The sequence below is a fragment of the Lactuca virosa genome, chromosome 8, assembly GCF_052849685.1.
Source record: "Lactuca virosa cultivar CGN04683 chromosome 8, Lactuca_virosa_CGN04683_v6, whole genome shotgun sequence".
Lineage (NCBI taxonomy): Eukaryota > Viridiplantae > Streptophyta > Magnoliopsida > Asterales > Asteraceae > Lactuca > Lactuca virosa.
Genome location: NC_136433.1, coordinates 289,305,488 through 289,377,576, shown reverse-complemented (window position 1 = coordinate 289,377,576; position 72,089 = coordinate 289,305,488). Strand labels below are relative to the sequence as shown.

General features: G+C 37.1%; 2 protein-coding genes across 2 annotated transcripts; one reads left to right on the top strand and one right to left on the bottom strand.

Moving 5' to 3' along the window:
* Positions 1-32,786: 32,786 nt before the first annotated feature.
* On the top strand, positions 32,787-35,591 carry LOC145132882 (uncharacterized). Its single transcript, XM_079067833.1, has one exon. It carries the CDS (start codon positions 32,796-32,798, stop codon positions 35,229-35,231), a length of 2,436 nt encoding a protein of 811 aa, XP_078923959.1. The 5' UTR covers positions 32,787-32,795; the 3' UTR covers positions 35,232-35,591.
* A 12,495-nt stretch (positions 35,592-48,086) lies between these two features.
* LOC145131611 (protein FAR1-RELATED SEQUENCE 5-like) lies at positions 48,087-50,307 on the bottom strand. The gene is made up of 2 exons (XM_079066278.1): positions 48,196-50,307; positions 48,087-48,116 (listed from the first exon to the last, which is right to left on the bottom strand). Exons 1-2 carry the CDS (start codon positions 50,299-50,301, stop codon positions 48,087-48,089), a joined length of 2,136 nt encoding a protein of 711 aa, XP_078922404.1. The 5' UTR covers positions 50,302-50,307.
* Positions 50,308-72,089: the final 21,782 nt, after the last annotated feature.

Here is a 72,089-nt window from a genome sequence, read left to right as displayed (position 1 = left end):
TTACAAACATTTTCTTCAAACATATACAAACATTTTCTTCAAACTTATACAAACATTTGACACTAAAATACTTATGAACTCACCAGCTTTAATGCTGATCTACTCTTTCAAAATAACTTGTATTCTCAGGTCACCAGTAGACAGGTACACTGGACCAGGTTTTGAGAAGACGGAGCGTGTTCAAGACCCGTCTTTTATTTTTAATATATATATTTTGGTGTCTTACAAATACATTCAGAACATGCTTGTATTAACTATATTATTAATGCAATGGATGATGTTGTTGCTTGTTTTACTATTGTGCATTGTTTATGATACTGAACATGACGTCCTCCGCCCCCGAACGTTTCCACCATTCTGTTTGGGGTGTGACACAATGCGAAACTCCACTTGCCTCTCCAGAGGCACTCCAGGTAACTCCTTGGGAAAGACATCCTGACACTCCTGTACAACTAGTACACTGCCCAAATCCATCGAGGTCTCAACCCTCGTATCCGAAATATATGCCAAAAATCCCGAACAACCTTGCTGAAGAAGTCTCCTAGCCCTCGCAACTGAACATAGGGTTGGCCCTTGCGAGGCCCTCTCTAATGAATAACCAGTTCTCCCCTACTTGGGGTTCGAACGCTCATCAGTTGGCACTCACAGTCTATCATGGCCCCATTGGCCTCCAACCAGTCCATCCCGACGATCACCTTCAGCCCTCGCAAAGGTATCGGGACTAGGTCAACACGAAACCTCTCTCCAAGAACATTCAGAACACAGTTCTGATACACCCTCGCCGAACTCATGCTGCGGTCGTCCGCAATCTCAACCTCAAGCGGGGAATCCAAAGTCCCTGACGCATCCCGGAACTTCTTGCTAAGCGCAAGAGATACAAATGATTGGGTAGCACCCGAGTCAAATAGAACGTGAGCCATCATACCATTGACCAAAAAGGTCCCTATACATGAGCATAAATGTATACACATAAGCAATGTAAATCAATATAGAGTGGAAGATAAATACGTACCAGCCATAACGCCTGGCGCTGCCCGAGCCTCCACGGTAGTCAACTGAAATGTGCGACTCTTCACCGCTGGAACTTCCGCCTTGGCAAGGCGGCCATCCATGATCCTCATCGTGGCGGGCGCATGCACCACCACTGCTCCTCCCCTCCCTGCAACCTCGGACAATCAACCTTTTTATGGCTGGTCAGGTTGCAGTGGAAATAATCAAGCCCTTCTTGGGGGCAATCCCTACTCACGTGGCCCAGCTGACCACATGTATAACATACCGGGCCCGTTCCCCGGCAAGTTCTACCATGAGATCTCCTGTACTTGGCACACCGGCCACAACCCTGCTGGCCCCTACCAGAAGAATCAGAGGTCTTAGGCTTTTAGCCTGACCTACTGCTGTCTGTGCCTGATCTGGTTTCCGCTTGGTGCGGAACTCCAACTCCATATCCCACTCATGGGCCTTCTCCACCATCTCGTTCAGGTTTTTGCACCTTGCAAAGCTCACAAACTCTCGGATATCATCCTTCGGCATGGAATGATACCTCGTCCTCCTCATTTCCTCATCTGTAGCATACTGTGGGATCAACAATGCTCGTTCCCGAAACTTGGCGGTGATCTCCGCCACAGTCTCGGTGGTCTGGTGGAGCTCCTGAAACTCCCTCACTAATCGTTGCACCTCAATAGGTGGTGCAAAATCTATATCAAAGAGTCTAAAAAACTCTGCCCACGTCATATCATCCACACAGGTTGCTCCCACCTGGCTAGTCACCTCTCCCCACCAATCCCGGGCTCGATCTCCCATCATACACGAAGCAAAACCCACCTTTGTCGTATCAGGGCAAGAACTCATGCGCTGAGCATTCTCTTGTCCACCACCCAACGTCGGCTAACTATGGGTTCCCTGACCCCGAAGAACTCTGGCGCCCCGCACACGTTGAACTTCCAGAACGAGGGAGTTCGGGCCCCGACCTGGCCCGCAGCAATCTCGGCTCTGAACGCCATGAGCCTCTCCTCCATAATCTCCATCATCCTTTCCTTGACCGTCCCAAAAATCACTAGGAGTAGCATCAAGGATGCCCCTCGTAACCTCGGCTGCAATAAGCTCGCGTAGTCTCTCATCAATGGGCTCGGTAGTGTCACCCGACCCAAGCCCGGATCATGATCCTGATCCCCCTGCTCCAAACCGTGTCACCACCATTCTGATCTGAAATACCACAACATAAAATGATCAAAATGTCCAAAATGGGGATCTTCCCACACCGGTTCTACTTAGAGCTTCCAGGTCTAACATTAGTTCGGATACAGGTCTTGTGCTTTCAGTAGTACGGGCCCAATACTACCTTCCACACTTACCTGTACCTTCCCCAAGGCTCTACCTGATAACTCTAATTCGTCCCAGAACAAAACATATCTCACAGGCTACCACATATCTCAAATCTTAGGTTATCTTAAGATTTGCTCCATCCATATCGAACCAGAATTCAAACATAACAGGTTACCTTATGCATGCAAATTATAAACATAATAATATCAAATAGACTTTCGAATAACAGACTCTACCCTAGGACCACAACCAGATAAGGAACAGGAAATAAGGCCAAGTCAATCATTCTGAGGCTATAAGACCCTAACCGTATACAATTTTGAAAGCATACACATAGCAAGATTCATACTATTATCATAATCCAAATATCAGTATAATATGACTAACATATTGGGGAACTACTTACTTGGGCTCGGCCGATCACGCGCATTGCACTCTCCCCCTTTTCCATTTTAAAAAGTTGTTAACTTTTGATTTTTTCAAAACAATTTTACCATTTCCTTAGTTTGAGTCCTGACACACCCGAGAGTGTGCCCGAATCCCTCAAACCAAGGATCTGATACCAACTTGTAACGACCCAAATTTCCAAATAAAATTTTCATTTTTAATTAATCAAAACATTCCCATAAAATATTAAATATCAATGACAACTGTTTTCAAAATCCATAACACAACATTTTATTTCAAATATCAGAGTGTCCCCATATAAAATACCGGAGAGTGCACGTCGCGCCATCAAACGTTGCCCTTTCCCTTAGGCTCTGAAGCACCTGAAATAATCAACAAACTGTAAGCTAATTTTTAGTGAGTTCCCAGAGCATACCCCACACAATCCATATAACCATATAATCCATATCAGTCACATAAACAACATAAGCCATGCATATCAACCTATAAGGATGTCGTGGAAACCCTCTAAGGTGTTACTCCGGGTGCCACTGGAACCCCCACGTGGTCTTAACCCACTGCTATGGGAACCCCCACATGGTCTCAACTGACTGCAATGGGAACCCCCACATGGTCTTCCCTAACATAGAAAATATCATATAAACTAAACATACAAACATACTAGGAAGCCATGGAAACCCTCCAAGGTCTTACACCGAATGCCATGGGAACCCCCACATGGTCTTAGTCTACTGCCAGGGGAACCCCCCAGGGTCTTCCATACTAGTATCATAAAGATAACCATCATATCACATATCACACAATCAACTAGCATTCCACATGATACATAATGGTCCGGCCTTGGTGCCTTCGATCCATTGGTATGGTGAGGAGACTCACCTCTGTCTACTGAATCTGAAAGTTGCTCTCCTAACAGTTTGTGACCACCCGTGGTGAACAATAATACCATTAACCCAAGGTTAGGGTTGAACATAATCCAACTAAAGGACCCAAGCCCCAAGTCCTTTCCTAATGGCCCAAAAGTCCCCCATTTCTAATGGGCCCAAAGTCCATGTCCAAAAATCATTAATGGACCTCATGGCCCAATAAAGCCCAACCATAGCAATCATGGACCAAAACAGATAAGTTGGCCCACTAACTCAAAACACGACCCGACCCAATGACTGATTAGGGCCCAAAGGGCTTACAAGCCCAAAACAAGTCCAAGCCCATCTGAGTGTGTACGCCATGCGTACCACTCCTGTACGCTTAGCTTACTGAGTTCCCTTAACCAAGGAACCAAGGGATCATGGCAGATCCCGACATATCGACAGAAAATACCACTTCATCAGACATCGGGTAGAAGAAGGACTCCTCGTGGTTAAGAGGGTATCATCGGAGGAAAACCCCGCAGATCCCCTCACAAAGGGTTTGAGCAGGGTTAAACACTTACATCATGCGTGGAGCATTGGTCTGAAGGACGATATTAGTTTTAGTGATTAGATAGGTGATTAGAAACTTGTAATAGGTAAATGTTTTTGACATTTGATGATTAATTAATGGAGAATTATTTATGAGTAAAGTTTACTATCTTGTGTCAATTGTTTACTATTGTTTCACTTTTGCATGTTTTACTTCCAGAATAATTAGATTGTTCAAATTATCCACAGTCGATCATACTTTGGGAGTAAGTAATGAGGCAAGACTATCATGAATTGGTTTGTAGATTGTCTAAGTGTTTAGACATAGCAAAGGTTTGCTGCAACGTTTATGAGTACTCTTGAAATTAGATTTGAGTATTGGATTAAACCCACGCTCATGTGAATCACTTCATGGAATTTATCACTAGTGATTATGAGACGATAATATCGTATAATATTTAAACCGAGATATATGAGTTGTTGTTTACAAGTTGGTTGTGCATTGATAATGCGTAAACGCATCAGGAACTTGATGTTAACAAACTTGTTGTTATGTACGATTTGATGAGTAAATAGTACAAGCATATAAGTCAAATTTTATATGTTCCATTTATCCTAAGGACCCCTTGGCTAATGTTTCCGGCCCCTATGCTTCATAAGAGAACCCTAGCCGAAATTGATAGCCTCCCTCCCCTCTCTCTCTCTCTCTCTCTTGTTCATCCATTGCTAAGTGGTGTTTGTGACACCATTAGAGGTGCAACAATTGAGGCACTAAGCTCTTGAAGGTCAAGATCAAGCTATCAACAAGAAAGGTATTCTTCTATCTCTTATTTAATTTGTTAAATCCGAAAAATGTATGCTAGATTAGGGTTCTTGCTTTGTATAAATGATTTGCATGGATAAGGCCGGACGGAATGGAAGTGGGAAGGGGGAGAGGGAAGCTTCCCTCTCACTGAAACACCATCCCTTGGGTGAGGGAAACAACCCGCGGGAAAGAGGTGGGGGAGTGGGTGCCGCACTCTCTCTCCTCATTCTATTGGACAATTTTTTTTATCTTTTTTAATATTTATAAAATTATATACCTACTAAATAAATATAAAAAATATATCAAAATTCATGGTTTTTAATTCCCTACAAAATGAGTATAATATATGTATGAAATATATTTTTTAAAAAAATAAAAAAATAGTGAGGGGAGCTTCCCACCCATTCCTTAGGTTTTAGGTGAGGGAAAGGAAAGTGAGGGAAAGGGTGGTGTGGCCCACAAAAAGTGAGGGAAACATCCCTCCCATACCCTCCAGTCTAACTTGAGAAAAACCTAGATCCAAAGCAAATAGGGTTGCATGTGCAACATAGGAATGTTGTAATGCTCAAAACCCAGCAGTTGTATCAGAGATTAGGGTGTTTTTTTGTTATATTTGATGTTATTGTGTTTTAACCAAAGCTGGAACAAAATCGTTTTTGGTCCCTGTCAGAAGAACTCGACGAGTCCTAAGATGGACTCGACGAGTTGGACCAACTCGACGAGTCCAAGCCCTGACTCGACGAGTTGATTAGTCTGATAGCAGATTTTTCGGATTTTAGCCCAAAATTAGATAAGGATCATTACCTTAAATTGTTTTAACTGATAAAATTCGAATTTTCTGTTATGGTAATGAATATCCTCGTCTAATTGGAAGATAATGGTTAAATTTTAAGATAATGTTCAAAATTATGTGATTAGTTTGATTATCTAAAATTTGATCTTGAAGTTTTGAAAAGTTTCAAAATCTGCCCTCAAGTTTTGGAATTTAAATTCTAGTTAAAAAGTTTTAATTTTGAAATATTAAATTCTAAAACCCTATTATTTTAAAAGTTTAAAATACAACCCTTATACTATTATAATATTAAAAGATTAATACACACATATATATATATATATATATATATATATATGTGTGTGTGTGTGTGTGTGTATAAGATGAGTCAGTCTTAACATTTGTAGGCCTCATTCACGAAGCCGATCTATAAGGGGGTATAAGGAAACTGCCTATAAAATGGCGGTTGAATGGGTGTCCAATCTCACCCACCACTTCCTTGATTGGTGGAGGGTCGTTAACCGAACGGGTAGGATAGGACATTAATTCTTCATTAATAAGTATAATGAAAGTTATAAAGTAACTAAATGTTTTTATAAATTCCCAATCTTAGTTACTTTAGGAAAATGTGAAAATGATGCTATTCCATGAAATTGCACTTTGCACATTGCCAAGTTGTTAGTGGAGCGTGTGTGGTTAACCGGCACACTAACTTGGACAAACAAGGGTGGCAAAGGGTAGCTCGAGAATTATCACAGATCAATGGAGTGTGTGTGGTTAGCCGACACATTGATTAGGTGGTAAATGACTCGAGAGTGCCAAGATAATTTGCATGGTTATTCACACATTGTTTGTGATCCTCGGTATCGCAGTCACAAACTTGAAGGGCAAAATCGAGATTAAACATGCCATTGAAAAGTTAAATGAATCTCAAAAGAATCTAAGAATTTCATTCATTTAAATCCAAAATTTCATTTCGTTTTTCATGGTGGAATTGGTAAATCATCATTTACCTACCTTCAAATAATTTGAAATTGGATTACGGAATCCCTCTTCTGAATTGTGAATTATTGTGTTGGGTCCTAGCCTTAATATTTCATTTGGGTGTTATATTAAGGATCCTTTCTCTAATCTAAATTTTTTTCTTTTTCTTTTTCAGAAGTCTGGCTCAAAAAACGCTTCGGGCTCGAACTCCAACTCCTCAAGCTCCTTCTCTCTCATGAACATTTGTGCGAGGATCACCTTCGATGGATCCAACTTCAATGATTGGATTCGCAACATTCGAATGGCCTTGCGTTACGAAGAGAAGGAATACGTTCTCGACAATCAACTCAACGAGATCGATGAATCTAAATCTACTCCTGAACACATAGCTAAGTATAGGGCTCACGAGAAGGACGCGACAAAGGTGTCGTGTATAATGGTAGCCACAATGACTCCTGAGCTACAACGGTTCTACGAGGACTACTGGCCTTACAAGATGTGCCAAGATTTGATGGAAAAGTACCATCAAAGTGCACGTCAAGAAAGGTACGAAATTGTTTCCTCGTTAATCACAACCAAGATGAAAGATGGAGAGTCCATCATGACCCACTTGCAAAGGATGCAAAGGTATGTGGATTGGCTGCTCAAGTTGAATGTCAACTTTGATGAAGAGTTGGCGATTGATATCATTCTCCACTCTTTAACTCCTTGTTATGATCAGTTCAATATGAGTTATCATATGAACAAGGAGGAAGTCACCTTAAGCAAACTTCAAGGTTTGTTAGAACTGCTGAAAGTGGACTGAAAGGCAAAGCTGTCGAGTCCACCCCTGCTGCTGCTGCCCCGGTCCTTGCTATAGGATATGGAAAAGGGAAGAAGAGGAAAGCTCCCTCGAAGAACCACAAGGGAAAGTCTCATGATGGATCTACTTCAAATGTATCCAAAGGTAAAGTCGGTTCTACCACTCCCTCATCTGATCCCAAAGAGGCAACGTGCTTCTATTGTCATGACAAGGGGCATTGGAAACGTAGCTGCCCTAAATACTTGCAGGACATCAAGGATGGGAAGATAAAGCCCACCTTCGCAGGTATTTATACTATTCCATCTAATAACTCATCACATGCTAGTTCTTGGGTCCTCTATACAGGATGTGGTTTTCACATTTATTCTGATTTGCAGGGGCTAAAAAGAAGTATGGATGTGGAACATGGGAAGATGAACCTGATAATGAGGAATAGGAAATCGTCGCCTGTCACCTAGATCAGGATTTACTCTTTAGTGGTTAGTAGTGGGTTAGGACTAGACTTGAATAATTGTTGCTACTCGTCAGAAATGACGAGGAATATTATTTCTTTTCATGGTTTGTACAAATAAGGTTTTAGATTTTCATCTAACTCTGAAATTGGTTCTATTAATGCTTTCTATAATGGTACTTTTATTTTGAAGCATTGCCTTGTAATGGTGTATATGAAACTGTGATGGTTGTAGACAACTTAGGAAATAATGTGTTGCATATCGATTCGTCTAATGGTTTAGACAAGGCATGCTAGTGGCATTGTCGTCTTGGACATGTCAACAAGAAGCGCATAGATCAACTCCTAAAGGATGGAGTCTTGGAGTCATTTGACCTAAAGTCAGATGACACGTGCGAATCTTATTTACTTGGAAAGATGACTAAATCACCTTTCACTGGTACTTATGAAAGAGGTGAGGGATTGTTGGATCTCATACACGCAGATGTCTGTGGGCTCTTCAGATCCCCACAAGGGATGCTAACAGCTTCTATGTGTTTTTTACCGACGGTTATTGCAGATATGGATATATCTTCTTAATCATGCACAAGTCGGAAAATTTTGAAAACTTCAAAGAGTTTAAGCAAGAAGTGGAGAATCAATTGGGCAGGAAGATAAATATGCTCAGATCCGATAGGGGTGGTGAGTATCTTAGTATCGAGTTCCACAACTATCTTAAGGAATGTGGAATTGTTTCACAATTGACACCACCTAGGAAACCGCAGCTTAATGGTGTAGCTGAGAGGCTCAATCGAACCTTATTGGAGATGGTTCGTTTCATGATAAGTCAAGCTTCGTTACCAATCTCATTTTGGGGTATGCCTTAGAGACTACCACCCATATCCTTAATCTATTCCCAACTAAGAAGGTTGCCAAAACACCTCACGAGATGTGGACAGGGAAGGTTCCCTCGTTGGCACATATCAAGGTTTGGGGTTGTGAAGCTTTCGTATGATGAGAGACTCACAACAAGCTTGAACCTCGCAGTGAGCGGTGTATTTTCACCGGCTACGCACAAAAATCTTTTGGATATCTTTTCTACAGACCTAGTGACAATGTGGTCTTCGTAGCAAGGAGAGGGGTTTTCCGTGAGAGAGAACTGATATGCCAAGAGGACAGTGGGAGGCAAATTGATCTTGAAGAGCTTCAAGAATCAAGCGGTGAAGGAACCTCTAACACTAGCACTTAACCTGAGGAAGAGATTCCTGTTGAACCAGTTGACGAGTCCCTACCTCTTAGACGTTCAAGTAGAGTTAGCGTTCCACCTGTGTTGTATGGTTTCCATATAATAGCTGAAGGTGATACGTTTATCAGTGATAGTACACTGATAAATTTGGATGAACCTAACAACTACAAGGAAGCCATGGCGGGACCGGAGTCTATAAAATGTAAAAAGGCAATGGACAGGGAGATTCAGTCCATGTATGACAATCAAGTTTGGAGCTTAGTTGACAATGTACCAAGTCGTAAGACAGTCGGATGCAAGTGGATCTTCAAGAAGAAGACCGACATGGATGGGAAAGTGCACAAGGCACGACTAGTTGCGAAGGGCTTTATTCAAACCCCGGGGGTTGACTATGATGAGACCTTCTCATCAGTGGCCAAGATCAAGTCTATTAGGGTTTTGTTGGCAATCGCTGCGTTTCATGATTATGAAATTTGGCAGATGGATGTCAAAACCGCTTTCCTTAATGGGAAGTTGGCTGAAGATGTTTACATGTGTCAGCCAGAGGGTTTTGTGGACGCAAAGTACCCCAATAAACTGTGCAAGATTTAGAAATCCATTTATGGATTAAAACAAGCATCTCGCAGATAGAATCTTTGTTTCGATGAGAAAGTCAATGAGTTTGGATTTTCAAGAAACGAGGATGAGTCCTGTGTGTATGTCAACGCTAGTTGGAGTATAGTTAGCTTTCTAATTTTGCATGTTGATGACATACTGCTCATAGGAAACGACATCCCGACCTTGCAAAAAGTTAAGTCCTGGCTTGGGAAGTGTTTCTCTATGAAGGATCTAGGGGAAGTTGCTTATATTACGGGGATAAGGATATTGAGAAATAGGAGTAGAAGACTAATAGGACTTAGTTAGAGTGCTGACTTGGACAAGGTGCTGAAACGTTTTAGCATGGAGAGTTCCAAGAAAGGGGAACTGCCAATCCAGAGTAATACCAAACTGAGTAAGACTCAGAGTCCGAGTACGGATGCCGAGATAGCGGAAATGAGTCGAGTGCCATATGCTTCCGCATTGGCTCGATCATGTACGCTATGACATGTACTCGCCCTGATGTGGCTTTTGCGTTGAGCATGGTTAGCCGATATCAAGGGAACCCGGGTAGAGCTCACTGGACAACAGTGAAGAACATTCTTAAGTCCCTGCGAAGGACTAATGATTGGGTCCTTATACTTGGTGGGAGTGATGACTTGAGAGTGACAGGGTATAGCGACGCCAGCTTTCAGACCGGCAGAGATAACTTCCGCTCTTAGTCGGGCTGGGTGTTTACCCTAAATGGAGGAGCAGTTACTTGGAAAAGTTCCAAGCAAGAGACTGTGGATGATTCAACGTGCGAATCAGAGGACACAACAGCGAGCGAAGCGTCGAAGAAGGCGATATGGTTGAAGAACTTCATTGGAGACCTTGGAGTTGTACAGCCATTAAGGAGCCTATGGAAATTTTCTGTGATAACGAAGGAGCGGTTGCCTTAACCAAGGAACCAAGGGATCATTTCAGATCCCGACATATCGATAGAAAATACCACTTCATCAGACATCGGGTAGAAGGACTCCTCGTAGTTAAGAGGGTATCGTCATAGGAGAACCCCGTAGATCCCCTCACAAAGGGTCTGAGCAGGGTTAATCACCTACAGCATGCAAGGAGCATTGCTTTGAAGGAAAATATTAGTTTTAGTGATTAGATAGATAATTAGAAACTTGTAATAGTTAAATGTAATTGACATTTTATGATTAATTAATAGAGAATTATTTATAAGTAAAGTTTACTATCTTGTGTCAATTGTTTACAATTGTTTCACTTTTGCATGTTTTACTTCCAAAATAATTAGATTGTTCAAATTATCCACAATCGATCATGCTTTGGGAGTAAGTAATGAGGCAAGACTGTCATGAATTGGTTTGTAGATTGTCTAAGTGTTTAGATATAGCAAAGGTTTGTTGCAACGTTCATAAGTACTCTTGAAATTAGATTTGAGTATTGGATTAAACTCACGCTCATGTGAATCACTTCATGGAATTTATCACGAGTGATTATGAGACGATAATATTGTATAATCTTTAAACCGAGATATATGAGTTGTTTACAAGTTGGTTGTGCATTGATAATGCGTAAACGCATCTATAACTTGATGTTATAAACGTGTTGTTGTGTACGATTTGATGAGTAAATAGTACAACCATATAAGTCAAAGTTTATTTGTTCCTTTTATCCTAAGAGGGTAAAAGCGATGTCTTAGACCCCTCGATGATTTTGTGTTGACGTATGTGCCGGGCCCGGTCAGGACTGAATTGATGTGTTCAATTAAGTTCTATGTCAAACAAATCAGAAGTCGGGAAACAAACTCTTGGACATTGAGAATGATTATGTTACATGTCTTTGTCCACACAATATCTTGCAATATGATCCCTTATCTAAAGGACGCGTCATTGACTAGGTCAGAGTTCGACAGCGGCTTTTGAGAGCTACGATTGCTAATCGGATTTTGAAGGCATACTTGCAGTTATAGTTATTAGACTTATCCAAGTGGGAGAGTGTTGGATTAGGTGTCTAAGCCCATAACTATGATTGGTATGTACTTGACCCGATAGTAGCATGGTCCTTTTAGGTTGCCTTCACCATAGCAACTTGACAGGATGTAATTATGAGAAAGAGGTTGATAAATGATTTATTAATATATTATAAGAATAATATATTAATTGAGAAATCATATTATTCAATTAGTATTGATCAGAAATTAATTTGGAATTAATTTAATGATCAAAAGAGACTGATTAAAAGAACGAGGACTGATTATGTAAATCAGTAATAGTTGTAGTTTGGGCTGATGGACCCTATTGATAAGGGGTGGACGAAAATCTATGGGAAGCCAATAGAGTTTTCGTCCAAGGCTTGTCATGTGGGGGTTTATGGATTGCTTAGGGCCTAAGAAAGAGAATTAGGGTTTCTAGTTGAAAACCCTAGTTGCAGCTCAACTATATAAGGACCCCTTGGCTTTTGTTTTCGGCCCCTATGCTTCATAAGAGAACCCTAGCCAAAATTGATTGCCTTCCTCCTATCTCTCTCTCATCCATTGCTAAGTGGTGTTTGTGACACCATTAGAGGTGCAACAATTGAGGCACTAAGCTCTTGAAGGTCAAGATCAAGCTATCAACAAGAAAGGTATTCTTCTATCTCTTATTTAATTTGTTAAATCCGAAAATTGTATGCTAGATTAGGGTTCTTGCTTTGTATAATTGATTTGCATGTATAACTTGAGAAAAACCAAGATCCAAAGCAAATAGGGTTGCATGTGCACCATAGGAATGTTGTAATGCTCAGAGATTAGGGTGTTTTTTGGTTATATTTGATGTTATTGTGTTTTAACCAAAGCTGGAACAAAATCGTTTTTGGTCCCTGTCAGAAGAACTCGATGAGTCCTAAGATGGACTCGACGAGTTGGACCAACTCGACGAGTCCAAGCCCTGACTCGACGAGTTGATTAGTCTGATAGTAGATTTTTCGGATTTTAGCCCAAAATTAGATAAGGATCATTACCTTAAATTGTTTTAACTGATAAAATTCGAATTTTCTGTTATGGTAATGAATATCCTCCTCTAATTGGAAGATAATGGTCAAATTTTAAGATAATGTTCAAAATTATGTGATTAGTTTAATTATTTTAAATTTGATCTTGAAGTTTTGAAAAGTTTCAAAATTTGCCCTAAAGTTTTGGAATTTAAAATTTAATTAAAAAGTTTTAATTTTGAAATATAAAATTCTAAAACCCTAGTGTTTTAAAAGTTTAAAATACAACCCTTATACTGTTATAATATTAAAAGATTAATAGTTATATATATATATATATATATATATATATATATATATATATATATATATATATATATATATATGTATAAGATAAGTTAGTCTTACCGTTAGTAGGCCTCATTCACGAAGCCGATCTATAAGGGGGGGGGGGGGGGGGGGGTATAAGGAAACTGCCTATAAAATGGCGATTGAATGGGTGTCCACTCTCACCCACCAATTCCTTGATTGGTGGAGGGTCGTTAGCCGAACGGGTAGGATAGGACATTGATTCCTCATTAATAAGTATAAATAAAGTTATAAAGTAACTAAATGTTTTTATAAATTCCCAATCTTAGTTACTTTAGGAAAATGTGAAAATTATGCTATTCCATGAAATTACATTTTGCACCTTGCCAAGTCGTTAGTGGAGCATGTGTGGTTAACCGGCACACTAACTTGGACTAACAAGGGTGGAAAAGGGTAGCTCGAGAATTATCATAGATCAATGAAGTGTGTGTGGTTAACCGGCACATTGTTTAGGTGGTAAATGACTCGAGAGTGCCAAGCTAATTTGCATGGTTATTTACACCTTGTTTGTGATCCTCGGTATCCCAGTTACCTTGTTTGTGACTCTAGAGTGGCGATTTATGTTTCTGTTGGTTACCCTCTTGCCTCTCTTGTTGAGTTGAACTTGGCCGGGACACCGCCTCCTCCTGTTTGATGTACGCGTTGGCTACGTCTTTGAGATTGTCCTTCTTTTGTTATTCTCCTTCAATTTGTCTCAGGTATTTTTCCACTCGGAACTTGAGCTCGTCCCTAGATTTGGGGACTATCCCTTGCATCTTCTTAGATAGGGGCCCCGGAAGCAGACCTTGAGTGAAGGCGCCCGTCACCAGGAACTCTTCAAGTACTGGGACGTTCAAGGTATCTAACGTGAATCGATCGTAGTAGGAACGAATCGACTCTCCTTCTCTTTTCATACACGCCATCTCAGAGTTGGCGTCCTATTTTCCTTTCCTTAACTGCATGAAGTTGTTAAGGAAAAGGAACTTCAGTTGCTCAAAATTCGAAATACTACCTGGTCTTAGAGACTTGAACCATTTTCCCGCGTTTCCTGTTAGGGTGCAGGGAAAATAGGTGCAGGTGAAGCGACGATCCATCTTAAGAGATGTCATCGTCCACTCATAGTTGTCAATGTGGTCATCTGGGTCAGAAGTGCCATCGTATTTCGGCATGTTCGGTATCATCGCAGTGTGTGGGATCTCGTATTGCAGTAGTTCATGGCTAAAATTAGAACTTACACTTCGCATGGGGTTGTCTATGTACGAGTACGGCATACCACCATAGGCCATATGTTGCTGCGCCTGGTAGGGGTTCGCGTACATCTGGTTGTACATGGTTGCCGGCGAGATGTACGGTTGATATTGTTGCAAGTTTGGCTGTGACACAAATTGTTGAAATGTGTATTGCCATGTTGGGTGAACTATGTACGGGTTTGCTCCCGTGCACTATTGTGCAGACGGGTCGAATGGTTGAGCACTCGCCATGAAAAGGGGGAATTCTGGTGCTGCTGAGAAATGGACGCCAGGTCCGTAGGAGCTGGATCCCTGGTTGATCGAGGTTTGCACGCCTGTGACTTATAGCTGAGACACTTCTGGGATTGGACCTTGAGCCTGTTGTACGAACGGTTTGAACACCTCAAGTGTGATGCCTCTAATGTGTCACAAACACCAAATTCAAGAGGATGCTTGAGAGAATAAGTTACTTAGCAGAAAATCAATATCAAACTTCTTAGAATGATGGTGTAACCGATTTTGGTTCTAGGGGTGTGCTTTTATAGTGTAGCAAAAGCTAGGGTTACACCTTGTAAACCCTAATGACCTTTCATATTACTTAGGCTCCATGGGTTAAACCTCAATGGACTATCTCATTGGTTTAGCCCATCCTAAATAACCATGGATCATTAGCCTACACTATAAGAATCATTGATTTATACAATCAATCTCCATATATTTAATTAGTCTCTTTTGATCATAAAATTAATTCCAAATTAATTCTTGATCAATACTAATTAAATAATATGATTTCATATTAATATAATATACTTGTAATATATTAATAAATCATAAATAACCTTATTCTCAAAAGTCCATCCTATCAAATTGCATTGGTGAAGGCAACCCAAAAGGACCATGCTACTATCGGGTCAAGTTCATCCTAATTAAAGTTATGGACTTAGACACCTAATCCAACAGTCTCCCACTTGGAAAAGTCTAATAACTATAACTGCCAATGCAACTTCAAAACCCGATTAGCAATCGTAGCTCTCAAAAGTCGTTGTCGAACTCTGACCCAGTCAGCGATGCGTCCTTTAGATAAGGGATCATATATTCCTATGTTCTCATAATATCTATGTGGACAAATACATGGAACATAGTCATACTTATTGTCCTGCAATTTGTTTCCCGATTTCCGATTCGTTTGACATAGAACATAACTGAACACATCAATTTAGTTCTGACCGGGCCCAACACATAGTCAAAACAGAATCATCGAGGGGCCCAAGATATCGCTTTTAATACTCTTAGGATAAAAGGAGCAGATAAACTTCGACATTATATGCTTGTACTAACTACTCATCAAATCATGCACAACGACACGTTTTATAACATCAAGTTACTGATGCGTTTTCATGCCATCAATGCACAACCAACTCGTAGTCAACAACTCATATATCTTGGTTCGAAGATTATATGATATTATCGTCTCACAATTACTCGTGATAAATTCCATGAAGTGATTCAGGTGAGCGCGGGTTGAATCCAATACTCAAATCTTATTTCAGGAGTACGCATGAATGGTGTAGCAAACTTTTGCTATGTCTAACGCCTTAGACAATCTACAAGCTAACTCATGACAGTCTAGTCTCGTTACCTACTTCCAAAGTATGATCGACTGTGGATGGTTTGAATAATCTTATTATTCTGGAAGTCAAAACATGCAAAGTGAAACAATAGTAAATAATTGACACAAGACAGTAACTTTACTTATAAATAAAACTCCTTTTATTTAATCATCAAATGTCAATTACAATTTAGCTATTACAAGTTTCTATTTATCTAAACACTAAAACTAATATCGTCTATTAGCCCAATGTCCCTTGCATGCTGCAAGTGCTTAACCCTAGTCAGTGCCTTCGTAAGGGGATCTGTTGGGTTGTCCTCTGATGATATCCTCTTCACCACGAGGTGTCCTTCTTCTACTTGATCTCTTATGAAGTGGTACTTTCTGTAGATATGCCTAGATCTACCATGATCTCTCGGTTCCTTGGTTAAGGCAACCACCCATTCATTATCGCAGAAAATCTCCACAGGCTCCTTTATGGATGGTATGACTCTAAGGTCTCCGATGAAGTTTTTCAACCATATCGCCTCATTCGATGCTTCGCTTGCTGCTATGTACTATGATTCGCATGTTGAATCAGCTATAGTCTCTTGCTTGGAACTTTTCCATGTTACTGCTCCTCCATTCAGGGTAAACACCCAGCCCGACTGAGAGCAGAAATTATCTTTTTCGGTTTGAAAGTTGGCGTCACTATACCCTGTCACTCTCAAGTCATCACTCCCACCGAGGGTAAAGACCCAGTCCTTAGTCCTCCGCAAGTACTTAAGAATGTTCTTAACCACAGTCCAATGAGCTTTACCAGGATTCTCTTGATATCTACTGACCATACCTAAAGCAAAGGCCACATCAGGGCGAGTACAAGTCATAGCATACATGATCGAGCCAACTGCGGAAGCATATGGTATTCGACTCATCTCTTCTATCTTAGCCTCTGTACTCAGACTCTGAGTCTTACTCAGTTTGGCATTGCTTTGGATAGGTAAGTCACTTTTCTTGGAGTTCTCCATGCTGAAACGCTTCAACACCTTGTCCAAGTAGGTACTTTGACTAAGTCCTATTAGTCTTTTACTCTTGTTTCTCAATATCCTTATCCCTAGGATGTAAGTAGCTTCCCCAAGGTCCTTCATAGCGAAACACTTCCCAAGCCAGGACTTAACCTCCTGCAAGGTTAGGATGTCGTTTCCTATGAGCAGTATGTTATCTACATACAATACCATAAAGCTCACTATACTCGCACTAGCTTTGACATATACAAATGACTCATCCTCGCTTCTTGAAAATCCAAACTCTTTGACTTTCTCATAAAAAAAAAGATTCCATCTGCGAGATGCTTGTTTTAATCCATAGATGGATTTTTCAAGCTTACACACTCTATTAGGGTACTTTGCATTGACAAAACCCTCTAGCTGACTCATGTAAACATCTTCAACCAACTTTCCATTAAGGAAAGCGGTTTTGACATCCATTTTCCATATTTCATAGTCATGAAATGCAGCTATGGCTAGCATAACCCTTATAGATTTAATCTTCGCTACTCATGAGAAGGTCTCATCATAATCAACTCCATAAGTTTGAGTAAAGCCCTTCGCAACCAGTCGCGCCTTATATGTGTGTACTTTCCCATCCATGTCGATCTTCTTCTTGAAGATCCACTTGCACCCGACTGTATCACTACTCGGTACCTTGTCAACCAAGTTACAAATTTGATTATCATACATGGACTGAATCTCGCTGTCCATAGCCTCTTTCCATTTTGTAGACTCGGGGCCTGCCATGGCTTCCTTGTAGTTGTTAGGTTCATCCAGATTTACCAGTGTGCTATCACTAATAAATGTAGCACCTTCAGCTGTTATATGAAAACCATATAACACAGGTGGAACACTAACTCTACTCGAACGCCTCAAAGGTACGGACTCGTCAATTGGTTCAATCGAAGTTTCCTCCTCAGGTTGAGTGCTAGTGTTTGGGGTTCCTTCATTGCTTAACTCTTGAAGCTCTTCAAGGTCAATTTGACTCCCACTGTCCTCTTTGCATATGAGTTTTCTCTCGCGAAAGACTTCTCTCCTCGCAACGAAGACAACATTGTCACTTGGTCTATAGAAGAGATATCCAAAGGACTTTTGTGGGTAGCCGATGAAAATACATCGCTCACTCTGAGGTTCGAGCTTGTCGTGAGTCTCGCGTCTCACGAAAGCCTCGCAAACCCAAACTTTTATGTGGTCTAACGAGGGAACCTTCCATGTCCACATCTCGTGAGGTGTTTTGGAAACCTTTTGGCAGAGACTAGATTAAGGATATGGGCGGCAATCTCTAAGGCATACCCCCAGAATGAGATAGGTAACGAAGCTCAACTCATCATGGAACGAACCATGTATAGCAAGGTTCGATTACGCCTTTCATCCACACCATTAAGCTGTGGTATCCTAGGTGGCGTAAATTGCGAAACAATTCCACATTCCTCAAGATAGTCTAGGAACTCGATACTAAGATACTATCCTCCTCGATCGGATCGCAACATCTTTATCTTCCTGCCCAATTGATTCTCCACTTCTTGCTTAAACTCCTTGAACTTTTCAAAAGTTTCCGACTTATGCTTGATTAAGTAGATATAGCCATACCTACTGTAATCATCAATGAAAGTCACATAGAAGCGATTAGCATCCCTTGTAGCGGTTCCGAATGGTCCATACACATCAGTATGTATGAGATCCAACAGACCTTTATCCCTTTTCACGAGTACCGGTGAAGGGTGACTTGGTCACCTTTGAAAGTAAACAAGATTCACAAGTGTCATCCGACTTCAAGTCGAATGACTCCAAGATTCCATCATTTTGGAGTTGGGCTATGCACTTCTTGTTGACATGTCCAAGACGACAATGCCACAAGCATGCCTTGTCCAAAACATTGGACGAATCAATATTCAACACATTATTTCCTAGGTTATCTACAACCATCACAATTTCATATATGTCATTGCAAGGTAATGTTTCAAAATAAAATACATCATTATAATAAGCATTAATACTACCAACTTTATTATTAAAAGAAAAGGTAAAACATTGTTTATACAAGCTATGAAAGGAAATAATGTTTCTCGCCATATCGGCCGAGTAACAACAATTATTCAAATCTAAATTTAAACCATTACTAAGCAAAAAAAGAATAAACTCCAATTTTGGTTACAGGCGACACTTTCCTACTTCCCATGATTAAGTTTATCTTCCCGTGCTCCACATCCATACTTCTTTTTAGTCCATGCAAATCAGAAAAAATGTGAAATCCACAACCTGTATCAAGGACCCAAGAATTAGCATGTGATGAGTTATTAGATTGAATAGTGTAAATACCTGCAAAGGAGGGCTTGATCTTGACATCCTTTATGTCCTGCAAGTACTTGGGGCAGCTTCGTTTCCAGTGCCCTTTTTCATGACAGTGGAAGCACTCTGCATCCTTCGGATTGAATGAGGGATTAGCAGAACCAGCTTTGGTCCCACTGGAAGAGGATCCATCAAGAGACTTTCCCTTGCGGCTCTTGTAGGGAGCCTTCCTCTTCTTTCCCTTCCCATGTCCAATTTCCAGAACAGGGGCATAAGTAGTAGTAGTAGGAGTAGACACAACCGACTTGCCTTTCAAGTTGCTTTCTGCAGTTATTAAAAAGCCTTGAAGTTTGCTAAGAGTGACTTCCTCCTTGTTCATATGATAGGTCATACAAAACTGATCATAACAAGAAGGTAAAGAGTGTGGAATAATATCTATGGCAACTCTTCATCAAAATTGACATTCAATTTAAGCAAGCGGTCCACATATCTTTGCATCTTTTGCAAGTGGGCCGTGATGGGTTCTCCGTCCTTCGTCTTGGTTATGATTATGGAGGCAATGATCTCATACCTCTCCTGCCGAGCACTTTGATGGTATCTTTCCATCAAGTCTTGATACATTTCAAAAGGATAGTAGTCCTCATAGGACTTCTGTAGCTCAGCAGTCATGGTAGCAATCATTAGACACGACACCTTTGTCGCATCCTTCTCATGAGTAGTATGTTCAGCGATCTGTTCGGGAGTAGCAGTGGTTACATCAATCTCCTTAAGCTCTTTATCTAGAACATATTCTTTGTCCTCATAGCGAATAGCCATTCGGATGTTTCGAATCCAGTCATTGAAGTTCAAGCCATCGAAAATGACCCTCCCACATAGGTTCATGAGGGAGAAAGAGCCTGAAGGGATTGGGTTGGAAGCATTGTTTGGGATAGACATCTGAAAAAGAAGAAGAACAAAGTTTATGTTAGATGATAATCCTTAATATTACAGCCAAATGAAATATTAAGGCTAGGACCCAACACAATATTCTACAATTGCGAAAAGGGATGCCGTAATCCAATTGTAAAATATTTGAAAGTAGGTAAATGACGATTTACCAATTTCCACCATGAAAAACGAAATAAATTATTAAGTTTTAATTGGATTAAAATTCCTAGATCCTTTGAGATTCATTGAATTTTTCAATGGCACGTTTAAATCTCGATTGTGCCCTTCAAGTTTGTAACTGGGATGCTGAGGATCACAAACAAGGTGTGAATAACCATGCAAATTAGCTTGGTATACTCAATGTTACAAATCACCTAATCAATGTGCCGGTCAACCACACACGCTCCATTGATCTATGATTAACATCAAGCTACCCTTTGCCACACATTGTCAGTCCCAGATTAGTGTGTCGGTTAACCACACACGCTCCGCTAACGACTTAACAAGGTGCAAAATGTAATTTCATGGATTAGCACCAATTTCACATTTTTCCTAAAGTAACTAAGATTGGAAATTTAATAAAAGTTTAGTTACTTTATATGTATCATTATACTTTTTAATGAGAATTAGTGTCCTATCCTACCCGTTCGGATAACGACCCTCCACCAGTCAAGAAATCGGTGGGTGAGAGTGGACACCATTAAACCACCATTTTATAGGTAGTAACCTTATACCCCCTTATAGACTAGCTTCGTGAATGAGGCCTACTAACGGTAAGACTGACTTGTCTTATATATATATATATATATATATATATATATATATATATATATATATATATATATATATATATGTATATATATATATATATATATATATATATATATATATATATATATTATTAATAAACTTATAATATTATAAAGTATAAGGGTTGAATTTTAACTTTTAAAACTCTAGGGTTTGGAATTAAAGTTTCATTAGTGAGACTTTACAAATTCCAAAACTTGAGGGCAAGTTTTAAAACTTGTCAAAACTCTTCATTTCTATAACTTATGAGTTTAATTGTATTTTAATGGATGAGACCTTTCATTTTCCATAACTTGAGGACAAGTTATGGAGGTCATTAAAAGCATTAGGATTAACATTTTAACTAACAAAAAATTATCAAGTAATTTATCTATGATCTACTAAACACATAAGTCAAGACAATTCATATCAACAATTTACAAGAAATTAGCCTAATCATATAAACTAATACAAATCTTGAAATTTTGACAATTATCTTTTAATTGGATGAGCATGATCACTACCATATCAAGAAAACAGATTTTATGTTTCAAAAAACAATTTGTGGTAATGATCCTAATCCAATTCTGGCCAAAAACTCGAAATTCTGCACCCAGAGCCTTCAACTCGGCGAGTGCATGAACATGACTCGTCGAGTTGGTCATTTACTGAGTGGACTCGTCGAGTCAGCCAGTGGACTCGGCGAGTTCATCAGTCAGTGGCCAGAAAATCGATTTTTCAATCCTGGAAAACTAACAAGCATCAAGTATAACAGAAAACAATCCTAGGCTCTGATACCACTGTTGGGTTTTGAGCACTATAACACTCCTATGGTGCATATGCAACCCTAGATGCTTTGGATCTATGTTTTCTCTAATTATACATGCATATTTTCAATTTTCCAAAACATAAATCCTAACTAGCATACAAATTGTCAATTGAGCAATACAACTAGTTAGATAACTTACCTCATAGAAGGACTTGTAGTTCTTGACCTTTGAAAGCTTGAGCACCTCAAGTGTGATGCATCTAATGCGTCACAAACACCAAATGCAAGAGGAGGCTTGAGAGAATAAGTTACTTAGCACAAAATCAATATCAAACTTCTTAGAATGATGGTGTAACAGATTTTGGTTCTATGGGTATGCTTTTTATAGTGTAGCAAATGCTAGGGTTACACCTTGTAAACCCTAATGACCTTTCATATTACTTAGGCTCCATGGGTTAAACTTCCATGGAATATCTCATTGGTTTAGCCCATCCTAAATAACCATGGATCATTAGCCCACACTATAAGAATCATTGATTTACACAATCAATCCCCATATATTTAATTAGTCTCTTTTGATCACAAAATTAATTCCAAATTAATTCTTGATCAATACTAATTAAATAATATGATTTCATATTAATATATTATACTTGTAATATATTAATAAATCATAAATAACCTTATTCTCAAAAGTTCATCCTATCAAATTGCACTGGTGAAGGCAACCCAAAAGGACCATGCTACTATCGGGTCAAGTACATCCCAATTATAGTTATGGGCTTAGACACCTAATCCAACAGGGCATGCCTGCCATGGTGGCATGTAGGTAGATTACTGATGAATATTGTGGTTGCTGCTGAATATTGTGAGGTATCCAAGCTCCGATGCCCGAACTGTGTGGAAATGATTGTTGCCGAGAAACAGGTATCTCTGTTTGCTATGTTGCGACAATCTATGGACTTGTGGTTAAGATTGTTGCTTGTTGAGATGGGTTAACTGTTGGACGCCATAAAGTAGCTATGTAGGTTGCCACCGTTTCAGCTGTAGAGTTGGATGGTGTCTGTGAGACTGGCGTGTTATTTGAAGCGTGTTCTTCCTGGATGGAAACTTGCACTTCGTCTAACGGTTGCATTGGACGCACCGGGCTTTTATCCGTTGCCGCCGACGTCGCCGAAATTTCGCCTGCCATCTTTGCTCTTTGGTTTTGCTTCGTGGATGTATAATTTTGGAGATACGTCCGGATGGCGCCAAATGTTGTGATATGTCGGAGATGGTAAGATTAAGATCAAGGGTGGGTGTCGAGCTGGTTCCTTCTCCTAATATCACAGTATAAAGAAAAGAGATGATCGTTAGACAACGTCCGAGAGTGGTTCCCAGGACGAAGCTCCGACGATCAAGTTAGAACTGATTGCGAGAGAAGATAGATAATATCTGAGAGAAAAAGAGTCCAGTCCCCTTCTCCGTGTGGAAGAAGGGTTCTTTTATACCTGATCGAGAGACCTGTGCCTCCTAACTGATTCTGTTGAGCCTTCCTTCGTGAGACGCGACGTGGCGGATCCGTATTGAAGGATCCTCCATCACGTCTTTGTATCTCGTTCCACCATTGACTACAGGGGAATCTTCGATATAATGATGATCGTGGTTGTCATCAGATAGGCAAGTGGAGCTCTCTGATTGGCTCCATGTTTGCCGGGGTATTTCTCCTGGGGACAAGAGGGTAAGGCGCAGTTTTGCCCCTTAACCACCATTACCAGTGAGTCCATGCAGGCGGAGGCTCGACCTTGACCTCAGACTGGGTATGACAAGACTCTAACTAGGCCAAGCTTGGCGCTAGTTTGACTTTTCTTCTTTAACATTTTTCCTGAGGGATACGTTAAAAATACCGCAAATAGAACATATTCAATAACCTAAGCAACAATTCTTGCTTCTAAAGGAAACTGTTTAACATTATTTTGTAAACTCTATTTCAATACAAATGTCTTAGGAAACCAATCTCCGAAAGACAAGTATTCTTCGTCCTCCTCGAAAAATTGATCGCCTGAACAAAACTTTTCACCGAAAGAAAACTAATCTTGATTAACGTTTGTGTTACAATTATAATATAAATATGGTTTTATGACTATAAGTGCAACTCAACATACATAGGAAATAAAGAAAACATGGGTAAGTATTACAAACCTACAACCCATCAAACCGATTAAATTTCTAAAACAGGTTAAAATGTTACGGTTATTTTGAGGTATCATCCTAAGTGATTAATTGCAATTTGCAAAGAAGTGATAAAAAATGGTTTTATAAATGTTTAGGGATTATAACTTGTAAGAACCGAAGAATTCAATATTTTGTAACTTGGTTAATACTTAATGATTTTTATGGTTTGATCTGAGAGCAACAAGGAAACTATTCACTTAAATGAATTAGTCATCGCTCGAAAACTATTCGTCACCGCCGCTTTGCGCGGGTACACAACCAGTATATATATATATATATATATATATATATATATATATATATATATATATATATATATATATATATATATATATATATATATATATATATATATATATATATATATATATATAAATTGTTAAAAGAAAAAAAAAAAGGTAATTTGGTCATTTTATATGGACCAATGACCTGCCGTGCAGTTTTTACAAACCACAGGATGTAACCTATCAACTTTTAAATTTAAGAACCAAAACTAAAAATCAGACCAAAACATATTTTTGTAATTTACTTTTTGAAACGTGAAAAATGCACCTCGTCCTCAAAAACACTTGCATTGGTCCTCTTTGAAAACCACAGGACCAAATATGTAATTTTGTCTAAATCTGTCATCTCAAATCGACCGCTTTCCCTCACCACCGGGAAGTAGTCGAGTACGGGGATAATGCGAAGCCTACAATACATTGCCGATTCATCTCTCCCCTTTTCGATTCCTGTGTCATCGGTGTTAATTATGTTTTCGGTTTTCGATTCTGTTTTTTCTGTTTGACCTAATTCTTTAGATTTCATGGTTGCTCTATTTGCTTTTAAGAAAATTCTGAACACAAACGGGGACCTGTAAGACAAAGAAGATAGTAATTTAGCAATGTTGAAAATGATGCATATATGGTTTTATGTGTAAAATAACCCAATTGCGATAACGTAGATAAATCGTATTAGGAAAATGATCTACCTAAGTTTTTATGTTTCTTTTTGACCTAGTTCTCACACAAATTTGGACATGTAACCCAAAGAAGATAGAAAATTAGCATGCATATAAGCCGATGGTGATGTTGCAGCTCCCAATGGTACATATAATGTCTAACACAAAATCTGTTATATTTCTCAGTAGACCTTTTGGTATTTAAAGTGGCTGTATTGCATTGTACCAACTAATCTTCTATGCTAACCCATGCTCGTGAAAGGCTTCTGTATTTTCTCTTGCAATTGTTTACCGTGGGAAAATTGGAGAAAAAACATATTTTTGTTATGCTGATATACATAGAATCGGTTCTTCTTCATATGCTACAAATGCTGTTTCTTTAAATGAGACTGTTACATTTATATGCATGTATAATTTGATCTGGCTTCACATATTATATATGCATGTATGCAATTGCTTGCAATATTATCAAATTAGGTTTTGTATTGATGATTCTTGATTGCTTTATAGCCCAGTTGCACATACGCCAGATCATCATGTACCTGATATGCTTTCTAGTGTCCCTAAATCTGTGTTTCCCTTTAACTTCTAAGTGATGATTTATGTGCATTTCTATTTTTTGCTTTGTTTTGTTTTGAACATGTTCATGAAAGTTGCGGTTATATATGTAATAGAATGACCTTGGTATCTAATGATAATGACAAAGCTTGTTTGTTTATCATGATAATAAAGAAAGTGGACTGATCTCTTCCAATTAGGATGTAATGATATCTGCAATTTATGGTAATTGTGCTTATTGAGTTTGGTGAATTGGATTATGCATTTATGATTTTATGGTGATTACTTGTGTGGTGTTTCAGGTGACTTGTTGATCTTAGTGAATGTCTCACTGGATGAAGGCTAGTACATATGGTGAACTGAAGCCTCCTTTGGGGAATTGAAGGCTCCTATGGGGGAGCATCTTCTAAAGGTTAGTACACTTGAAATATTGTTCTTCCTTTAATAAATGTGTTTTTGCCAAATTTCATAATAACAATTTTATGGGTGCTGTTGAACGTGTTTGTATGTTTTCGTGGTAAGCAAATTCCATATACATTGATGCATATAGATACATATACATGGATACACATACAAATACATTATTATATGAATAAATTAATAAACATATACATAGATGTGCATGTGCTACTTCCCCACCACCTATTTCCTTATAATATTTTAATAGGTTGGACACGATATTTACCAAAATCAAGTGACCTTATAAAATTGTCTTGATGTGCTCAATGAATGTTCCTGGTCAACATAAAATTGTCTTGGCACTTTTTTTGATAAAAGGTTCTTTGTGCACAAGGATTCCATCCTTCAAATGTTGAATCTATAACCTAAGACAAAGTTTTGTCCTTCCAGAATCTTTCATCCTAAATTTCTCCTCCATTTATTCAAATGCCTTAGAAAGCTTTCTAGGAGTTCCATGTATATCCAAATCATCAAGATATACTAAACTTATTACAAAAACGTATTCATATGTTCTTTTAAAAGGCATAGAAAGATAGAACATTATTGTAGCCTTCCTTCAATAAATATTCACACACAAACACACATACATACATACAATCATACATACATTTTTGCTTTTGATAAATTGAGCATGCTTGGTGCACAATGTGTTAAGGGATCTACAGTCTACACTTCTTCTTGCTAGGCATTTTTCATTAAACTAGTTGTTAAATTGAGTGAATGTGAGGGAGTTTTCTTACATGTATAGATTTCTGTGTCTACCATTAAAAACACTTGTTTATTAAGTGGAAAGTGCCTCTTGAGATGGATCGAGGTAAGTGGATTAGGACAAGGTGTTCGACCTACTATAAAGACAATGTGGTTTTTCTTTCTATATATAATCCTTATATATATATATATATATATATATATATATATATATATATATATATATATATATATATTTGAATTGCATTGTGTATGAGTGTATCCTATAAGTTGTTATTTTGCATTAATCCTTTTGTAGACAAAAAAACTTTAGCTTTCACCTGCAGACCTCCAGTTTTCTATTTGAGCCTCAATTTTTTTTAAATCTTTTCATCAAATAGGTTTTTGAGTTTTCGCTGAAGTATTATTGTTTTGAATTTTTTTAGAGGCATATCGATTTGTATTAGAAATGATTTTGAAGTTGAAGAAAAATATATTTTTCTCAAATTTTAAAAACTGAAGTTTTATGCTGTTGATTATTTTCTCTGAACATTGTTTTTGAAAAATATTTTGATGGCGATATCTTGAAATATAGGTCTTCATCATTTTCAACCTTAAAGAATGAAGAACTAAATGGAATTTAAGCGTACTAAAAAGATGTATTCTCTTAAATTTCCACAAAAGCATTGTTAGGGGTAAGTTTCAGGGAGAGTTCCACAAGAAAGATTATTTTTTGTGTGTATATGTCACGGTGTCAGAAAGTTTAATAACACCATTTTGCTAAAACATCTTGATGTTTCTTTTTGTTGCTTTCAGTATAGATACGAGTTGAATGCATATGCTTAATACTTCTTGCTTCTTGTATTTGCCTTTTCAACGTTTCTACTTTTACTCTTAGTTTTTCTTGATCATCAACAATAACTGTATTTGGCATGCATATTACTTGGATTGATGCCAATATGACAAAAATGCAATTTTTAATGTCTTGAGTAACAAAAGCAACCTTAGTACTTTCATGTTCATATAGATTGTAGGTTATATGATCAGATTTGGGACTCGATTCACATGTGTTGAAGACAGCAACACATTGTTTCTTCCTCTCCATCTTCATAGAGGGAGGGAGGGTGAACAGATTTATACTGAGTTTTTTTTTCCTAGGTGGTTTTCCAATTCAAAATTGTACAAATGTTAATTTCTCTATTGCAATGAAAATCAACTTGTACTATTCTAATGCTTACCCATTTTAATCGCATTGATTTCATTAAGAGGTTAAGTTCTTGATCAAACTGTATCTTTGGATACGGTGGATAGTTAATTACTAGTCAAACATAAACCTGAAGCTATGTTTAAGTTCAAATGAAATAATTTTATGATTAACAAAATGGATAAAGTTGATAAAACACTCACAATGTTTCTCTAAGAGAACCACAACTACCATCGATGTCAACCACAATGTTAAATTTATTGGGAGTCAACTTCAACCTAACCAAAAGCTTTGTAAAGGGATTTACCATCAAGACATGAACATTACTTAAATTATCTGTATCTAAATGTCACATTTTTAATGTGAAGGAAGTTTTAAGAGAATAGATATAAACAAGGAACATATGGGTTATTTATTTTTATCTAGTATATAATGCACTTCTACATCAATTTTTGTGATTAAATTATAATTAATTAATATAATTTAATATATAACACAATATTATAAGTATTAAATATTACATTTAAATAATACTTAGTAGATAAAAAAACCAAAAATGTATAAATATATAAAACGAGGGATTAAAACCGACAATTCAAAGTTCATCCCCATTTTAAAGGAAATGAATAGTATAACACCATATTTGGTGTTATACTATTCATTTCCCCCAAAATGGGGGAATAAATGGGGTAGGATTGGAGAGGAATGGGGGAAGAATGGGGGAAAAAATGGAGAATGGGAGTGGGTTGGAGATGCTCTAACCATTACAGGGAAAAGACGAAGCCTTTATTTCCGATTCACCTCTCCTTCTCCATTGCCGAGTCATCGAAGTTCTCTTGGTAAGTTTTCCATTTTTTTTTTTTTCTATTTGACCTAATTCTTATTCATTTGATGTACTTGCTCTATTTTTTTTACAAAATTTCGAACATGCTTCAAAACACACAAATTGGGACCTGTAACACAATTACACAAAGAAAAGTAGCATTTTAACGTTGTATTAACGAAGATATATCGTATGGGGAAAGTAATTCATCTATGCTTTCAAGTGTCAGTCTGACCTAATTCTCACATATTGGGACTGACCTGAAAGGCAAAGAAGATAAAAATTTAGTGTTATTAATTTAAAATGATACATATATGCTTATTATGGTGATGGACTCTGTTTTGCAACACACTTGCAGCTCCCAATGGTAGATATAATAATGTCTAACACAAAATCTGTTATATTTCTGAGTAGACCCTTTGGTATTTAAAGTGGTCGTATTGTATTGTACCAACTAATCTCCTATACTAATCTATGCTCGTGAAAGGCCTCTGTATTTTCTCTTGCATTTGTTTACCGTGAGATAATTGAGAAAAACCATATTTTTGTTATGCTTCTATATTTAGAATCGTTTCTTCATGCTACGAAAGCAGTTTCTATAAATGAAACTGTTACATTTATGTGCATGTATAATTTTACTTGACTTCACATATTATATATGTATGTATGCGATTGCTTGCAATATTATCAGATTAGGTTTTGTATTGATATCTACCGGTACATGATATCATAATTATTGTATTTTTATTTAAGACTTTCTTTTTCAATTTGCATCAGTGAGTTACCTGGGAAAATGTATAAGGTAAGTCTTTTATAGCTTTTTCAGTAGGCACTGCATCTTGTCAAAATTACTGACATATTGCATCTTTTTGTGCTGTGATGATCCTTGATTGCTTATAGCCCAGTTGCACATACGCCAGATCATCATGTACCTGATATGCTTTCTAGTGTCCTTAAACTTGTGCTTCACCTTAACTTCTAAGTGATGATTTATGTGCATTTCTAGTCTTGCTTTGTTTTGAACATGCTCATGAAAGTGGAGGTTATATATGTAATAGAATGACCTTGGTATCTAACGATAATGAAAAAGCTTGTTTGTTTATCATGATAATAAAGAAAGTGAACTGATCTCTTCCAATTAGGATGTAATGATATCTGCAAAATTTTATGGGTGCTGTTGAACGTGTTTGTATGTTTTCGTGGTAAACAAATTCCATATACATTGATGCACATGTGTACATATAGATGGATAGACATACAAATACATTATTATATGAATAAATTAATAAACATATGCATAGATGTGCATGTGCTACTTCCCCACCACCTATTTCCTTATAATCTTTTAATAGGTTGGACACGATCTTTACCAAAATCAAGTAACCTTATAAAATTGTCTTGATGACGCTCAACGAATGTTCCTGGTCAATATAAAATTGTCTTGGAACCTTTTTCGATAAAAGGTTCTTTGTGCACAAGGATTCCATCCTTCAAGTGTTCACTCTATAACCTAAGACAAAGTTTCGTCCTTCCAGAATCTTTCATCCTAAATTTCTCCCCCATGTATTCAAATGCCTTAGAAAGCTTTCTAGGACTTCCATGTATATCCAAATCATCAAGATATACTAAACTTATAACAAAAACATATTCATATGTTCTTTTAAATGCATAGACAGATAGAACGTTATTGTAGCCTTCCTTCAACAAATATTCACACACAAACACACATATATACAGACAATCATACACACATTTTTGCTTTTGATAAATTGAGCATGCCTGGCGCACAATGTGTTAAGGGATCTACAATTTACACTTCTTTTTGCTAGGCATTTTTTATTGAATCAGTTGTTAAATTGAGTGAATGTGAAGGAGTTTTCTTACATGTATGGATTTGTGTCTCTTCCGTTAAAAACATTAGTTTATTTAGTGGACAGTACCTCTTGAGATGAATCGAGGTAAGTGGATTAGGACAAGGTGTTCAACCTACAGTAAAGACAATGTGTTTTTTCTTTCTATATATAATTCTCATATTTTCTTTCATTTTTGAATTGCATCGTGTATGACTGTATCCTATCAGTTGTTATTTTGAATTAATCCTTTCATAGACTGATAGACTAAAAACTTTAGCTTTCACCTACTATTGGTATTAGTGCAGACCTCCAGTTTTCTATTTGAGCTTCAAAAATTTTAAATCTTTTTATCAAATAGGTTTTTGAGTTTTCGCTGAAGTATTACTGTTTTGAATTTTTTAGATGCATATCGTTTGTATATTATTTTGTATTAGAAATGACTTCGAAGTTAAAAAAAATATATTTTTTTCAAATTTTAAAAACTGAAGTTTTATGCTGTTGATTATTTTCTCTGAATATTGTTTGGGAAAAATATTTTGATGGCAGTATCTCTTAAAATATAGGTCTTCATCATTTTCAACCTTAAAGAATGAAGAACTCAATGGAATTTAAGCATACTAAAAAAGATGCGTTCTCTTAAATTTCCACAAAAGCATTGTTAAGGGTAAGTTTCAGGGAGAGTTCCACAAGAAAGATTATTTTTTGTGTGTATATGTCACGGTGTCAGAAAATTTAATAACGCCATTTTGCTAAATTTCTCATCATCGCCATTTTCAGCTTCAGTACCATTTTCACCAGATTTCCTCATCCTGACCATGGGTCATACACTACACCTAAAGGCTAAAATGTACTTCAAAACTGTGCGTATAACACAATATGAAAAATTTGAGCATGTTGTTTAGTTTGTATATATAAATGTTTAAAAGAAATTAAGCTGATAAATAACAACATTGTCATTTAATAGAATCAACATTAGTTCAAATCGATAGACTGCAGTACAGCACCAAGTAAGTTGTATGATAAAATTATATGCTCACTTGGACATTCTTGCATATCTAACAAGTAGTTGAACAAATATTTGTTCACCATCTCAAATATTCTTCAAAATTGATTTTATTGATAATCAGAAATTTTTGTTATAAAACATATCATTAGATTTGGTAGTTTCTTTTCTATCATTTCCTTCATCGGATAATATTTACATAGACTTAAACAAGAAAAAAAATCAGTGTTTGTATTCTACTTTTTTATTGGTTCAATAATGGGTTTTTTTCAAAGTTTTATATAAAGATATAGATGGATATCATAATTTGGACTGATCCAATCCTGACAGTACTTTTGTTTTTCATGGAATAATAAGAAAAAATGGAAATGAGTAATGTGGAATTTATTTGATTGAGAGAAGTTGCAAGGAAAACTCCACAAGAAAGATTAGTGGTGCAGCAATCATGACACTCTTAGGTGGTTTACTTTGTTGACTTCAAAGCCTTTGTGTGGAAGACTTTTGGCCAAAATGCATTTACTGTGCCATGGTGCGTAGACTATATTCAAAACTGTTCCAATTCAATAACACTGAAAAGCCAAAAAAAAAGTAAACAATATTGGTATCAAATTAATGAGAAATATCTATTAATTCTTTAAGCTAATTTTATTAAACATATTTTAGATTAAAATTGACTACCAAGTCTTCCTTGGCTATAAGTTGCTCTTCGTTTATGGCTCTATAAATGAAGTAACAGCCCATCACTATATCATAACAACCAACCTTTCCAATTCAACTTTCATACAAATCAAACTGAGTTAGAGAGGGTTAGTTGTTAATGGGGAATCTGAGATGTTTGGGGTTTCATCTCATCTTCATATGTGTTTTTTTGGTTGAAATAACATATACTTGTTTGGGCGTTGGAATTAATACCACAGTTGTTTGCTCTGAGCATGAGCGACTTGCACTTCTCAAATTCAAAGGGAGTGTCAAAGATACTTCTGGAATGTTGTCATCATGGGTGGGCAATGACTGTTGCTTGTGGGAAAGAATTAAATGCGACAGTGTCACTGGAACAGTTGAAAGCCTTCAACTTGGAGGATACGGAAACTTAGTTGGTAATGAGGTGAACTCTTCTCTTTCGGAGTTGAGGCATCTCAAATACTTAGACTTGAGTTGTAATGATTTTCAAGGAAGCCGAATCCCTGAGTTCATTGGATCCTTTAAACAACTCAGGTACCTTGATCTCTCGTATGCTGGTTTTCAAGGTATTATTCCCAATCACTTTGGAAACCTTTCTAATTTGAAGGTTATGAATCTTTCGGACTCTTATCTTAGTTTGAAATGTAACTTTGTAAACTTGATAAACATGATCCCTTCTTTATCAGAGCTGCATTTGTGGAATAGTGGGCTTGATAAGACTTTTCTATCTTCCTCTCATCTTAATATCAGTACGCTTTCTAACATCCGATACTTGGATCTAAGCTGGAATTCAATTGAAGGCATAATTCCATCTTTTTTCACAAACATGAGTTCCCTAAGAGTTCTAGACCTTTCACAAAACTGGCTGAATTCATCGGTTCCTGTTATGCCTAACCTTCTAGAGCTTGATCTTTCTAATAACAAGTTTAAGCAGATTAAACATCTTGGTATCTGGAGACGGTGTCACCTGAAACACTTGAGTGCTTCGGACAATCCTCTTGGTATAGAAATGACCGACTCACTGCAAAACTTTTCGGAATGCTCTCGATATGCTTTGGAGTGGTTGGATTTAAGTCCCTGTTTGAATGGTACGATTCCAGAGCCACTTGGGAGACTAACCAATTTAAGAGTCTTGAGTCTACAGAATAGCAGTTTGACAGGTCCAATCCCCGAATCTCTAGGAAGATTAAAATATTTAGAAGAATTAGATCTATCTCATAACCGGTTAACCGGTCCTATTCCTTCATTCCTTGGGAATCTTTCCACACTTGACCTTTCTTCTAACCAATTGAACGGTTCAATTCCAGAATCCTTTGGAAATTTATCAGCTTTAACATATTTGAATCTAGGATCCAATCGGTTAACGGGCCCCATCCCAACATCTCTAGGAAGACTTGTTTCATTACAAGAAATTAGGATGTCTTCAAATTTGTTAAATGGGACTATTCCGGTTTCAGTTGGGCAACTTGCCAAACTCGAATATCTAGATATCTCAGAAAATTCCTTAGAAGGAGTAGTTTCCGAAGCCCATTTTGCTAACCTTTCAATGCTGAATATCTTGGATGCTTCTTCTAACACTAAGTTGACTTTCAATGCTTCACATGAGTGGATACCTCCATTCCAGTTGTATTTTCTAGATCTCAGTTCTTGCAATCTCGCAAATGGATTTCCGCAGTGGCTTCGAAATCAAAGGGAGCTCTATAAGGTAGTTATGTCGAATGCTTCAATATCGGGACCTCTGCCCACATGGCTGCAGAAGATGCCTGTCATTCCTTTCTTAGATCTCTCTCACAACAAACTCAGCGGACCTTTGAAAAACCTTCCTGATGGGGGAACTGCCATCAAGTATGGTGGTGGAGAGGCGCTATTACTGGTGAATAACATTTTCAATGAGTCGATTCCAAGGTCATTGTGCAGAAGGACAGGTTTGGAATTACTTGATCTTTCCAGAAATAGGTTAACAGGGGAAATTCCCAAGTGTCTTGTGAATCTACAAGGATTGCTTTCCATGATATTTAGCTCGAATTTGCTTTCAGGTGTCATTCCAAGTTATATAGGTCTTAACCATTTATCATTGCAATGGTTAAAGTTGAATGACAATAAATTTTTTGGTGAACTTCCTCGAGAATTGGGGAATCTACAAGATCTAAGAGTCCTAGATGTGGGTGATAATAAATTGTCTGGAAATATACCCCAATGGATTGGAGAAAACCTAACAAATTTGATCGTTTTAAGGTTACACATGAATAATTTCACTGGAGAAATTCCTGAATCTTTGTGCAGAATGTCGAAACTTCAAATTCTAGATGTTGCTTACAACGACCTCAGGGGAATCATCCCTCATTGCCTAAGAGAGCTGAATGCGATGGTGAAGACACTGATCTTGAATACAGAACAACCTAACACAATCAACTTTAATCGCACTTCTGATTCTAATGAGAATGTGATTCAGGTGATGAAAGGTGCTGATCTTGAATATACATCAACTTGGGGTATGGTTTTTAACATGGACCTTTCAAGCAATAAACTTGTCGGACAAATACCTGTGGAGCTAACTGCACTTTCTATGTTGTTGGGTCTCAATTTGTCTAATAATCATCTCAATGGGATTATTCCAGAAAGCATTGGAAACATGACGAGGTTAGAATCTCTCGATTTATCTGGAAACGAGTTGACCGAGACGATACCTCCAAGCATAGCAGCTTTGACTTTTCTGAGCCATTTGAATTTGTCAAACAACAACTTGACAGGAAGAATTCCAACAGGTCGTCAGTTGCAGACCCTTACTGATCCTTCAATATATGATGGAAACAAAGATCTGTGTGGACCTCCATTGCCAAATAATTGCTCAAGTCATGAAGACCAAACAACAGCTCCCAAGAAGAAACATAAAGCAGCTGGCGAGTCGATGAAGGTATGGTGGTTTTATCTGGACATCATGAGTGGATTCACAACAGGGTTTTGGGCTGTAATTGGAGTTTTGTTGTTCAAGAAGCACTGGAGACACAAGCTTTTCATGTTTGCTGAGGAAATCATGGACAAGATATACGTTGCAGTCATGGTTAGAGTTGCCAAGATGAAGAGAGGAAGAGAAGCCACATAGATCCGCTAGAATGCAAGTAATTTTCGGATGTATGTAATCAATAGTTATTATGCTTTTGACACTGGTATTGTGTTTATTCATACTACTATTTGGATTATATATTTGTAAACGTGGGCGTCAATTTCAAAATGTTTGTTATAATGTCAATTAAGTTGTTGGATTAGACTATGTTTGTTTGAGATTTGTAATAAGCTATGTTATGGTGCTCTCAACTTGCTACTTCTCTCTCACTGACCTCCTGCTGCATCTGTCGCTTTTCATCATGGCTCCAAGTAAGAATAAGGTAATCCACTTATTATCTATTTTTCTATTTGTAGATCATCTTTCCTTTTTTCATGTTAAGGAGGAAGATGGTTGGGTGAAGGGTGAAAGGTAATTAAGGTCTTTAATTAATGTTTTGGTTCTGCTCTTGTGAACAAAAAATAAAAATATACATGGTTTCTGTCGTTTTTTGGTGTTTAATTTCTTGCACATTCTTTTTTACTGGTTTGTGTAATTTTATTCAGGGATCTACCAAGATTTTTAGGGACAGTTGGGGGTTTGCACGTGAATGATTCTGAGTGGTTTAGGAAGAGGTGGCATTTGAAGAACATCTGAAGTTGGAATGTCTAACCAGTCTCAAGGGGTAACAAAGAAGTGAACAACAATTCAAATGGAAGATAGAAGGAATACGCAACGAGAAGATATATATGGTGCAAGAAGTTATCGAGTTACAACATCAACGGATCCCTATATAGCAAGGTATGAAATTCTAACATCTTATTAGTTGTTTTGAAGGCTTATAATAACAAAGAAGCGAACAACAATTCAAATGGAAGATAGAAGGAATACGCAAAGAGAAGACATATATGGTGCAAGAAGTTATCGAGTTACAACATCAACGGATCCCTATATAGCAAGGTATGAAATTCTAACATCTTATTGGTTGTTTTGAAGGCTTATAATAAATGTTCAAACTAGATCATCTTTTGGAAATTATGAAATTTTAATCTATTAATTCTTTTGACGTGCTTAGATTGTTTTGGAGCACATAATTTAGAAACACTAGTATCAGAGCCACTTTTAGACTTTATGAACAATTGCTATCAAGGTTGTAGTACACGCTACTCGGTACGGCTGGCTACCGAGTAGCGAGTGCTCGGGAAGTACTTGGATTCGGTAATTCATGTAGATATATATTTAGGGAAATTATATATGTCAAAATCATAAGTTGATTGAAATATATAACAAAATTAGATACATTTGAATACATAAAAAGTTAAAAACACACACAATGGTCTCACTTCGTGAATAAATACTGAAAATTTAAGATATATATGAGTAATAATCACATGTGTGTGTGTGTTAAATAATAAATCATTAAGTATATTATACATATTAATCATCGAGTTGATCGAAATTTACAACACTGCTTCAGTAAGAGACCAATCGGGGAGTACTCAGATTCTGTAACTCACCTCGGTAAGGGCCTAATAATCAGCCAACTCGTTGAGTTTTACAACATTAATTGCTATAATTTAGTGATTGTTCATGCTCATGGTTCTTGATGTTCTTTACAATGATCAAAGTAATTTAAGTTAAAATGTTGGATATGTAATGTATAATGGTTCTATATAATTTGTTTTTACAAACTTATTAATACATTATTGAATCACATACATGATTTAATAATAGACCATTAACACTTGTGATATTAGGGTAATTATTCATGTGTTGTTCTTGTTTAGTAGACTGTGTTTGAAAGTTTGGTCGAATGTGATGAATGTAATATATTTTTGTTTGGCCTATTTGAGTCGTGCTTGTAAGAGTTAGGGTTTATTTTTCGTTGTATTTTATTGTAGAATTTGTAAATACCGAGAAACTGGACAATACAAATAAAAAAAAACAAAAACCATATATGATGCAGATCAGACAAACAAATAGGCTGTTTCGACCCAACATCGTTAGTGCAACACCAAGTGAGGCCCATTCCAACGACCTTTTATTTTACTAAATGGACCATATCTACAACGAAATGAAACCATTAGACAATAATGGTAGGTTTGTAACAAAAAATAAACTTGACAAAAGTGTCATTTTGAGTATATACCAAGGGGACCAAATTTGTTATTTGCTCTTAAAAAGGTTTCCCCCAAATTTCCAGCAGACACTCGCTTTCCCTCACCACCATCCCTCGTCACCATTATGAGTACGGGGATAATGCGAAGCCTGCAATACATTGCCGATTCATCTCTCCCCTTTTCGATTCCTGAGTCATCAATGTTCACTCGGTAAGTTTTCTCATTCTTTTTCCTTTCTTATCTAAGTATTTATATTTTATGAACTTCTGTATTTGTTTTTTACAAAATTCTGACCATGCTACAAAATACACAAACGGACCTATAAGGCAAAGAAGATGGTAATTTAGCGTTGTTAAAAACAATGGGCAAATGTTTTTGTGTAGAGATAATCGAATTGCATTAATGTAGATATATCTTACTGGGAAAATGATCCAATTATTTATTTTTTTTTTATTATTTTTTTTTTGATAATGTTTGTAACACCCGGACTTCCAGGTATATTGTTTATTTATTTATTCATTTATTTTGAGAACCATTGAGCTACTCGATGAGTCAGTGCTACAACTCGTCGAGTAGAGTCGCGATGCGCCATGTAGGATTAATGACTTACTCGACAAGTCCGAGAGTCGACTCGCCGAGTAGACGCTGTGATAAGAAACCCTAAATCCCCGGGTTTGGGGCCTATTTAAAGGCACTTATAGCCTCATTTGCGGCTATACTTCCCTGAGAGTAAACCCTAATTGGCATGTGAGCTTAGAGAGAGAGTTTTGAGCTAACCTTGAGCATTTGGTGCATCTTTTGAAGAGAAGAGAAGGACTCCAAACCAAGACACGAGAAGGAGCTGCTAGATCTGTGGCTATTTCACCTCAGAGCTTCTAGAAAAGGTATAAAGCTTGCACCTTTCTCATTTTGTTGAGTAGATCTCATGATTTTGGGAGTTTAGGGCTTTTTCTATCTAATATGAGGACCTCGAGTGTTTTGAGTTCATACTGAGGTTTGAACTTCAGATCTGGACCATGTGAGGTCCCTAAAGTCCAAAAGTTTCTACTTTATTCAGCCCTAATAATGCTATTGAGTGAAAAAACCCTTTTTAAGGTGTGTTTTGGCATTTCAAGCCCTAAGTGCCATGCATGGACGTAAAGTTTTTGACTTTACGTGATAAATGAGCCTTGAGAGTGTAGATCTAGAGTTTGGGAAAGTTTTCTGCCTTGAAATCATCTGAATGAGAAAAGAGTCCGAATGGACTCGCCGAGTCGAGGAGCCGACTCGACGAGTCGGTTAGGGTTTGTCCCAATGAGCTGGCTATGCTGTTACTCGGCGAGTTAGGGGTTAAATCGACGAGTTGGACCCTCACGAAGACCTCTGAGTAATGACTGGACTCGACGAGTCAGGTCAAATGCCATGTGTCAACTGAGCAGGCACGCATGAGCCGGTATTTGAGTATTCTGAGGAGGGATATTCGAGAGTTCATGGCGAACTCTTCTAATCGGACATTTGATGAGCTTCAGGAAAATGCCAGAAGGAGGGAGATCGAGCTGGAGACTCAGGTCAGGGAGGATGCGGAGTCTCAGGGGAGAGACCGGCGGTCGCACTTGTGGCAAGTGCGACAAGAGTCATGAGGGATCTTGCTGGGCGGGGATTTGCTATAAATGTGGCAAGGAGGGGCATATGGCGAAGGATTGCCCCAAGGGATTTGAAGTCTGTTTCCACTGCAATCAGATCGGCCATCGAAAGGCCGAGTGCCCTCATCTTGTTCAGGGATCAGCCTAGGGTTCCGCTCCTGTTGCATTGCGTGTTGCTGATGTTCAGCCGGTGAAGGCCGAGGTTCCGAGGGCTCGTGGAAGAGCTTTTCAGCTGACAGCGGAGGAGGTCCGGCAGCACCTGATGTCGTGGCTGGTACGTATTTCCTTATTTACTTATTTTGAGATTTATTGTGCTTATTCTGTGCTATATTTAGGTACATTTCTTGTGAGTTCTGTACCTGCTTTGATGTTATTTGACTCGGGTGCGAGTCGATCCTTTGTGTCCTTAGCTTTTAGTCGTCACATCTGTGTCCGGCGTGAGACATTGAGTCGACCCCTGAGGGTTTCTATAGCGGACGAGCATGCGGTTTTCGCTACTGATGTGTTCCGAGGATGTGTACCAGAGATCTTTGGTGTCGAATTTTCGATTGATCTGGTACCGATTGCGATGGGGGATGTCTGTGTCATCGTGGGCATGGACTGGTTGAGCCGTTTTGGAGCAGTGATTGACTGCGAGCATCAGTTGGTGATTATACGAGACCCTAGTGGGGGAGTGCTTACGGTATATGGCGAGGGTACCAGATCTGGGTCAGCTTTCTGTTCTGCTGCCAGGACGAGATAGAGTTTGCAGCAGGGTTGTATGGGTTTTCTAGCGTATGTGATGGATACGGGGGTTACTGTCGAGAGACCGAGTTTGCAGCAGGGTTGTACTGGTACATTCTTATATTCTCTTTTGTTCGTTAATTTGTTTTCTTTTCGAAAAATCAAAAATACCAAAATATTTTTGTTAATTTGTTTTCTTTTCGAAAAATCAAAAATATTAATAAGATTTTCTTTTGTTATATGTTTTAATTTTCGAAAAACTCAAAAACACAAAAATATTTTCTTTCTTTTCAAAAATATAAAATCCAAAAAGATTTTTGTTATTTTGTACTTTGTCTTTTCTTTCTTAGTGCAGATTTCAACGAAGTATTACATGGGTCATGCTTGCAGTTCTAGGGTAAGGTAAAATTTTCGAAACTTTGTACTAGATAGACAGTCCCAAGAAGCATGCTGCTGCATGTCGACCCAAGCCTCCATTGACTCAATGTGTGTTTTCGAAAGCCTTAATGAAATTTTTCGTTACGAAAATTTCTTCCCAATCAGGCTTACATTCACATTAGTCTACTAAGCTACCTAACTCTTCTCAAATGAGTTAAGAGTTTTCTGTTTAGTCCAAACATAACAGAGGTACAATTGCTTTTGTGAAACAACCTTTTTCATCTCAAATTTCTAACACAGTTCACACACAATGACATATGTCCAAGAGGTCATTGATCAAACCAAGCATGACTTAGACATATCAAAACACTTGTGTTTATTATCTTGATTCATGAGGCCGTGATGAAAGTGAAACCCAATTTTCTAAATTTTCAAGGAATTAACGGGGAACTATGTTCCAGATTTTCACGAAGCATTTGTTTCAGTACCAACTTTTCGATACTCTAAATCATATTCTTTCGTTATGAGTGGTCTTGATCAAATGTTCGAAGCCCATGACATTTGTTACCTAACAGGATCCAGCTGACACTAATTTTTTCTTTCAATATGATTTTCGTACGAGTATCAATTCTTTCAATTGTCACTTTCAAATTAATCCAAAGCATACTTCTCACTGACTACACTGGTCACACAAGTAATTTCTGTTACAATTACTCACCTTATGTTGAGGATGATATGTAACGAAATTTTTACGCTACCCACGAAGCCTTGAAAAAGAAGCCCTTCGATACTTCTTTATAAGTAGTCGATTGTAATTCACGGGAAACTACACAAGCTGTTGATTATCTTTCTTGATAATTAACGAAGCAACCTTTGCCCGGGGTTTCTCTGCCTTTATGTCGAAATTTTATTTTTCGACATCATAGATCCCAAATTTTCGTTAGTTTGTTTCTTATCTCATTCTGTTGGCACATTGCACACACGAAATCCTTGAGGTTCTGAGTAATACCAACTCAGGCTGATGATTTCGCAAGCTTGGCGTATGACTTCGTTTCTAAACCCAAAAACGAAAGAGCCTTACCTCCATGCTGAAGGTCTTCGATCTTATCCACTTGGTACTCACAAACAGTTTTTGATGTGACTGTTTGCAACGTGGTGCGAGTTCCAAGGTACTTTATCTAACATGGCGCGTTTAACGGCTAGTGGTGCGAGTTTCAAGGAATAACATGGCTTACTCTTCCAAGAAAACGTTTGAAATTCAACTGAGGTTACATATAAAAGGAAGTTATTATCTCCTTTTATTGTTACACGTTAAAATTCTCAGAAGATCAAAAAGCCCTAAATTCTCTGTTCATCAAGAATTTCTCAAAACCCTAATCCATGGCGGCTGATCCAACCACCACTACTGAAGAAGTTGTATCGCAATCAATCATGAAGATCCAAAGCACTAATTATCAGGTCGAGGGTGATGTTTCTATGTACCCGGAGGAGTTGAAGATGTTGATTGTTGCTCTTCAACATTCTGTTCTTGCTACTGCTATGTTTAACTCCTTTTAAGTTTCGATGACCTGGTTATCCATGGCTGGTTCTACTGCGTCTTACAACAAAGCTATTGATGTTATCTCTTTTAATTTTGTGAATGAAAAGCGAATTCGTCTCACTAAGAAGTCGTTTACTCAAATCTTGGAGATCCCAAATTCACCTCCATTCTTTCAACCAACCAGTGCTCAGATTTTGTTCATGTTTAACGAGATGGGTCATCAACCACCACTCGTCAAGATCAGTGATTTCAAGAAATCTGGTCTACCTTGCATCTGGAATTTCTTGGTTGGGATATATCTTCGTTGCTTAACTGGGCGAAGTGTAGGGCTTGACAAGGGGAGAATGGAAGTTTATGCTATGGTAGCAGGCTTATATTACTATTTGAATGTTGATTTTGCTACTAAGACGTGGAAGGAGTTTGTTAAAAGCTTAGAAAACACGAACATGGTGAAAGGGATTTCATGTGCTCGTTACTGGAGTTTAATTCTCAAGAAGGTGTATGAATAAGAAGCAATTCCAGTTCCTATGGAAGAAGCTAAGGTTGAGTTCGTGAAGTATCATTTACCAAAGACTGTTGAAGATGATACATAAGTATTTCACAATGTTGCTCGCATTCCTGATGGTACGTTGAAGAAAGTTGATCCAACAAATTCTGTGTTGGTCTCATACGTGAAAAATGTTAATCCTTCAATCGAAACTGGGATTTTGTTGAAAACCAGTGAGACGGATCATCTAAGAAAGTCAAGAAGTCGAAGAAGGAAGCTGATGATGTTATTCACGAAAGTCCCAAGAAACAAGCCAAGACTAAGTCTCCGAAGAAAATTACCAAAGATACTGAGAAGCATAAGGAGAAGGTTGTTGATGAATCTTCGAAGGAATTGATCCCTTCGAAATCTGGTGTGTTCAAAAGGGTGAAGAAATTCTCTTATACGAAACAAACTCCATCAGAAGATCAATCTCCTATTATTCGCAAACCTCAGTTGAACAGAAAAGGAGTAAAAGTTCGTGAGATTCCTGCACCCGTTTCACCATCCTCAAAGAAGAGAAGAGCTGAGGATGTGGCGAAGCATATCTCCAAAAAGACAAAGAAACGAAAGCTGGTGATTCGTGATGAGTCATCAGATAGCGAGGTTGTACCAGACACACCTTTGGGTTCGAATTCCCCAATTTTTACACAACCACAAATTCTCACACCTATTTCACTGCCAACAACAACAATTCCACTCGAAATTGTTCTTACCAAATACTGAGGAGGTTCCAATTTCAAACATTGTTGCAAACATATCTGATACGGGTGCACATGTTTACGTGAGTGTTGATCCATCATCTCAAGGTATTCCTATCACATCTTTTTTCGAACCTATTTCAAGTACTTTCGTTTCACTTCCACCTTTCATTCAACATATTTCAAACACAACTACTTCACCTACTTTCGATACCATATTACAACAACCTATCACTATGTTTTTTCAATCCCAATCCACCGATCCACCAAAACCAAATTCCGATGATGAAACAGATGGAGGAGGTTTCGGAGGAACATTTGAAGATTTGGAATTTGATTCTGAAGAGGAGAACATACCTGACCATATGCTGATGTCTGGGAAACAGTTTAAGATTCTAAATCGAAAACTCAACTCTATCCTTCAATCACAAGCTGATTCTGGAGCCAATCATTCGGTTTCGGGGATAGAAGTTGATGTGATGCTAAAGGCTGTTGAATTCAGAATGCAAAAGTAGTTGGAGGTACTTGATAAGAATAATGAGTTGCGAGTCAAAGCTCAAGCTGATTCATTTGATTCAGAAATCAAGGAGCTTCGTAAAATTGCAAAAGAATGCCATGTTCTTTTTGTCAAAGATTTTAAGAAAGTTCGTGAAGATGTCAATCATAAGCTGGAAGAGTTAAAGGTTGATATTTCGAAAGAATTGAAAACTTTGAGTACTAATTACTCATCCATTCTTTCGAAGGTAGATATCATAGCTGGAGCAGTTACGAATTTCATTCAGACTTTTCAGTCGTTTCTTCCTTCTCTCGAAGCCAAGGATAAAGATGATAAAGCTCAGTTTGATCAATTGAAGGTGTTGCTTGGTGAAATCAAAGATGTTGTCTCAAAGCCTGTTCCACAGTCCTTCTTAACTCCTGAATTTTTAACTCAGAAGTTACATGGGTTAGATCAAGCTATTCAGAAGGTTGTTGCTCCAATTACGAAATTTGCCAATATGTTGCCAACTGGTGCCCCTCCTGTTCTCACAGGGGTGCAAGGGGGAGAAAAGAAAGTTCAAGATGGAAATTTTACGAAAGTTACAAAAGGAGTTGAAAAGCCAAAGAAGATTGTTACTACTGGTGATGTAACGAAAGTGGTATCTACTCAAGTTCCAACTACTATTGTTTCAGAGGTGATAACAACAGAAGCAATCAAGACAACAACAAAACCTATTCTGAAGGGAATTGTTATTGGTTCTTCTACTGGTGGAGGAGGTTCAAGTTCATCTAAACCAAATCCTTCTGATGATGATGGAAAAGGGAAGAGTATTTTGATTGAAAAATCAAAAGAAGAGAAGAAGGCTGAACTTGAAGCAGAAATGGAGAAACAAAGACAGATTCAGAGCATACTGAGACTTCGTCAAAGTGATCCACCTGGTATGGATAAGGGAGATCCGAAGAAGTTGTATAGCTATGAGAACATTGAAGCTAGAGTTGCTTATAATCGAATGTATGCATTTGAGAAGAAGCCGAAGAAAAGATACTCTATCACTAACACTGATATGAGTCAGCTTGACTTTCCTGTGAACGAAATGATGTTTATTATGGCTCAGTATAAGATTGTTGAGAAGTTCGATAATGAGGATGATTTTATCCATATGAAACTTAGGTTTCATGCAGTTGTTGGAAAAGAACCAGAAGAAATTTGGTCTTTGGTGAAGATCAAGAAGGTTATCAGCATAACGAAAGATGTATTGTTCGAGAAGATGATACAAAATTTTCGTTTTCATGTTGTAAGGGCGAACAATCAAGTTTGTGATTTCTCTGTTGCTGATTTTCCTCTAATGAACTTGAATGAACTTATTCAAGTTGCATTAATTTTGAAAGATATGGAGGCTTCACAACTTCAAGGGACTGACAAAGATGTTTTTAGGATTGGTCTTGCTCATATCAAAATCTTCATAGATAATTACTATGATTGTCTACCATTGACTGATGAGGAGTTAGCATCAGCAATGGGAAGAGAAGTGAAAGTTGCTATGGAATTGTCGAAGACTGAAGCTGAATTGAAGAAGTTTGCAGATGGAGAGATTTGCTTAAAACCTTTTGGATTAGTCTTTGTTGGTAAAGATAAGAATAGCAAGGCTAAGAGGTTTTTATTTCAAGCAAGTGAAGTGGAAAGATACACTACTTCGCAATATACGAACTTCATTGTTCGTATGAATAACTGCAAGAAAAATAATGAAGGATATAAAGCTGAGTTGAAGAAAATTTTGACATGGTATTCAGAGATACGAAGGATGATGCTCTTTGCTGCACCGATTCTCACGAATTGAGAAGTTCGACATGATTACATAGGGGGAGATTGTAGAGTCAAATTGTCTTGTAATATGTCGAAGTCTGTGTATTTGTCTTTTCATATGTTTTCTATGTATTTGCTAAGGCATCTTGTTTACGAAGCGAAATGTTTAGCCTTAGTATTTTTTGTACTTTCAGCCTCCTATAAATAGGAGCTGAACATAGAGTTGATAGATAGAGTTTTCCCATTTCTTCTATCATTTTGGTACTCGTGTTCATTGGACGTAATATGAGCTAAAACAGATCTTATTTACTTCGTGTGTTCAGATTACATTGCTTTTACTCTGATTTGTTTCTTATACTCGATTAAACACTTCTACAAAAAATAACTCTATATAAATGATTATATTGTTACCTTTAAAATCAAAAAACAGTGTTTGATGTTTTAAATAATTATAATGATAGAAATTAAAACATTAAGCAAATAAATTTTAAACAATTAATTAACAATAACAACAACTATAAATAACATTAAACCATATATAATATTTAATTTTATTTATGTGTAACTCGCGGGTAGAAGTCATTCAAACGATTGAGATTATGCGGTTATAATAGATTTATATATTATCATATAATTCAAAATAATCAATATATTATATCAATTTAGTATATGAATTATTATATCAATTTTAATACAACGTTATTGCTATATTTAAAAAAAACATATATTTGTAAAGACTTCAACTATATAGGTGTTTCTGCGCAACGCGCGAACATTCGTCTAGTTTTGGTATATATAGTTAGAGTTTTTGGGTTTTGTATTTTCTCATTCATGATGTAGCCGTCAATCCTTTTTTACTCTCATACTTTTTTTCTCTCATCCTCCATCCGGTGTGTGGTGGCTCGCCGACAATACCGGAAAAAGAAGCAACAAACGACGTTGTTTTTGGTCGTGTGCGACGGTGTGTGGTGGCTTGTTCTGTGCAATGCTTATACTACTTTTTTTTATGTGCCCGACGATGCACAAATGGTGGTGGTCGATGAAAATTATGGCAGTGGTTAGAGGTGGTTCTCGTTCTGCTTTCTCTTTCTCTTTTTCTACTCTCTCTCTCTCTCTCTCTCTCTCTATATATATATATATATATATATATATATATATATATATATATATATATATATATATATATATATATATATATATATATATATATATGGGCTTTGGGAATATATGGCTGTTATGTAGCAAAATTTAGGTACAGAACCTTTAAAACGCTGTCGTTTTTCCTATAAAATAGATGAACGGTTTTCCTCTGATTTTTCCTCCTCAAATTCGCATGTAATATTTTTCCAGACTTTTCCATTTACCCCTCCCAGATTGTTCGCCGATGTCATTCTCCCTACTTCCTACTTCCTTCTTCCTTATTGTTTGGCCCCAAGACTGTCCAAGGCCAAAAAAAATCAATTAGACAAAATTTCTCTAGAACCCTTCTTTCCAAAGAGTCAAATACGACCAGACACGTTTTGAAGATTGAAGACAATCAAAACTGAAATATGCTTATTTTGTATCCTAAATTCAATTTCTCCATCGAACTCTAGCATTGTAATACAATACACAGACGTAGTCAGTGTCTTGAATTCGTTAATTTTGTGTTATTTTCCACTAATTGAACTACTCTACTCACTACGTATTTAGGTTATTTGGTTTGTGGGTATTCTTAATATGTTTATTATAAGTTGTTATTGGTTGAACACAGTGGAATTTCAGGTCAATTTCTTCAATTTAATCTTGTTGGGTTTTTCTTAATTTGCCTTTTACCAATTTTTGGGGTTTGAGGTTTAGTATGATCGATTTCCAAATTGACTTATGTCTGATTATTTGGTTCAGTTTGATGTATATCAGTTCACATGAGATGTACAGTGAAACGTAGTTGGAGAAAAATACCCAAATTATTGTTTTTTTATGACATCGTTATGTTTATTGTTGAAAGCTTAAGTCGTGAATTTGTATTGATTTGCATACACACATTTGACTTTATAAGTAACAATTTGATATTGATTTGCGAAAAAAAAATATTTGACAAAGTTGGTCTGAAGTTTATGTTTACTTAGTGGATTATTGTCAGCAAGAGCATCAAAATTATTAAACCCATATCGGAACCTTTGCAAATTTGCCGTTTTCATGTTGGTTGTTGCATCATGTTTACTTTAAAACCTCTTTAAGTCTTTCTCTTTGGTTTTGTGTTCACAGATCAACGTGGATACATCTACCATGGCTTAGTTCACAAACCAACAACAAAGCTACCATGTATAATAGTATATATTGCAATTTATGCAACCGATTTTTATTAAAGGACCGTCCATGATTTTGTTATGGATTGCCCTCCATCTTTATTCGCCGCATCCGATTGCAAATGACAATTTACTTGAGATGATGCATCTGATTGCAAATGTTGTTATTAGCCTTTATGTCAAGAAAAAATATTCTTATAATTTTTTGTAAACACAAGATATGTTGTATACTCTTCCAATATTTTGTTTGTTAAATTGATAACGACTATATTAAAGCATTGATTTCTATTTTTTTCACTTATTACAGCATCCTACTTTCTATTATAGCATTGTACTTCTACTTTGTTTTGTTAGTGCATTGTATAGTGAAGATACAGTTGGTGCATACAATATTTCATAACAAAAAAAAAATCAAAGAAGGCGATTGGATGTTTTTACACAAATATGATAACATTATTAAATAGTAAAAAACAGTTTGAAATGAGAACCCACAATGGCAAATCACTAATTCAAATAATAATAAACCTCCAAGTCTTAAATATAATTTACATTGCGATTTGAGAAAACTCAAGCATCAAATATCATTTTCATTATTTTATTATGGGAACTCAAATCTCAAATAACCACTTCATCAGCAATGGTATAAGTCTGACATAAATCAAATGATAAAATATAATAATTTAACAGCTAATTTTTTTATTCTTTGCCAACCCTAAAATAACTTCAAAAAATAGCTTCATTGTTTGTCTTGTAAAGCCTCCTCTTCCTGATACAATAAAAAAAAGTTGAGAATTAGATTAGAAAAATCATGAAGCATTAGAAAAACAAAAAAAAACACAAATTACCTTTTTTCTTGGACAACCAGTGGCATAATGACCCAATCCCTTGCAGTGAGAACATGTTCTCTTTTTCTTTGCCACCTCCAAAGAAGACTTAATCCTGTTTGCATTTTTAGGACGCCCTTTCGTATTAGTAAGAACAACAGGATCCCGAATAGATATATGAGGCATCATGTCTACTTGGGAAATTCCTATACAAGAATCTTGAGATGCATTTTGAGGTCCATTTGGCTTTTTCTGAATAATTTCATCTTCTAAAAACTTTACCACTAAATTGTTGAATTTTTTTATCTTTGAAGGGGAGTCCTTTGCAAGTTCGATTGCTTTGGTACAATTTGCACGAACATACCATAGGGTTAAGGCACTAACTTCATTTTCAGTATTGATCTCATCCATTCCAACGCAACGAGCACCTACCCTAAACCTAACATCAAGCGTCCACCTAGGTAAAATATAATGATCAGGAAGAGTTTGAACATTCCTCTTCTTAATCACATATAAACTATGTTTGCATAATATGCCATATGTTTCAAATTTAGCACACGAACATCTGACATCCACTTGATTCGTGAAACGATAGCTAACAAATCTCCAATGCGCTTTATCAATATTCACTTGGCCAACCCTATATTTAATTTCTTCTGTACATTTGTTTAATGTCTCATGAGTTAAATTTTGCGTAGCTTCTATCCATTCTTTTTTAAAAATCTCAAAAATATTTCTGGTATAACATTCACCTGCTTTTGCTTCAATTGGATGAATAGAAGATAGAATTGGCTTCGAGTTCATTGTCTTAAAGTCTTCATCTTCTTCAACGGATCTTTGAGATTCAACTGCTTTATCATATTGAACTACAAAGTCGTTCAACATAGTCTTGGAAGTAACAAATCCATCAAAAAAGGAATGAATGCTCTCACTTCGTCCACTAGTTGTCATGCCAGCAAAAAAAACATCCTTCAAGTAGGCTTTAACCCAATGTTTTCGTTGGTTATACATATCGGTGATCCAACAATAATTTTCAAGGTGATACTTACTACACATAACTTCCCAATCTTTTTCAAATTCTTCAATTGTATCATTTTTTACCCATCGTGTATAAGACTCCTTAAAATCACTATAATGGGCTACCAGCGGTCGAAGATGTTCAAGCTCATGCTTCTTAATATGCCATGCACAGTAGCGATTTCGAGTGTTTGGAAACACTTTTTTTATTGCATTACCTATAGCCTTATCTTGATCGGTTATCATTGCAGATGGGTGCTTGTTGAACATGCACTTTAAAAAATGCTCAAATAACCACTGGAAAGTTTCTTCTTTTTCATTTTCTAGCAATGCACCACCAAACAATATGGTTTGACCATGATGGTTCACCCCAACAAATGGAGAAAATGGCATCTTAAATTTGTTCGTCATGTATGTAACATCAAACACAACAACATCTCCGAATTTAGTATATGCATCCCTTGATCTTCCATCGGCCCAAAAAATATTTCGAGGTGACCCATCCTCAAATAAATCCACAACAAAATACTGGTTAACATCTACTAATGCTTTATCTTGAAAATGTTTGATAAGCCCATAAAACTCCTTACCTTTGTATTGTCTTCGTTGCTCAGATAAGATATCCACACATTGCTTTGAAGTAACATCAATGTCCTGTGGAGTTTTCATTGCATTAACAGCTTTTTTAATTTGAGAAGGCTTTAACCCTGATTGACCAAGTTCTATCATAAGAGATTTACATGCCAATGAACGATGTAACTTCCCATAAGAACGATGCTTCATTACTTTTGTAGGTGTAGTGCTCAACTCATGATTGTGGGTATCGTTAAACATGTCCACAAACCATAGCCCATCTTTTCCTTTTGAAATTCGAAGCATTGCTTGACATCCGGTCCTCAAATCTCTACGTCGTTTCTTTGCACCCACACATGAACTATTAGTCTTCAATCTTTTAAACCCTTCTTTATTGCAAACGTACATCTTACGGTAAGCCTCATTTGTCGTCTTATTTTTATAGTCCCAATGAATTCGTATACCAAATCCATGTAAAAAAGCATATTGATTATAAAACGTATAGGCATCATGAGGTGTATTAAAAACCTTTCCCATGATACTTTCATCTCCATCATGACCAAGATTTACATTGACATCAATTATTTTCTCACACTCTAAGGTTGATTCAAAATAACTATTTGCATCAATTTCTTCAACCATATGTATTTCAGTAGTATCATCTGCTAGTCGAATGTCTGTGTTCATAGTGAATGACCTGTAGGACATATAAACACAAGAATTGAGATTTAAAAAAAAAATTATAGCTAGAAATATAAAATGGTAAAGCTGTCAAACATAGTATAATTTAGTATGGTGCAAATAAAAATTATTTTCTTCCGGTATGTACTCTTCATAATTTAATATGTGCTTTATACAATTAAAGAAGAGAAAAACAGAGTAATTCCTATTATTTTCCTAATACTTGCAATATACATCATTGATTTTTCGTTTTTCTTTTCTATAAAGAAATTTATTGGGATTTTAGCATAATAAATGAATCATGGCTTATGTTATCATATTACCTGACACATCGCATAAGTGCACACACTTTAATTTGTTTATTTTCATCAATTATACACTGCACAAACTAATTAGTACCTAGAACAATTTGATTAATGACTGGGAACGATTTGACTACTACCTGAAACATCGCTATAGAAAAATTAACGAGTTAATGAATTAAGAATCAATTTATACTATCTTTAAAAAGTTCGATCAATCTATAACCACTTACCATTTTCCAATCAAACTGAAACGGAGATATAAAATGGAAAAAGACGGTACGAGAAGAAAAAAGTTCGATCAATCTATCATTACTTACGTTTTTTCAGTCAACCTGGAACAACTGATGTACAATCGAAAAAGACGACACGAGAAGATAAGGAACCGATTGCCGTATTAGGGTTGAAGATGATTAGTCAATAAAGAATGATCGTGCATGCTGAGATTGAAAGAAGGAAAGAAACATTATTCTAAGAAACCGGGAAATCAATTAAAGAATTTGATTGTTTACCAACTAAACGACGTCGGTTTTCATATTCTATACCTAAGCTTAAATACCTAATAGCCATATATTCCCTTTTCCCTATATATATATATATATATATATATATATATATATATATATATATATATATATATATATATATATATATATATATTGACTCCGATGGTGGTTAGTGTTGGCCAACAAACGTTTCACAGGATTTCTATGGTTGTTAAGATGGTGGTGGTATAACGGCGGTTGTTAAGGGTGGTGGTTAGCGGACATCATTAAATTTGTTAATTTTTATTAATGATATTCGGTTTATATAAAATGTAAAATATAATAGGTTTATTGTTGTATTAATATTAATATTAATACATTTAGTTAGTGGGTTTGTAAGTGTGATTAATGTTGACATTTTTCTTGGATTAATATATTTGAATCTTTCAATAATATGATTTTATTGAAAAGGCTAACACATTAAATGTCAAACACTGATATTAAAAATACATTTTTATAAGGATTATGAAATAGGACATATTAAGGTAATTAACTTTTCTGTTTGTTCATATCTGGGTAAGTATCTTTTTTTGTACACATCTAGGTAACAAACTTTGTGGAAGTGTTCACATATTACCATTATGACCGGCTGTAGCAGGTTACATCCGATCATAACCGATCATAATGGTCATATGTGAACACTCTAAAAAGTTCGTTACCTAGATGCGTACAAAAAAAAAGATAGTTAACTAGATGTGAACAAAACGAAAAGGTAAGAGTAAATTACACGAATGGTCCCTGTGGTTTGGGTAATTTGTGCGTTTGGTCCCTATCTTACCTAAAAAGAATATTGTGCCATTTTAATTTATTTTTTAATTAATTTTCTTATTTATGTATATATTTTTTATATATTTAAAAAAAATTAATAGACCCCACATATATGCATCTCCTCACCCACAACCCACACTATCTCTTCGTTGAATTTTCCACCACCAAAACCCAATAGAAGGGTTGTGGTGTTGGGTCGTTGGAGTTGAAGAACCGAAAAAAGAAGGGATGATGAAGACGTCGATGTCACTAAAGATGAAAAGGAAATAGAAGTAGAGGAGAATGAGTGGTGGGATGGTGAAATAGAAGTAGAGGAGGATGAGAGGTAGGATGGTGACTGGTGGGACTCAACTTAAATTTCTCAAATGTGGTTTCGAGTTTAGGGTGAGGAGATACAGACATGTGAGGTCTATTAATTTTTTTAAATATATAAAAAATAAATACATAAATAAGAAAATTAATTAAAATTTTTATTAAAAAGGGCATAATAGTCTTTTGAGGTAAGACATGGATCAACACACAACAAAAAATAAACAGTAGGTATCATCCAAGTTAAAAAATAAGTTAGGGACCAAACGCACAAATTACCAAAACCACATGGACCATTCGTGTAATTTACTCTTACCTTTTCGGTTTATTCACATCTGGGTAACTATCTTTTTTTTGTATATATCTAGGTAACGAACTTTTTGGAAGTGTTCACATATGACCATTATGACTGGTTATGACCGGATGTAACCTGCTACAATCGGTCATAATGGTCATATGTGAATATTTCCAAAAAGTTTATTACCTAGATGTGTACAAAAAAAATATAGTTACCTAGATCTGTATAAAAAAAACATAGTTACCTAGATGTGAACAAACCGAAAAGTTAATTACCTTAATAAGTCTATTTCCCTTTTTTTTTATATCTTAAAAGTAACACTTCTATACACTTATTGGTTGAAAAAGCAAAAAGTTGTCAGAAAATAAATAATGTTAAAATGTATCACCTAAAAAATAATAATTATAGGGGTAGGTTTAAAAAATTACGGGTAGGAATAACATATCCCGGTTTAAAATGATGCCTATATGCTGATTTTGATGTTCTTTATTCTGCAACACTTGCGTAGCTCCAAATGGTAGATACAAATGTCAAACACACAATTTGTTTTTACCTATTGAATGGAGGAAATGATTAAAATTCAATTATTTCACCTAGTATTTAAAATGGTTGGATTGCATTGTATCAACTAATCTCCTATTTTGATCTGTGCTCATGAAATGCTTTTATACTTTCTCTTGCGTCTGTTTACTATGAGAAAATTGAAAAAATCTTATTTTTATTGTAAAGTTGCTCTATTTAGGTGTTGTTTGTTTTTTTCAAAACGAAACTGCGGACCACATCTGCAAACCTCTGCAGTAGAAGATGTTGACCAAATTACTGTAGTCTGTAATAAGAAATTTGTTTGTTTTTTAACGTTTGTAGACTGCTACAATAAACTACTGAAATTAACTATACAATAATTAAAAATAATTCTAAATCAAAATTTTATTTAGTTTAATCATATGCAAATCAAATATAAAGATCATTGTGATGATATGATTATTAAAGACATTTATATAAGATAATTAAACATAATATTTGCATAATAACAATAAATAAAATTGTTAATTTGGCGATAAATGAAGCATCCTAGAATCACGATAAAATTTTCATTTTCAAATCAAAAGAAACCATTGTTTTCAAACAAAACTAAGTATTAAATACAAATATCCCCAAGATCAATATAACATAAATCCTAAAAAAAATGTCATCAGATGATGTGTACAATTACGCTTTCGCCTTGCAACGGTCATCTGAAGTACCTTAAACAATAAACTGAAAATGTAAGCCAAAGTTTAGTGAGTTCCGCTAAAGCACCACTACACAATAGATAACATATACAATCATGCATGATGGGTCCACTCAATAATCAAACTGGAATACCCTCAGGTCCACAGCCATCAGGCTGGATTACCCCAGCCCAATCAGTCATTAGACAGGAATGCCAACATGTAACAGGTCCATTCAGTCATCGGATGGGAATACCCTCGGGTCCACAACCATCGGTTTGGATTACCTTGCTGGCTCACACACATAGCAGTAAAGCCTCAACCCAAAACGTACTATGTCAACATAAACAATAGATAAACATATAACCAATCAGCAGGCAAAACAGGTAGATCTACATATTACTACTGCATAGCAACATCCTATATACCAGGATACAGATCCAACATATCACTACAACATAGCAACATCCTATATACCAAGATACAAATCTAACAGATCACTATAGCATAACAACATCCTATATACCAGGATACAGATAACCTAGTGGGCCGTCATTGGTGCCTTCGACCCACATGTATAGTGAGGAAAACTCATATCTCAGTATGAAAAGATAGCTGAACATGATACTGCTCTGAATATCAGTTCAATCGGTCACCTATTCATGAAAAATGACCAAACTCAACTACAATTCAAAATACCCAAAATACCCCTAAATCAAAGTTGGTCAAAATTTGGTCAAAGTCGAAAGTCAAAAAGTCATCCAAGTTGACTTAGCTGAGTACGCCCAACATACTCAGCTTGTATGCTCAGCGTACTCAAGGCTTGACCAAAATCGGGATGTTGACCACGTACGTGCATCGTACTCCAACGTACGCCCAACGTACGTGCCATGCAACTTCACCTTCGATTAATAGCTTAATCCCTTAAGCCCTTTTGTCCAAAATCCAGAAGTCCTCAAATGATGTCCTTAATCATAAAGTTTCAAAATTTATGATCTTGCATGCCTATTAAGTGCTTAAAGCAAAAAACCCTAACTTTTTAACTCATTAAGACTGGACTGCCTAGTCCATGGATGGGAAAAAACTAAGGACCAAGATTACATTTTTATGGCTCCAAACACTCCAAAATGTCTGAAAGGACAGATCAAATGAATTAGAGTAACCCATACTCAAATACATCAAGCTTAAGGGACCAAAATGAACACAATCCATGGCTATTCAAGATCTAAGAAAAACGTCATCAAGATCAGGGCTTTTTACTTCCAAGTAGTGCCAAATGATGATGTGTTTCTGGATCCAAAGTGCTTCACTCTTCTAAGATGGTCTCCTTTTCCTTCTTCCTTCGTCAAGATCACCAAAATGCACACTAAAGGTTCAAAGATGCTCTAAAAATGTATTAGGGTTTGCAAGGGTTGAATATGAGGCTAGAGACTGATGAATGAAGGGAGCATAGAGAGTTAAGGATTTATAAATAGTGCAAAAACCCTAAATATTAGGGTTTTGGTCCAGGCCATGTACGCCCGACGTATGTTTGGGTACGCCCAGCGTACGCAAGCAGCTCCCAAATTTCATTAAAATGCCATGCGGGACCAAATTTGCAAACAATACTCATACCAATGGTCAAAATGTAAAATACCTAGAAATTGAGATGTTAAAAAAAATATGCCAATGTAACAACCCAAAAATCATAGTAATTTAAAAATTTTCAAAAACAACCATTATCCATATTTTTTGACATGAAAAACCATTTTTTTTCAAAAGTATGATCATATCCGAGTTCCCCAAAAGTCAATATCATGAAAATAGGAAGATGTGCATGATCAAGCCTTTGCTTTCCCATGATCCTCTGAAGTACCTGCAACCATGAACTGAAACTGTAAGCCAAAACTTAGTGAGTTCCCCTAAAGTACCAACACACAACATAACAAACAAAAGCATGAAAATATGAGCCTTCAACCTGACTGGACTGCCTCGTCGGCCCTACAACCTATCTGGACCGCTCTACGGGCCTTCGGCATGACTGGACCGCCTCTCAGTGACTACAGCTTATCCGGACCGCCCCATGTGTCTCGGCCTTTAGCACAAAGCATGACTGCCTCAAACCAATGATAATATATCGATATATGTAACAGATAAACATAAACACAGATCCGGCAAAATACAGATACTCATACAAATTTACTAATCAACCATATACTAGCATAAAAATATCCTATAACCAGTAGCCGACATTGGTGCCTTCGACCCACGAGTACAATAAGGAAAACTCACCTCTCAGTCCAACGAGTAGCAAAAAAGTACACAACACCGATTACAACTCCAACACCGACTCTACCGATCACCTAAACGAAATCGGTGACCTAAGCTTGGTTAATGTCACACCCCAAAACCGGAACGGCAGAATCGTTCAGGGGTGGAGGACGTCATGTTTAGTATCACGAGATATGTATATGGTAAGCAAGTAATGAACAACCATTTCATTTCGAAATAAAGTGTTTACAATGTGTGTGTTCACAAAACATAGAATTCATACACAAATAACAAAACAAGACTTGAAGCTATAATGCTCCATCTTCTGAATTCCCAGCACGAGCACCTGTCTAATAGTCTCCTGAGAATACAAGTTATTTGAAAGAGTTGTTCAACAATTAACCCGGTGAGTTCATAAGTTTTTAGTGATATGAGTAAGTTGTAAAGTGTTGTTAAAAATGTAGATGTAAAATGGTGTTGAAAATGTAGTTGTAACATGTAGTTGTAAAATGTTGTAAATTGTAAGTTCTGTTTTGAAAAGTTCACCTGTTCCTCTAGAAAATCCTATATTTCCTACTTTGATGGAAGTTTAAGTAAAATGTCACTACAACCCTTTCTATAGGTACTAAGTGGGTACAAGTTATATAAGACTCAGAGTAAACAAACAATCGATTGTGCGCATCTGCCCTAAGCTCACAACCAAACGAGGAACAGAAATTAAGGCGGATAGCACACATCCCATTGGTTGTTAGATCATTGTCATATATAACCCTGGTGTATTCGCTTGTTACTCATGGAGTTAATTGTAATGGTTCCTTTATATCTAATGAAAATTTCTTTAAGAAAACCCTTATTTCTTATAATAAAATGGTGACCACAATGACTACTTTTATAATAGCTTAGTTTATACTGATATATATAATCTAATATCAGATAGAAAGTTAATTGAGTGAATCTGCCCTAAGCCCACAACCAAACAAGGAACAGGAAGTAAGGCGGAAAGCACACATCCAACTACCTATTGGGTATTAGTTTTATATATAAACATGATGTATAAACTAAGGTATTATAGAGTTACTCACCTAAGGTCCATTAAATTGAACTAGTTTAATAAAATGGATTAAACCCTTTACTGGGAAGTTTCTAGTTTTGTATACCAAAAGTACTGATTTTGGAAAGTATGTTTTGTACTAGAAAAACTGTGCTTTTGACTTTGTGTCCTATAACCTGACCCATACCTGGTACCCTTATGATGACTTAATGTATACTAAGCATACATATATATAGAAGCGGATAGAAAATAGATTGGGTGAATTCGTTCCAAGCCCACAACCAAACAAGGAACAGGAAATGAAGTGGAGAGCATACATCCTATTACCTGTCAGACCCTATTGGTATATATGTATCCTGTGATGTATACATTAAGAAATCATAAGACTAGCATTATGGTCCTTTCTTTTAAACGTAGCCTTCTACCAAGGCATCTTCTGTTATGTGCTAGACACGACTGTTCTGTTTGTCGTTTGTAAGAATGTATGTTTTCCCAAGTTTATAACTATCTTAACTCGCAAATAGTTTGAGTTTGACTTTCAAGTGGTACTGTCACTTTATGAAAGTAATGGGAAATGTAAGTACACAGTTGTCGTTTATAATGACATGCAGATGTACTAATGACCTAAAAACATGTTTGTTTTAATACGGTCATATTGTGAAGGCTAGAACCCCTACTAAACGTTCTCCCTGTCAAGAGATTAAGGGAACCAAACGCGACCTCTGAAAAATTCTTGCAAGCCGTGTAATTCACATTTGTTATATGATCATGTATACCCAATATAACTATCACCTTTTGTTTAAAACAAAGAGTTAGTGATCAATTGGTATAATTAGATCCTCTGTGTGTGTGTTCTCATGCTATAGCAACCTAACTTGTTTGTTTTGTACTGTATATTATACGTTCTGTTTGTTTCTCGTAATTGTGTGTTCTCTCTGTATGGTATTGTTTGTTTCTCTTCACTGTATGTTCTATATGGTATTGTTTGTTTCTCTTCACTGTGTGTTTGACTCATGTATGAACTGACTCTTTGTGTGCTTCATTGTACTAGAAGTAATGAATAGCATTCTCCTAAACTATACCTATTATAGTTTACTAATGTTCTACTTGGACTGTTACTGAAAAGACTCGTTTATCTACTAAGTTATGTTTGTACTTTAAAAACGGAGTTTTGTATCACTATAAAGTAACATAACTTTAAAAGAGTTTTTGAAATGTTTTGACAACTTATAAATGACATAAGTAACATTTTGAAAGATGTTTATAACAAACATTTACACAATTATCATTGTGTTCAACTTGTATTCCCCCCCTTAAAACAGTTAAAAGATTTATTACGGGGTATGAACTCACCTGATGTGGGTGATTCAAACGGGTATGCGTGTAAGGATGAGAAGTTCCACGAATGAAGTCGCGAGACACAATAGGTCCTAAATGACATATAAGGACACATATTGACATGAATATAGTGTTTATAAACAACTATATGAAAGGAAACACCTTCCGGGACTAGGAAACACTTTGACCAAGTGTTGGAATCACATGTGATTCAAAAAAGGAAGGTAGAATGACACTCACATGAGTTTACGGCCATGTGTTTACGGCCAAAGGGAGTTTACGGCCGTAAACTCATGGTCACTCATGTATAAGTGTAAGTTTGAAGGCTTGGGAAGATTTAGGGACTTTTGCTCTTCACAAGTATGAGAAAGACCCACCCAAATGAGGCCCTTGATGAGTTTACGGCCAAGCATGGAGCTTACGGCCGTAATCTCATGGACATTATGAAATGAGTGTGGTTTAAGGTCCTACAATCATCAAGGAAGAGTTCTGGGTCACTTGCTTTGCATGTTATAGGGTTTATGGTCCAATCATGCTTCAACATTGAGTTTACGGCCAAGGAAGATCTTGGGCCGTAAACTCATGATGTTCTTGGGAAAATATGTGTTTCAAGGGTGTGATTCAAGGCTTCCTAGTAGATATGAAGTATAGGAGAGAGTACTTACGATCTAGAAGCTTGAAATGGTCGGTTTTGGCCAAGAACACTAGTGTGTGTTCTTGGTGAAACTTGAAGATCTAAGAAAAGAATGATTTCCATGGATGAAATCATGGAAGGAGACTAGATTAAGAGATGTATCAACAAATCTAGGAAGAATACTTACTTATATGAAGATCTTGGAAGAAAGTCTTGATGATACTTGAGAGGAGTTGAAGGAAAATCGGCCAAGGAAGGAAGAAATGACTAGAAATGGCCAAGTATCATATATATACTCTTGAGTTTACGGCCACATGAGTTTACGGCCGTAAACTCATGGTCTTATGGCCGTGAACTCATTTAGATGAGGTTATGGTTTGATTTGCTACACTATGTTTCTAGCTGGTACTTTCTAACACTTAATCCTTAAGTGTATTAGGCTCAAAATTCCTTAAAATGACCTTTAACCGGGCTAGAACTCAGTACTAATGATTTTGACACTCAATTGAGTTGATTGATTGGGTCTTAAAACCAAAAATTTTCCGGGTTGTCACATCATCCCCCCGTTAGATGGAATTTCGTCCCGAAATTAGCTTTCTTAGAATTACCACTGGGGTTGCGCTCCCCTGATTAGCAGAATACCCACTCGTAGACCTGGCAACTTTGCCCTTCTGTTCATGATAGGATTCGTACTTGGTCCATCTATCATTACCTCGTGTATACAAGTCGTATATAATTAGGGTTAGTAAGACGGTCGAATGTGCGACTCTGCCCCAGGTCCACAACCAAACAAGGAACATGAGATAGGGCGGAAACACACCTCCTAAATCTGCATAATTATAATCATATACCACCCTCGCGTATACACTGAATAGTGATAGGTGGGCTGCATTCGTCCTTAGCCTATGTGCTCAAACTTGGTCTACTGGACGAGTGGTATTTAGTGACGGTCTGCGGACATCTGACGATAAGGCTTCGGAGGACAAAGTACTCTTCGCATGAGTACTTCGGGGTTTAGAATACGAAAGATAAAATTGAGGTTTAGGTCGGACTTTCGATACGAAAGGCGAAAGTTTCGAGAACTTGCCGATCGAGGTGATAGAAACATATGAACTCAGTATGGTGAGTACCACGCCAACTCATGAAGAATGAAAGCAACGGACTCTTTACTGAACAAAGTTTTGGTCAAATAAAAGAAACGTCTGCTATACGACGATGTATCCCTTGTATGCTCGATACTGTACTCCTAGTATGTTCGACAATGTACTCCTAGTATGTTCGAAAATGTACTCTTTGTAAATGTTCCCGTGTTTCCTGTTTCCTCTTTGATGTTGACACTCCTATGTATCGTACCGCTATGTGCGCATACATACAAACGAAAGTGCTCTAATAACTGGTGGGGATACTTTATATCATGATCCTCCTTGGTACCACTACAATCGCCTGCCATATACAAGTTATGAATATTTAAGATGAATCAGGCAGTCGACTGAGTAACTCTGCCTCAAATCCTCAACCAACTAAGGAAAAGGGGACCTAAGCGGAGTCACTCACTCTAAGTCTGCAACATCTTAGTTATGCACAACCCTGATGTATATGGTAAGCCATAATAGCTTCTCTAAACGGATCTTTTAGTTCTCTTGAATATTGTGACCTATTTCAATATGTGAGTTATTATAATTACTTTTAGGTGTTATCCCCAAATTTTAATCTTATACCAACATAAATTATTTTTAAAAGTAATTACTATTTCGAAAACGTACCACTACTCGTCGACGACTCCGAGGTAGATTCTCCTGCGGTGATCATCAGAATGCGTCCATCCGCGCCTGAGTTCCTTATTATCGGGCAGTCCCTCTGAAAATGTCCATTCTCACCACAACCATAGCAGGCTTGGTTTTCTTCAGCTCCGAGGACTTGGGAGATCGGTTGAGTCGGTGCCCTGCAGAAACAGACTGTGTGTCCCTTTCTGCGGCAGTTCAGACACTGCATTTCCCGGCATACTCCGGTGTGGTGAAAGTTGCACTTTCCACACTTCAGAAGGTTTCCAACATATCGACTGGCAGGTGCTGGAACAGTAGCCGCTGTAGCGGCGTACATAGTACTCGCTCGTTGCTCTTGCGGGGTGTCCTGTGTTGTTCGCTTCTTCTTCCTCTTGTTCCCCGACTTCTGATTATAGTCCTCTTCCCTCGATGGCTCGGGAATAGGGACTTTTACACCATGGCGGACTCCATGGTCGATGAGTCGTAGAGCCAGGCCTTTAGCACTATCAAACATGGCTGGGTTAGAAGACAACACATTTCCTTGGGTCGGAGCAGTCAGACCCCAAATGTATCTTTCTATCTTCTTGCTCTCCGGGGTAACCATCCCGGGGCATAGAGCTGCTAGCTCGCTGAACCGGTCAGTGTAGGTCACTATGTCTGAGCCGACCATAGTGAGATCCCACAGCTCTTGTTCCAGCTTTTGAATTTTGCCTAACGGGCAAAATTCCTCCCGCATTAACTCTTTTAGGTTTTCCCAACCTAATAAGTTAGCCACTGATAGAGTCAGTGACTTAACATGGCTGTTCCACCATGTTAGGGCCTTGCCAGAGAAGGTGCAGGCATCAAACTTTACTTTGCTCTCTTCTGGGCACAAACAGATTTCGAAGATCGACTCTGTTTTCTTGAACCATTGCAAGAGGGAATGACTCCTTCAGTCCCATTAAAGGACAACGGCTGGCATTTGGTGAAGTCCTTGTAGGAGAACTCTCTCGAGCGCACGGGGACCTCACCTTGAGTAGAATCAGTAGGCGTTTCACCTCCGCTGGTACTGATGGAGTGATATTGAGCCATGGCTGTTGCCACAGCCGCAACCACTGCAGCGTTTATAGCTGCCATATCTGTTTGCGAAGGAGGCGGCGTCGGAGTTATCGGAGTAGTGCGTCTGTTAGATCTGCGAGGAGGCATCTTTGCTAAAAGAATACAAAGATGAGACAGAATAAGTCTAAAGCAATGGACACAAGCCGAAAGCTGAAAAGACAAGGTTATCCTAGTTCTGGCTCTATCAGGTCCTGACTTCCACAGGATTCTAGGAACAATTCATAAAAGAGTCTATACCTAATAAACTCTATGAATTTGAAATAACTATCCTCGAATGAATATCTGTTTCTTGAATAACTGTTACCAGCTGCATGTAAGAAAATAATCTTAACATATAATGTGAGCAGTGTTTCCCACTCGCTCATTAAATTAACAAGATTATTATTTATTAGTGTGACGTGTAAGACGTTTTAGTTACTTCGGTTGATCCCTCTTTGAAAACTTCTCATGAACTTGTTCTTGTTCCTCCTGGACTCTTCTGTTGTCTACTATGAAAAAGTGGTTACATCTATCTGGGCTTGTCGTGCAAGAATGAAAGTGACTAAAGAATCTATGAGCTTTAAGGTAACTTTATGGGGTGATCCTTACGGAGTCCTCCTATAATTGTACAATGTATACAAGTTTGTATATAGTTTAAGATTAAATAGACCTTCGAATAAGTGATCCTACTCCAAAACTACACCCTTAAGAGGAATGGATAGCGAAGCGTAGATCACAGATTCTAAGTTTATAAGATCTTGATTATATATAAAACTTTAGGAACATACATTGCAAGATTATAGACCTATCCGTAAGGGTCTTTTAAGTTATCACATAAGTTATTTATATGGACTAAAATACTCCTATAGTATTTTAACGTAATGTACTTGGTATGTTCTAAACTCGTTATCGCGCTATCGCATCATAGAATACTCCTATAGTATTCTAACTCTAAATGTACTTGTTCTGGTGTTCTCTTGACTGGTGTTCAGGTAAGTTTTAACACAGTTGCAACACCACATCATTCCCAAACACATGTCGGTCACATCTCGAATGAATATAGTTGATCAGGCTATATTGATCCTAGCTATGATTACATAACTGTTCAAGTTGACGACAGTGCCCAACCTTTAAATACTTTAGTTCTGTTCTCCTCATGACACTAGTTCTATTATGTACATGTATAAGCAAGTAGGTATATTTTTATAACTTATAGTTATACTCTAAAAATATATCATTATCCAGAGCACTCAAGCCCCATTGTATTTATAGTTGTATATCTTTTATCGGTTGATATACTTAGTTCACTATAAACAATGCTCTGATACCAATCTGTCACACCCCAAAACCGAAACGGCGGAATCGTTCAGGGGTGGAGGACGTCATGTTTAGTATCACGAGATATGTATATGGTAAGCAAGTAATGAACAACCATTTCATTTCGAAAGAAAGTGTTTACAATGTATGTGTTCACAAAACATAGAATTCATACACAAATAACAAAACAAGACTTGAAGCTATAATGCTCCATCTTCTGAATTCCCAGCACGAGCACCTGTCTAATAGTCTCCTGAGAATACAAGTTATTTGAAAGAGTTGTTCAGCAATTAACCCGGTGAGTTCATAAGTTTTTAGTGATATGAGTAAGTTGTAAAGTGTTGTTAAAAATGTAGATGTAAAATGGTGTTGAAAATGTAGTTGTAACATGTAGTTGTAAAATGTTGTAAATTGTAAGTTCTGTTTTGAAAAGTTCACCTGTTCCTCTAGAAAATCCTATATTTCCTACTTTGATGGAAGTTTAAGTAAAATGTCACTACAACCCTTTCTATAGGTACTAAGTGGGTACAAGTTATATAAGACTCAGAGTAAACAAACAATCGATTGTGCGCATCTGCCCTAAGCTCACAACCAAACGAGGAACAGAAATTAAGGCGGATAGCACACATCCCATTGGTTGTTAGATCATTGTCATATATAACCCTGGTGTATTCACTTGTTACTCATGGAGTTAATTGTAATGGTTCCTTTATATCTAATGAAAAGTTCTTTAAGAATACCCTTATTTCTTATAATAAAATGGTGACCACAATGACTACTTTTATAATAGCTTAGTTTATACTGATATATATAATCTAATATCGGATAGAAAGTTAATTGAGTGAATCTGCCCTAAGCCCACAACCAAACAAGGAACAGGAAGTAAGGCGGAAAGCACACATCCAACTACCTATTGTGTATTAGTTTTATATATAAACATGATGTATAAACTAAGGTATTATAGAGTTACTCACCTAAGGTCCTTTAAATTGAACTGGTTTAATTAAATGGATTAAACCCTTTACTGGGAAGTTTCTAGTTTTGTATACCAAAAGTACTGATTTTGGAAAGTAAGTTTTGTACTAGAAAAACTGTGCTTTTGACTCTGTGTCCTATAACCTGACCCATACCTGGTACCCTTATGATGACTTAATGTATACTAAGCATACATATATATAGAAGCGGATAGAAAATAGATTGGGTGAATTCGTTCCAAGCCCACAACCAAACAAGGAACAGGAAATGAAGCGGAGAGCACACATCCTATTACCTGTCGGACCCTATTGGTATATATGTATCCTGTGATGTATACATTAAGAAATCATAAGACTAGCATTATGGTCCTTTCTTTTAAACGTAGCCTTCTACCAAGGCATCTTCTGTTATGTGCTAGACTCGACTGTTCTGTTTGTCGTTTGTAAGAATGTATGTTTTCCCTAGTTTATAACTATCTTAACTCGAAAATAGTGTTGGGTCAAAAATATGGTTGATACTTTGCTTTTCTAGGAAAATGTATTTTTATGTCTAGGACCGTAAACAACTTAGTGTTTACGGCTATATATGTGTTTACGGTTAGTGTTTACGGCCGTAAATAGGTTTACGGCCGTAAACCCATTTACGGCCCATGTTTCTCATGTCTACTATATATAGGGTGAGGAGTGCATAATTGCCATAGAATAGAGGAGCTTAAGTGTGTGTATTCTAAGGTGTTCTAGAGAGAGAAACTAGAGAGAAGAACAAGTGTGTTAATGTGTGTGAATCTCATGTAAAGGATCATCATTCTATTCATCAATACATTGAGATTCATATTATTCTTCTTCTCCTTCTCTTCTATTTGATCTGGCATCATCCGTTTGATTGGGATTCTGCACCATCAAACGGATCTGATTGATACACAAGCATTTTGGGGACTTACAATTGGTATCAGAGCTTGGATTGTATCAGTCAATTTTGTCAGATCTGGAACTTATTTGATCTTATTCTTGAAGGATTCCTGCGTTTTTGGATAGATATCTGAAAATTAAGGGGGGTTTGTTCTTCGCGTTTTTCATAAAAACGGGTTTTTGATCGAGTTTTGGAGCAAAAATGGGCAAAAATCGCTGTTTTTGGTCGTAACCAGCGAGGGGGTGGTGGCGTTTACGGTCAGCGGCTAGGGTTTCCGAGGTTTACGGTCCGGAGTTTACGGTCCAAGGTTTACGGTTCGGAGTTTGCGGCCCGGCGGTTTATGGCCGGAGTATACGGCCCCGGAGTTTGCGGTCCGAGATTACGGCCCTCCGAGTTTACGGCTCGCATGTGTACGGTCCAGCAGGGTTTCCGGTTCGCACGCCTTCTCGTTCTGCAGCCTCGGTCTCGCGCCTCGCACCTCGTCCTCGCAAGCAGCAGCCTCGCCTTCGGATCTAAAAAATATGACACAGAATTGGGGGGTGCCGGGGATCGAACCCGGGTCTCTTACTTCTTCAACAAACGCGCCTTACCAGTTGATCTACCAAGAATCTTGTTCCATTCCTTCCGTTTTTAATTAAAAAACTCTCATTTTCGAACCCAGTTTCGCAAAATTGTCATTTTTAGCCCAAAAATTCAATTTCTTTTATTTTAAAATTCCATTTTCAACCAAAAATTTTAGATTTTAATTTTTGACTTTTAATTTGACTTTTTACTTAAAATTTTGACTTTGACTTTTGACTTTAAACTTTGACTTTCTCGTTTAACTTTTAAATTTTCAAATTTAGCTTTTCGGTTTGACTTTTAAGTTTGACTTTTCAAGTTTGACTTTTGAGTTTGACTTTTTAAAGTTGACTTTTAAGGTTGACTTTTGAGGTTGATAGTCAAAGGACTTTTTTAAATTTAAGTTTGACTTTTAAGTTTGATTTTGGCTTCTAGTTGTGCTTTTAATGGCTTTTGAGGTCTACGAAAATATGAAAGAGAGTCAGTATATGTTAAGACAAAAATTCAACATGTTCGATTATATCCCTGGAGAAACCCTGGAAGCTCAGTTGTAGCGATTTACTACACTTACTACTGAGATGAGTATAGTTGGGATCTTCTTGACTAAATCTGAGATAAACAAAAAGCTGCTGAATGCACTTCCAAAGTCGTGGGATATGAACGTGGTTGTCATCAAGAAGACAAAAGATCTCAATCGTCTTAGTCTTGCTGATATAATTGAAGAACTTGACGCTTTGAATTGTCGAAAAATAATGAGTTCCACAAACCTTCCGGTCAATGAAGTTTCATGTTCTCAATTATGTGAAGCTACGATTAAACTTCTTCATGAACATAATGATTTGCTAAAAAGGGAAGTTGAGGACCTGAGATATGAAGGTTATCAACTCAGGAAAGGACAGAAACCCCTAAAGGCCCAGTTAGAAAAAAAAAATAAAGGACTTTAGGAAGCTTCAGGAAGAATTCAACAACAAGTGTGAAAATTATGACTATATTAAGAGACAACTTGATGCTGTAACCGAAGAAGTAATGAATAGCATTCTCCTAAACTATACCTATTATAGTTTACTAATGTTCTACTTGGATTGTTACTGAAAAGACTCGTTTATCTACTAAGTTATGTTTGTACTTTAAAAACGGAGTTTTGTATCACTATAAAGTAACATAACTTTAAAAGAGTTTTTGAAATGTTTTGACAACTTATAAATGACATAAGTAACATTTTGAAAGATGTTTATAACAAACAATTACACAATTATCATTGTGTTCAACTTGTATTCCCCCCCCCCTTAAAACAGTTAAAACAGTTAAAAGATTCATTACGGGGTATGAACTCACCTGATGTGGGTGATTCAAACGGGTATGCGTGTAAGGATTTGAAGTTCCACGAATGAAGTCCCGAGACACAATAGGTCCTAAATGACATATAAGGACACATATTGACATGAATATAGTGTTTATAAACAACTATATGAAAGGAAACACCTTCCGGGACTAGGAAACACTTTGACCAAGTGTTGGAATCACATGTCATTCAACAAAGGAAGGTAGAATGACACTCACATGATTTTACGGCCATGTGTTTATGGCCAAAGGGAGTTTACGGCCGTAAACTCATGGTCACTCATGTACAAGTGTAAGTTTGAAGGCGTGGGAAGCTTTAGGGACTCTTGCTCTTCACAAGTATGAGAAAGACCCACCCAAATGAGGCCCTTGATGAGTTTACGGCCAAGCATGGAGCTTACGGCCGTAATCTCATGGACATTATGAAATGAGTGTGGTTTAAGGTCCTACAATCATCAAGGAAGAGTTCTAGGTTACTTGCTTTGCATCTTATAGGGTTTATGGTCCAATCATGCTTCAACATTGAGTTTACGGCCAAGGAAGATCTTGGGCCATAAAATCATGATGTTCTTGGGGAAATGTGTGTTTCAAGGGTGTGATTCAAGGCTTCCTAGTAGATATGAAGTATAGGAGAGAGTACTTATGATCTAGAAGCTTGAAATGGTCGGTTTTGGCCAAGAACACTAGTATGTGTTCTTGGTGTTCTTGGTGAAACTTGAAGATCTAAGAAAAGAATGATTTCCTTGGATGAAATCATGGAAGGAGACTAGATTAAGAGATGTATCAACAAATCTAGGAAGAATACTTACTTATATGAAGATCTTGGAAGAAAGTCTTGATGATACTTGAGAGGAGTTGAAGGAAAATCGGCCAAGGAAGGAAGAAATGACTAGAAATGGCCAAGTATCATATATATACTCTTGAGTTTACGGCCACATGAGTTTATGGCCGTAAACTCATGGTCTTATGGCCGTGAACTCATTTAGATGAGGTTATGGTTTGATTTGCTACACTATGGTTCTAGCTGGTACTTTCTAACACTTAATCCTTAAGTGTATTAGGCTCAAAATTCCTTAGAATGACCTTTAACTGGGCTAGAACTCAGTACTAATGAGTTTGACACTCAGTTGAGTTGATTGACTGGGTCTTAAAACCAAAAATTTTCCGGGTTGTCACAGTTAATAATCCCAAAAGACCTAAAATACCCAACTACCCTTAGGTCAACCTTGGTCAAAAGGTCAAGGCGAACAACCAGCTGAGTCAACCCAGCCGAGTACGTTGGGTGTACTCAGCTGTACGTGGGGCATACACCTCTTTCCCAAGAAGTCGAGGATTTGACCGCGTACATGCAACGTACCATTTGGCATACCAAGCGTACGCACCTAGTCACCTCAACTTCTTATTAAGATCTTAATACATCAAATCCTTACATCCAAATCCAGGTTTAAGCCCAAAATGACATTATAAGTCATAAAGATTCCAACTTTATGACTTTGCATGGCTAGAAGTGCTAAATACCATCCAACCCTAACTTTTTAATCCATTAGGTCATCCTAACACATGCATGGGGAAGAACTAAGAACCAAAATCACATCTTTAAGCCTTAATTCATCTCAAAACATCTGAAAGGACTGCTTATATTGGCTAGAGTATTCCATACTCATAAAGGTCAAGACTTGGGAGCAAAATGCTTCAAGAATCAAGAGCTAACAAGATCTAAAGAAATTCATGCCAAGTTTAGAAATTTATACCTCCTATAGGTTGCTAGATAGATGAGGATTCCAGATCCAAAGCTTCTTCAAGCTTCCAATGTGATTCTACTTCCTTCCTTCTCCTTCAAGGTCACCAAAATGCACACCAAAGGTCAAGAATGCTCAAACAAAGGACTAGGGTTTGCTAAGGTCGAGTGAAGTAATGGAGGCTGATGAGAGAAGAGACTTGGAGGCCATAAAAATGTTTAAAAAGGGTTCAACCCCTAAAAACTAGGGTTTAGGATCCTGCCATGTATGCCCAACGTATAATATGTATGCCCCGCATACATGCCCCCATGCCCATTATTTACAAAAATGCCACTATGACCCATTGTGCAACATTTTTCATACACAAGGGCTAAAAATGCAATAATCATCATACTTAGGGTTAAAATTTGGAATGACCTCAACATCAGGGTGTTATAATTCTCCCCCACTTCAACTAGACTTCGTCCTCGAAATCAGCTGCTGTGAACAAATTAGGGTAATGCTCTCGCATCTCCGACTCGGGTTCACACGGCCTTCATCTTCCGATGCTGCCACTACACCTTGACCAAAGACACCACCTTGTTGCTCAAGGCCTTCATCTTCCGATCGAAGATCGCTACTGTTCTCTCCATATAATTCAGGAAAACATCAACCAGAACATCCTCCAAAGGAACAATCGTTGAATCATCTGACATACACTTCTGAAGCTGTGAAACATGGAATGTGTTGTGGATCTGGTTAAGCTCCTTAGGAAAATCTAATTTGTACACTACCTTGCCAACCTGGCTATTATCCAAAATGGACCAATATATCGAGGCCCCTACTTGCCCATGATTACTTAGTGGGCTACTTGTGGATGCTTCAACCTAAAAAAAATGAGATGATGGAATTGAATAAATAATACATAGAAAAAAATTAGAAACCAAACAAATACATAAATAACTAAAAAATTATATGAAAAGACTTAATCTAGCAAAAAAGGAAACAAAGTTAGACATGAAAGATGAAACTCTTGTCTTAGGGTCAGATGTAAACCATCTCTGAAGTTGTCATCCTATCAAACTAAAACTCCCAAAAAGGGGACAAAAAAGATGTAGTTAGTGTGTCAAGATACAAATTTCAAAGCAATGGGGTAATCAAACTGTTATATCCAACCAATGGGAGGAGTTGATGCGATATGGTTGTTGGATATTCAAAGATGACTCAACAACATCTAGACTTATTATAGAAACAGAGTGTGATAACAACAAAACAAAAAAAACATGAAACTGACTTGTATTAGAAGCAACAGCTTCTTCGCTACTTCATTGAGCCGAATTTTCTCTTATTCAAATCTCTGTTCAGCACTCTACACAGTTGACTCTAGGATTGTGTGTTGATAGAGACCAAGCTTCATTGGTTTTATATGGAATTAGAAAGGTTATTTGCAAGACAAGAGTTTCTTTTTAGACAAATTTGGTGAAGTTCGCTCCTTAAATCTTGAATCTCTTTCAATAATACATCTCTCCCATATCAAAGAATCTCGTAAAACATTCCAATTCATCATGTGTGCTTTTTAGCAGCCAAACAGTCTGTTTGACCATGGGAAGCATGGTAGCTTCTGAAATATTATTTGCAAGGGCATTTTGGGAAGTAGTCAATGTTAAACCGTTCCCCGGCAATTAATCTAACTACTAGAAATTAGAATAAATTTTTGAACCGTCCCCCGACAACGGCGCCAAAAACTTGATGTGTGTTAAACGAACTAGTTTTATCCTACTTTTTAATTATGAATTTGACACACAAAGGCAGTGGACCTGTCTATTGGTGGTATAAATTAGCAAGCAGGGTATCGAACACAGGGAACGAAAATTAATCTAACTACTAAAATTATCTAAAACAAATATTAAAATAGAAGGGTTTTTTTCTAGTTTTGCAAGACTAGAAACTTAACTAAAACTTAACTAACACTTAATTAAGCAACTAACAGCTAAAACAAGTAAAAATCAACTAATTTCAATAATAAGAAGACTTCTGTTTAGGTTCGGTTTATCTACTCCTATGGTTGATTTTATGGCAAGTGCAATGGATTAATTATTATTGGCTACCGATTAAAGTGATTAGGTTCACATTCGCTATTACCAATCCTTAGAAAACATATCAATTCAAACAATGGCCAGTTGATTAAACTAATAAATTTCCTAGTTGATTATTCGAGTTACATAAGACTTGTAGTGGTCAATTAAATTAGTCGTTCAATTAACCTCTTGTTGATGGTTTATCAAACAAGCTCACACATTAATTTACCCATTTTCTAGTTAATCCTAGTTTCACGTTCGCTAATCCTAGGCACATAACAATGCTTTCACATAAATCATATGAGATAAGCAATTAAGAGATGTCCACGCAGCCTAATCACTTGATAATTAACAGAAAATAGTTATGGTTAATGCATAAGGTTCTTTAACAAGCTTAATGCAACTAAATTCACCAATAGATAATTAATCCAACCACAAATCAACACATTGTTGTAAATTTTCCTACCCTAAACAGAAGATATAAAGTTTAGCTCATGATTGTAGCAGAAAGCAACTCAAAAACGATGTCTAGTAGTTTAAACATGATTAAAACAATAGATAAAGTAAAGACTAAGCTTATGTTGTCTTTAATCTTCTTAAAATTGAAACTAGGGTTGACTCTCACGGTTTCCAGAGCTCCAGTAGATTTCCTAGTCGCAAGGTAATCCTTCCAAAAATCCAGAGCGTCTTTTGTTTCGGAATTTGTCCTCTATTTATGGTTTTCAGAAAACAGAGGCTACTCGTCGAGTAGCCAACCGACTCGCCAAGTCCCCTTGTAGAATCCGTGTACGGCAAGGACTTTATGTTTTGCTTCGCGAACATTCGTGGGTAATCGTCGAGTAGACGTCCCTACTCGCCGAGTAGCTTCAGGATTTGGCATTTTTTCTTCTTTCTTCAGTTCCCGAGCTTTCGATCGTATCTCCTGCTTCCTTTTGCTTCCGAGCATATCTTTTGGACTGAAAATACAATTTGAACACTATTAAGTATCTTTTTTCCATAATTGGCAAATAATTAGCTAATAAATAATAAAAATTTATACTAAATATATAGCTAAATATGCACATATCAAGATACCCCATACTTGACTTTTGCTTGCCCCCAAGCAAAACAAAATTTTAACATACTAATGCAACATAAGACAATCCCAATTGAACCCAGCCATTATGCCAAAACCGCAACGCATGCATTTGTGTCTACAA

What these genes read in the sequence shown, in the direction of transcription:
- LOC145131611 (XM_079066278.1), bottom strand. Translation starts at nt 50,301, where the DNA reads ATGGGAAAGGTTTTTAATACACCTCATGATGCCTATACGTTTTATAAT. An exon ending in CTGGTTGTCCAAGAAAAAAG is followed by an intron (nt 48,117 to 48,195) that starts GTAATTTGTGTT and finishes TTATTGTATCAG; the next exon opens with GAAGAGGAGGCTTTACAAGA.
- LOC145132882 (XM_079067833.1), top strand. Translation starts at nt 32,796, where the DNA reads ATGATCCCTTCTTTATCAGAGCTGCATTTGTGGAATAGTGGGCTTGAT.